At 35.0% G+C, this 72,089-nt stretch overlaps 3 protein-coding genes across 4 annotated transcripts; 2 read left to right on the top strand and 1 right to left on the bottom strand.

The window, feature by feature from the left end:
* Positions 1 to 24,522: 24,522 nt before the first annotated feature.
* On the top strand, positions 24,523 to 43,457 carry LOC129256975 (uncharacterized). Its single transcript, XM_054895210.2, has 10 exons — positions 24,523 to 24,691; positions 31,118 to 31,148; positions 34,820 to 34,892; positions 35,050 to 35,309; positions 35,965 to 36,109; positions 37,042 to 37,217; positions 38,467 to 38,670; positions 39,215 to 39,335; positions 39,614 to 40,060; positions 40,571 to 43,457. The coding sequence occupies exons 2-10, from the start codon at positions 31,125 to 31,127 to the stop codon at positions 40,843 to 40,845; spliced, it is 1,725 nt and encodes a 574-aa protein (XP_054751185.2). The 5' UTR covers positions 24,523 to 24,691; positions 31,118 to 31,124; the 3' UTR covers positions 40,846 to 43,457.
* Positions 43,458 to 47,395: 3,938 nt separating this feature from the next.
* On the top strand, positions 47,396 to 58,734 carry LOC129256976 (testis-expressed protein 264-like). The gene is made up of 3 exons (XM_054895211.2): positions 47,396 to 47,984; positions 56,019 to 56,240; positions 57,420 to 58,734. The coding sequence occupies exons 1-3, from the start codon at positions 47,634 to 47,636 to the stop codon at positions 57,543 to 57,545; spliced, it is 699 nt and encodes a 232-aa protein (XP_054751186.2). The 5' UTR covers positions 47,396 to 47,633; the 3' UTR covers positions 57,546 to 58,734.
* LOC129255487 (uncharacterized) lies at positions 58,214 to 70,092 on the bottom strand. 2 transcript variants are annotated; one of them, XR_010293116.1, is made up of 5 exons: positions 69,589 to 69,976; positions 67,673 to 67,822; positions 67,106 to 67,197; positions 59,818 to 60,688; positions 58,214 to 59,462 (listed from the first exon to the last, which is right to left on the bottom strand). XR_010293116.1 is itself a non-coding variant. In XM_064097381.1 (4 exons), exons 1-4 carry the CDS (start codon positions 69,959 to 69,961, stop codon positions 60,563 to 60,565), a joined length of 741 nt encoding a protein of 246 aa, XP_063953451.1. In that variant the 5' UTR covers positions 69,962 to 70,092; the 3' UTR covers positions 58,214 to 60,562. The 2 variants fall into 2 exon arrangements, 1 of the variants encoding a protein (XP_063953451.1); XM_064097381.1 differs by having other exon boundaries at positions 58,214 to 60,688; positions 69,589 to 70,092.
* Positions 70,093 to 72,089: the final 1,997 nt, after the last annotated feature.

The raw sequence follows: 72,089 nt of genomic DNA, 5'->3' as shown, positions 1-72,089 counted from the left end.
TTAAATTTTCTTTTCATGTAATTTATTTGCTATTTGTATATATTTTCTAATGCTATGTTTGTTTTATTTTCATCAATTGTCCAGGTCTGGTCAAGCCCCTGGACCAGAGGGGGATTCACGACATACTAACCACAAGGAACATAGTCCTATATCACATTCTACCAAACAGAGAGGGAGTGTTGCCAGTACTGCATCTAAAAGGGAATCACAACAGGTATGATTTATATCTCAGCTCACTCCATGTACATCAATTGCATTAATTACATGAGATTAAAAATTTCAAGACTTTAATTTGGGGGGGGGGGGGGTACCTATCATGTTCAGAATCCAGATGAATAGTGTTTCAGTAATAACTTAAATCCCTAATTTTGTAACAATATCTGTAATGAATATTTCAAGGAAGGTTTTTTTTACAATATACCTTTTCATTCATGGTAAAGCTATATCACTACATGGTCCATACATCAATTTCAATCCTTTGAAGTGCAAAATGTTAAGAAGATAAGCCAACCTTTCATCTCAGAGGAAGAATAGGCCAATCTAGGGTATAAGGATTCCGGCTCAAAAGTCTGGTGGATACAAGGAATGTTAAACCGTAGGACTGGTTTTTCCCTTCTTATACTCAAATTAGCATAAATAAGTACACATTGCCTACATTTTTTTTCATCACATTGATTTGTTTAGCTACAAGTAAATAAGATTTAATACTTTCTAGTGAAAAACTGATTGCAAATCTCTCAGAATTTCTGTTCCTGTTTTAACCCAATCAATAGATTTTGTGATTTATAAGACCATTTTGCTAGCTACAAGGTGCTTCACAAATCATCAACTTAATTTTTAAAAGGAGCCCCCCCCCCAAAAAAAAAAAAAAAAAAACTATTGTATTCTCAGTATTCTTTTCCCAATCATTGATTGGGGGTACATAGGGGCATGACCACCCCCTTTGGTCCCAATATTGTACTGTCTGTACCCTGTGAAAATTTTGGCCATTTTCTTGTGCCTAACCCCCCCCCCCCCCCACACACACACACCTTTAGAAGTGATGGGAAAACTTGTTTTTATTGCCTCTTTATTTTTTAATGGGATTAGGAGGTGTCATAAATTTATATAATCTGTAGTAAATGTAGAGTAATCAATAGCTATTTTAAGCTCCACTTGTCCAGAATACACTATGGCTATGACTCCATCAGAGAAGTAGAATTACTCTTTTTCAATTGACAGATAGCTCAATATGAAAAACTGCTTCCAGTTCCATGCAGTATATACCCCAAGTACTATTGAGGTTGGAGATACAATGGCTAGATCAATTCATCACTTTGTCAAACAGCTCACAAGTATGATAAATTTGATCTGATCCTCTTTGATTACAAGGTTATTGCAGCCTAATTCCCTTATGAGGCTGAGTGTATGTTCATATATAATGGTACAAATACACGAAAGTCAGAAGTGTTTTCTTTTTTCAAACCATTTTCTGTATCAATCCCCTCTCCCTCCTCTTTCTATGTTACACATTATTTTTCCACACATTTTCCCTTTTTTTTCTCTTATACAACTATTCCATCTCTTTAACATTTAGAGAAATGGTTCATTACAGACACTTGTAAAAGACTATTTTATTTCTTTGGGAATATTTCATGTAAGAAGAGAACATATTTGAAGAGAGAATGTTGATGAGAGTAAACAGAGATGCTGATGAAATTGGGTGTCTGGTCTTAATGAAATACTCTGGAGGCTTTTATGTCTGTATTATATCAAACTTGAAATTAATTTTCTCTGCCCAAGGATTGTACTAAAAAAAAGTAAAAAGAATTCTGTTTCATTTTGACCTCTGAGTATTGATTGAATCAATTGATTCAAGAAACTGCCATGTCCTGTTAATAATCAGCTTATGGCAGTGTTATGAGATCACGATCGGGTAAGCTAACCGATTCCTGATGGTGACTCCAATGCCTTCTACATGTATGGGACTAAATATTGCCAAAAAGTTTGCATAATCTCGATGAAAGTGACAAATGTCATGTTTTGTTTGTGGAAAGCTCAAATGTGGTTCCAGCTTTAAATGCCCTTCTTCGTAAAGCCATGAATAATGGGGGAAAAAGTGTAGTTTTCAAATAATTAGAAATATAATTTGTGTTGATCAGTGTATCATGTTAGTTCTATCATTGAAGTTATAGTTATGGTATACAGGGGTGTGAGAGTTCAGATTTTTATCTGATTTCAGATTTTTTTGTTTTGATTTTCAGCTTAATTTTCAGCTTATTTTTGGCCTTCCTCTGTACAAAAATATGGGAGCTCTTTCTATTTCAGACTTTTTCAACACTCTTCAGGTTTTTTCAGATCTTTTTATTTGTGACCACTCACACCCCTGGGTATAACACATCACCACATTGGTTAGATCATATACATGAGATGTGCACTACCGCATTTCCATCAATCAGATCATGAGTTAAATTACATGTGTGAGTTGGTGTTTAAGCATGACTGACTCTTTGTCATACTTAAGTCTTTGTGAAACACCCCCCCCCCCCCCACCGGAGGTTAATCATCTTCAAGGAGTAAATTGTACTGACTAATTTTTTTTTTTTTGCAGGAGTTTCTGCATTTTATTCATAAATCAAGAACACATTAGCATGTTCACATAACAACAAAGATATAAATGAATACATTATAGATGTGACAAACGAATAGATAAATAATACTGACAAAGACTGATAATCAAATTATACATAAAGCATGTGATACGATTAGTTCATTAAAAATACAGTGGCCAGATATTTTAAGCACAAAGGTGCTTGAATTAATAGCAGCTAAGGGAGAGGGCTACCTGAAAACCATCATGAAATATAATTTGACAAAATGATGGCACAAAATATAAAAGATTGAAAAATTAGAAACTCGGTTGGGAACAATACAAAAATCAAATATGGTAAAAGTGGGCCACAAGGTCATAGTCAAATTCACACTCTTGCCATATTCAATTTTTGTTTGAGAATATTAGCCTGATAAGATGATAAATCATCAGTAGTTAAAAAAATATTGCGATTGATATTAATCTGTATTGATTCTTTTTTACATCAATTGATTTTAATCAAGAAGGCATCAACATTCATAACAAAATGTAATAAGTAAAGTCTCCATAAAATTACCAAATCCCTTTAAGTAAAATATATTGAACTAAATACGATTCAATAAATGCAGCAAAGTCAGATTGCATCCATGTACATGTATCTGATGTATTTGTTATAAATGGAATGAGGTTGTCAAAATAACAATAACATGGATCTTATTGATCTCCAACCAAGGATGACTTTATTCATTCTCCCTTTTCAAAGATAGTCTTTCTCTTCCTCATTCTGTCAAAGTATCCAAAGTTATCTTGATAAGTGTCATTTTGTTGTATTATGGCATAATTATAGGTATCTTATTAGACATATTAAACACAGTCATTTATTTGCATTGCCTTAATAAAACCCCTTTTGATTACTATTGTAAAAAAAAAAAGATGCAAAGATTCATTATTTTATTTGCACAGGGACAATTTTTTTTCAATTATTGATAACATAATTTGAAAATCATCCCGCATATTCTCTGATAAAATATAACCTATAAAGAGGGGAATGATTGATAAAATCTACAAACCTATTATTTTTTCATTCACAGTTTGTACTTTAGGGGTTTGATTCCTTTTGCTAGAACCAAACTGACCACTTTTGTTCGATAAGCTTCATTGTGTTCATTTATTGAGCCCCTAATCTTTCTCTTTATGTTGGTCTCGTAGTGAGTAGAGAAATGGCCGCCATGCAGCATTCTAATTGGAACATCTGTGCTTACTTTGGCATTTGGTTTCATGTTGAGGAATATTATTGCAAAAAATAATGGCTTGATATCAGGTATTTATTTCTATTTTAGAAATTCTTTTATTTAGCCAGTTTCATGATGACTTGATCTGTCTAATTAGTCACTAACAATCTGTTCTTTCAAAATGACCAAGGTTCTTTTCTGCTGTGACGGCATCTCATAGTGCTATGCTTCAAGATTCTCAAGTAGCATTGTCTTGCGCATTATACAGGTCTGTTCAGTCAGAGAAAGGCCTCTGTTATTATGTTGTGATGATATTTTGAATAAAGGAAAGCAGTTAACTATTTGTATTATGAGCTTAAAGGAGAATGAAACTCTTGGAGCAAGTTAGCTTTTGTGAAAGCAGAAAAATCAAAGAATAAGATCAACAAAAGTTTGAGTAAAATAGGACTAGCAATAGAAGAGTTATGAGCATTTGAATGTCTAGATCACTAATGCTATGGAGATCCTCCCATTGGCAATGCGACCAAGATCTATGATGTCACAGATGAACAACCCTCCCCTTTTGGAGACTGAAAATATACCCCAAAACATCTCTTTTTGCTCATTCTAATCATATGACAAACGATTCATCAATGATATAATGTTGTGAAACCTCTGTACTTGTCCTCTCATAAAGAGAACACCTCACCTTGTGATAGACTCTATAAAAGTGAGAATATAAGTGAAATATGTACTAAAGTAATGAGGGAGTTGTACGTGTGTGACATCACAGATCTTGGTCGCATTGCAAATTTGAGGATCTATATGGCATTAGTGATCTCAATATTCAAATGCTCATAACTTTCTTATTATTCATTCAATCTTCCTCAAACTTTCAACAATATGTTTCTTTGATTTTTCTCTTTGATATGGATTCAGCTGGTTTCAAGGGTTTCATTCTCCTTTAATATAGAATGACTTATTTTGTTAAGGCAAGGGTCAGTGGTCATCCTACTAATCAGTTTGGATTGGAAAAAGAAAGGTTTTCAAATTTGAATAACAGGGGGGTTCTATTTTTCCACTTTATCGATGTACTGTACATCAAATTTTGATGGAGTAATCTATCTCCATTGAATCGGCTTTTATATCACGATACTGTGAAATTTTGATGTAAAGTGTCTCAAGTAATTATACACACTATACATGTACATACAACAATGCAAAATGAGAAGATGAACTAAGCTGGAACTAAAATAAAATCCTAATTTGACTTTCATGAAATTTAATGAATTTGTTTTGCATGTAGTTCCAAATTATGATCAGTCATGTATACATGAATAATTATGAATCATATTTATATGTGATAATGCATAACATGCAATGCTTTAATGATTACCGTAAGTAACGGTGTATTAACCGCACCCGTGTATTAACTGCACCCCCCATTTTCGGATGGAAAAAAAAAAAAAAAAAAAAATCATTTAAAAAAAAAAAAAAATCATAAAAAAAAAATTTAATCAAACTTACTTTCTATCTCTAATATGCGTATTTAAGAAAGAGTCAAGAACCAAAAAATATCGAAGAATTACTGGTAAAAAATGATGGGAAATCAGCGCTTCGTCACTTATCTGCAAGTTGCCGATATTATTGGCCACTTCCACACTCCGAGTCACCTCACACACACACATATGGTACCGGTGTTCATTGCAAGTACCGATACCAGCATCAACATGGGGGCTCACCCATACGAGAAGATCGTTCATATCATATTTCCTGCATCACAGCCCCACTTTTGCTTTCAGAATTCTGTCTAGCATTCAATGTCTTGACATGAATTTTAGACAAGGGAATACGGGAAGGTTCAAGATACGAGAAATTTGCGATTTTGTTCAGGTGTTTTTCTTGTCTGCTTTGAACCACTACCGGTAGTTCTCAGTACGTGTGTGGCGGTATCTTACAGACAGCAAAATAGGAAAAAAAATGCTAGTACCGGTATACCGTATTTTCAATGGGAGCTCTGGGCGGGAATAAAGTGAATAATAATTAAAAATAAAAAGTCGGAAGGAGTGAAGATGGGGATTGAAGATTGATTTTGAGATGATGGATGATAGAGAGAAATGAAGGAAAGGCAAATGAAAGAAATTAATTGTCAAATAATACCAATAATTTGTCAAACAAAATAACTTCCACGGAAAGGTAAAGCGCCAGCTTACGTTGACGTTGCGATAAACATTACACATGCATGTCTTATTCGGCTAGCTGCACCGCGCTGTGCGATCGATTGGCGTCTGAACTTTGCTGCGATGACTAAAAAATGACAACAAAGACAGAGTCACACCATTAAAAAAAGTCAGTTTCATGAAGGTAGGTGCGTTTGTTACCGTGATATAACTTTGAGGGACATTTACGGCAGATACCGGTAGTCATAGTTGCTTCCCTTTTATACCCGCGGCTCATACCCCTCTAAACGGGATTGCCCCAAGCGGCTACGCTCGGCCACCCGACGCGAGTTGAAAACTGGTAGTGGTATCGGGCTGAGATTGGCTTGGCTCAGACCTGTCACCGTGTATAAACCGCACCCCCGACTTTTGATTCTGTCCCGCCGAGAAAAAGGTGCGGTTAATACACCGTTACTTACGGTATGACTTATTTCATATTTTTCCAAGAGATGAGATGAGATGATATGATTTCATTTGATATACAATTCTTAGTATTTCAATTGGTATTACGCATTTCATAAACGCATGGATGTCCGGCTGCTGTTGCCTCACTGACTTCTGTACTGGGATGCAATTATAGTCTTTCACATTTAAAGGGATTGTCCGGGCTGAAATATTTATATATAAATAAATAGAGTAAAATTCCCAGATTAAAATGCTCAAAATTTCATCAAAATCAGATAACAAATAACGATCATTATTGAATTTTTAAGTTTAGCAATATTTTGTGAAAAACAGTTATATGCACATCGTCATGAATATTCATTAGGTGGGCTGATGATGTCACATCCCCACTTTCCCTTTTCTTATGTTATTACATGAAATCATAAATGTTTCATTTTTCATACATGTGTAAATGATGTGTCTCCATTATGATGAAATAAGTTGCGTCAATAAATAACTAATGCACTTAATCAGTTGTCAATCCAGTTGTTTTAGTTCTTGGTAGAAAATTTTTGAATAAACCTAATTTCATATAGTAAAATACAAAAGAACAAGTGGGGATATGACATCATCAGCCCACCTAATGAATATTCAAAAAGACATGCCTAGAACTGTTTCACCGGAATAATGCAATTATGCAAATCTTTAAAATTCAGTAACTTTGTTATTTGTTATCCGATTTTGATCAAATTTTCAGCATTTTGCTCTGTGAATTTTACTCTATATATTGAGATATAAATATCTTCAGCCTGGACCATCCCTTTAATTTCCTGTCAAAATGAATAAAAAGAATAATGAACAAGATAGGAATGTCATATTGAATGAAAACATATATGTATCATGTCATCTCTCTGAAAATACATTATAAAAAGTCATGATCCTTAAAGCATTGCAAGTTAGCCGGCTTTAATTATCACAGATAGATCTGAAAATATGCATTATTGCACTTGGTGAATTAGCATGACTGATTACAATTTGCAACTATAGGTGAAAAATAAGGCTATATACATTTCATTAGATTTTATGTACCTCTTTATATTTTCCACAGGTATTTGTAAATAATTCTTTGTTTTTCTTCTTGCCTTTGTAAAATGGGTCACAACCAATCACACCTTTCAATCACTGTAATGAAGTAAACCTTGAGTGATATTAAATTTGCAACAAATTAAGCTCCCAACACTATTCCAATTAGATTGTTATTGCCCCAAACCAACTTCTCTCATGCAAAAGCTTTCATTTCATGTTACCAATTAATATTTTAACTGAAAGTATATTGTAATAAACACAGTTATTGGTGGTTATGAAAAAGTGATTTTGATGATTTTAGGTTTCAGAAATGAATTTTTACCTTCAAATCACGAGTTTCATTTCATAATGGCTGTGCATGAAAATAAATTAATAGTTGAAATTTAGAATTAGGGATTTGTGAAAAATGTTGAAGGATGCTAAAAAATTGTATGATTGCTTTCAGATAGTATCATTTTGATTATTCAAAAAATATATTAATAGTTCTATGGTTTAATTTCAAATGATTTAAACTAGTTGAATGCACTGTTTTAATCAATTCTCATATTTGACACTCTTTCTTATGCAGCTGTGTCTTAATTGTGCAAATGATACATTCTACTCGATCCTCTTAACCTGGATTAAGGAATACTTATTCAACAGTACAGTTTGTCAATGCTGTAGGCCAACTGTCTGTTTCTAGACTCGAGGCTATTCTTAATGAAATGATTCACTTTAGCAGCCAGCCCCATTCAGCATCTATTTAAATTCTAAAATTACTCATCAACAGGTTATCACAATTGAATTTCAATACTGCCTGAATGCTAAGAGCATGTAGACTCTCCTCTATCCCTTCCGACACACTCCCGTCTGAATTGACCATTCTAGCTTACATTCTCTTGATACCAAGGTAACCATTTCTTAATTGATCTGAATCCAAGCCCTACTTTCATTATGTACATCCTTCCGTAAACTCCACTGACGATTTCCAATAGTGAGCAGCGGGGGAATAGTAGAAAGTCAAGGCCACACTCTGTGTTGTCAACTGCTTGTTCATAGGAGCACGCAATATTAAGTAGCTAAACAAGAGTCAATTTGTTTGGAGGGGAAGAGAGAGAGAATATTTTTATTCCTCTTGAGTCTTTATTTTACAGTGTTCTCATTTTAATTATTCTGAGCAATGTTGAATGACCCATTCAGTATATTACATGTACCTATGGAATTGCTATTATGTATCCCTCTGTGGTTAATTGCTTGCTATTCATGAACTCACAATTATTTTTAAAAAGTTTCTTTTAATTGGCTCATCACAGTGCCATGACTATACCGGCAAATTGAGAAATTATTTTTAGATAATAAAGATAATAATCAAATATAAATGTATATGATGTAAAGTACATGTATGTTCCCATTGCATGACCTCATAATAGTACTGACAAAGGCAGACTGAATTAAAAAGAAAGGAAATCACTTTCATTATTGCATACTATACCGTTGTGAATTTATTAGCTTTTTTTTTAATTACCCTGTTTTCTTTTATGCTTATTTCTTCTCTCCTATATATTTGATATGGAAAGTGCATCAGAAAAAATGATCACTTGGCAATTTGTTTTGAAGGTGACAAATAAACTAATGACTGGAGAAGAATTATTTTACATATGAAAGGAATGCTCATTTCATTCCTCAAACTGTAAATTCTGTTTCAAATTGCACTTTATAGATTTGAAATAATTATGTATTTTTTACATGCATTTGTAGTGAATAATCATCATGTTTAGTTTTAACCTAAAGATATGAAAACATATTATTCATATTTCTTGAACTTTGTGGAAAATCATGGTAGAAAAGAAGCATGAACTAAAGGGATTTTTCTTTGAAATGATTAATTCATTTCTTTGAAATGATTAATTCATATTTAATTTTTTTTTACAAAATTTTTATTTTTATCTTTTGAAATGACCATATCAAAACCTAGTTTAGTCAACACCTTTATTTCTTGATGATATCTATAGCAAGTGTAGATTGATTTTCTCTTTTCATCAATATCACTTTGAAGTAATTTGTTACTGGAAAAGCATGAAAGAAAATGGTCTATAAGTATAATGAAGATACTTCACACTTGACAGTATGCCCATTTAAAGACACGTTTAAAAAAAAAAAGTTTTACACTTGATGCAAAACAGTTACTTTCTAAATTATATTTTTCCACACTGAATAGCCAGACCTTATTGAAAGTTCATGCATAATATGAAATTAAAAATTGATAGATCTAGCTAACACTCTACTATTCACCTTTCACCAATTCATCAATATTGATGGTCAGTGTATTCACTCAATATATAGAGCGCTGTAAATATAGTACAGGTGTATATGTTTAATCCAGGTGCACTCAAGTGTATAAAGATGGTTTCCGTCATTCAATTATTTTCAATGGTTTATACATTACATGTAATTTTAGCACAATTACTATAATGTACTTTCACTAAATGAGAAAGAATGCATAGGGCATATATAGCCTCCTCTATATACTCCTATTTTTCTATTATTCATTAATAGGTTTAACACATCAATGTTTTAGAGACTCATACCCAATTTTCAGGTGGTATTACTTCATAAAGCATATTCTGTTTATCAGCCAAATCAATTTCATGGTATGAAATACCAACTTTCTTCCAATTTTTGCTGCCTTCGTGGTCTCTCAGATTTTAATGCTTTTCACCATATTGTTCATGGACGTGGGTACCTCATTTAAATTCTGAATCCCACATCAGAAATTAATGCAGCTGCTATGTTATATTGATATTAAATGATATTGTGGTCATGAAGTTAAAGGACTTTTCTGGTTACGGATTTTGAGGATGCATTTAGTTCTGCTAGAAGCTTCTCAAAGTTAAATTAAGATACTTATGTGGAGTGTATTTCTTTTAGCAACAAGTGGTTCTCACTTGATTGTATGTGCTGTGTGAATAATATTGGAGTTTGGTTAATGCCAGCTGATATGAAGTAAGTGCTTAGTATGTGTGTAGTTTAGCCCTGAGTGCATTTATCCTTGTAATTGGTGAATTGTTGTTCACAACTTTTTTGGTTTTACAAATCTGAACTTAAGAACTACAACTCTAATTACAATGATATTCAGGCCTCACAATATTGTATAGATTGATCTAAATAATCAATTATTTTCCTGTTCAGCATTAAAAGGAAAGCCTTGGTTATTTTTTATTTTTCATGAATGAGCGTAGAGGAAAAAGGAACTATAGTTTGATTCAACGTTTGTTGCTCCCCCTATTTGTAACAGTATTCAGCTTCACACCAGCTTTTACTAACATTTACACTAGCTTTGCCCTCTATTTGTGCCTCTATGCTAGTTTATCTTACAAAGTAAAATATGTTAAGACCACATGTTGTCATGGCAGACACAATACCATGGTGTCGGTGGAAGCGTTTTAAGGGGCGTCATCCTTCCATGATCGAGCCAGAAGCATCCCACGTCACACAGGGTTTGAACTGGATATATTCAATGTCAATTTTCTGCCCGAAAGGAGCTATTGTCTGTGCATTATACTCGGAGAAGCAACATGTGCGCAGTCTAAGTTATTAGATATTGAATTTTCCTATATTTTTATTCCCCTCTCTCTCTCCATTGAGGGTCGACAATGTATAGTATATTTCATAATAATGATTGGCCAGTGACTGGTGTATATGAGTGGTGTGTCTGTGTGTCTGTTTCAGAGTTAAAGCTATACAGGAGCTGATGATGATGATGTGTGATGAGGAGGAGGAGGAAAGAGTATATTCTAGGATTGATATAGTGAGGATGATGCAGGCAAGTGGTGGTTACCGTAGGCGTGCCTGGTGGTGTTCGCTATCCGGCCAAACGCAGAGTATGCTCCCTCATTTTCATCTCTCTCTCTGTATCCCAGTCAGTCACACAAGATGAGACTATTCTAGGTGTAGAATCCCTGCATGTTGTCTGTTATGCACTTTCTGCCAGTTTGTAACTGCAGGCAGGTGGCTTTAGCAGGATGGGTATTGTTGCTTAAGTTCTAGCTTCCAGTGATGCAGGTTCAGCTCTGTATTTAAGTGGGTAAGATTTTCTTAATATTATAAACATGCTCTTATTCCTCTCAATATGCATTTGATATTGTGTACCATGCAATATTTGTCATAAGGCTTCCAAATATTGGCAAAGTGATATATGTATTTAAAGTGTTAGTGTGAAAGAGGGGTGGGATGCAAACTTCAGGTAATCAGCTTTGTTGATCAACAAAAGAGGAACTTTGAAAATAGACACCTTCCCTCCAGCTACGCTTTCAGAGGCACAAAGGGAACTGAGTTAAGTGTGTCAGTTTACCTGCATGCGATTGAGAAGAGTTAGATGGGTGCTATCAGCGAAGATCATTTGCATATAACTGGCAAACATGCCCAAGAAGAATATAGCCTTCCTCATTGAATTGATTTAGCAGTTGTAATGTAGAGAAGCTAATGACAATAGCCTTTGTTGGTTTGGCAGCATACCTACAAGTTTTTATTGTTGAGGGACATGTGGATAAAAGGAAACAGTTTGGGAAACTGTTGAGCATCTCTTTATTTGTTAATGCTTCTTCCTACTTTAAGCTTAAAGGACCACTCTGTATAATCTGATCACAGGGACATCTAAATATAGTAAAGCATCCAGCAAGAAGATGAGTTAAGATGTGTGCAAGAGAGAATGAGTGTATGTCTGTGCTCATTGAGTGTATTTGATATAAGGGATGGCATTATACATTGTTTTCTTTGCTTCCATTAATTGAGCCCTAATTTATGAAAATTTGCTCTGGAAACAAATTAAAACTTATACTATTTTGCTAATATGTATTGATGATTATTTCAAATTAAATCTCTAAAAATGAATTAAGGAAGAAAAGGAGTATGGGTGTGTGTGGATAGGAGGGAGGGGGGGGGGGGTAGAAAAAAAGAGAAAGGAATATGGAAAAGGAAGAGAAACAGAAAGGAAAGAAAGAAATATATTAGAACAGCAGAGAGGGAAAATGTTATATGCCATGATGCATAATGCATAATGACAGTTTCATGTTGTCATAGGAACATTATAATATTCTATATGGGTCTTTTGTTGAATGCATTGAAAGCACACACCCACGACAATCTATTACTCCCATTCACTAAAATAGATTTTAGGGTAGATAGTACACTCTTGTTTTAGTAGGTTCTTTTTACAAATATTTAATATAGATCTACCTGTGTGCATGTGGATCTCTCTATTGAATTAAAATGTCTTATTAATCATGGAAATCTACTTTGCATTTGTATGTCAGCATCATTTGATTTGATTTTCCAAATTTGCTTCTGAGCATTTAAAAAAAAAAACACTAACCCATAGGTAAGTCAATTTTGTATAGAAATTGCTCCTAGGGCATGTTTAGGCACTGGTGATTGCCTTAAGGTCATAGGGCATCCAATATTGTCTGTCAGTCAAGTGACGCAATGTGACCAACAGAAAGTTCATACTAGGCATTGACCTTGCACAATAAACCCAAGTGATTACTATATTCTGTAGTAACCAAATTTCAAAAGTATCTTCATGATGTAATACTGGTTTTAGAAGTTGTAAAACAGTGTATACAACTTGTACCCCTTTCATAAACCCAATAAAACCTATCCTCCAATTAGCCGCCTAAGAGTAATGCGGATAATTCAATAAAAATTGCGTTCACAAACTCCGAAAATTATCCGCATTATTTTTACGAGCGCCCGTCCTGAAAAAGGCGGATAATCGTCATGACAACTGGACACGCCCCCTCCGATGCGGTTGTGTTGGAAAAGGGTGACCTTGTGACCGCACCATGGCAATTATCCGCATTATTTGGAAATACGTTCATCTTGTCCCTATGCCGCTATTATGCGGATAATAGCAGCATCAGAATAATGCGGATAACTCTTGTCCTCCTCTGATTTTATGACCAAATTATGCTGCTATTAGCCGCATAATTGTGTTTTATTGCATTTATGAAAGGGGTATTGTATTCACTGTTTTACAACTATATACTAAAATCAGAATATGAGATTAATGCCAGGGATTTGGACATTATTGGCAATTTTGGTAATGATATGATTTCCCTATTCAAATTCAAATTAATCTGTAAAACTTTTAATCAGTCCATTTCACTACCTCCATGTACATCACATGATCTTAAGTTAATATACAAATGTTTCTCTATCTTACTAAGATCAGATACCTCCTTCATGATCTATGTATACACCATCAATGGGTCTTGGGATACCCAAGGAGAGCTACACATACGTAAACTCCCCAACCAACATTCATACTCTCTCTCCCACTCTCCCCTCTCCCCAGCAACCAGTCATCAACTTTCACCTCAGCGCTCTATTCTATGCTACCCCATAGATTCTGCTACCACACAATAGCCTGCTACTGTTATGCTAATGACAGCTACATATTACTCAGTCAATAGTAGCTCCAGTTTCCCTCTATTTTCTGTCTGCGAGGCACTTTACAATACACCATTGCTTTCCCATCAATTAGAGGCACAATAGCCCGGTGTGTGCGACCCTCGTGTTGCAGGGCAAAATGATAGAATAGGAAACGGTTTTGATCATCTGTCAAGGGGCTCCTTGTTAGCCGCCTGATCTTTCTGTCCTGTATTGATGGAAAGGTGGATCCTACCATGGGATACAGCCACTTAATGTTTGATGGATTCAGGTAAAGTACTTGTGTTGATTTGATGATTGCATTGGCTAAACTAGAATGGAATGGCTTTAGAGAAATTTTTGTATGATTGATGCTATTCATGCATAGTGTTACTAATCACTTGTGCCGTGTATGAGCATGTCGTACAATTGTTGCATTTTTATGTTCACCACTTGATAATCACTGGCAGGCCAGAAATAAGAAAAGACCCCTCTCATATGACAATCAATTTCAAATTGACATGAAAGGAAATCAACAACATGGGTAGAAAAGATTTTGAAGTGTGTCCCTGTGCTTTATATTAATAACTCATTGTTTATAATTGTATCGGCTAATGTATTGCATCAGCTATTCATTTGTAAAATTTCAATTTCAGTGTGTTCCATGATGGAAACAGTAGTTGAGTGGGGAAAAAGGTATAGAAAAGGTGGAAAAGCAGCATTGGTATGTGATTCTGTGTGTATTTATACAGACATATACATGTAGATAATATTGTCTTGATTCTTGTCATCTTTTAAAATGTCCAACAAAAAATCATAATTTTAGGGATTGTTTTTTGTTGTTTCAATTGGATTTTTAATTTTTTCTTTTTTTTAGATATAAAAAGCATTTCAATTGATAGTAAGGGAGTATTAATTGCTGCTTTCCTCCTTTAAGTGAGGAATCTACCTCATTCTGCTCATAATCTGGGCTATGAAGCATGCCAGCGATGGTAAAGGATGATTCCCCAAAGTGGAGCCCTGTTCCTAGTTCTCTCATGCTAGGGTTGATTAAAGTATCATTCCAATTGGATTGAGCTCGAGTGATGCCCAGGACTGGAAAAGAAATATAATAAGGAATCATGTATGCATTGGCCAAGCTTCTAGTCCATAGGCAAACAAGCCAGAGAGAGAATGAGATAGAGAGAGGGAGGGATGACTGGAATAAACATGTGAGATGTTTTCCATGGAAGACAGAAAGAAGGGAAGAGTTGAGATTGAATGAGGGAGGGGTAGACTGGTACATAGAGAGATGAGAGTGTGACTGTGCATTACTGTCATACAATATTGCCATACTCTCAGTGTATATGATAAATAAATGCATAGGCAGACAATATATCATACGTGAAATCAATCCTCTTTGCTATTTTAGCTGCTGAATTGAGAACTGATCTCTACATCCTAAGAAGATATATGCATTGTATTTTCAGTGTGAATAATGAATTCAAGAATGTTTGCTTTTTGGTTTGATTGTATTGGCTTTCATTGTCAATGCAGGCCGTTGTTGCTGTATGATATAGATATTTTGCTTTGTGAAACTCTGTCATTTAGTTTTAATTATCAGAGGAGCGTATCATCAACATTTTTGTCTGACAAGTTGTCAGATCTGACATTTTCTTTGATTCTGATTGGCTGAGAGGCACTGTTGCTATGGTGACTGTCGGATAAAACGTCTGACAAGTCCTTGATGAAATACTCCCTAGGTATTATTTTGGCTATGAAATAGGATATATAAATAATGTTACAGTAGAATGTTTTTATTGCCTCAGACATCTCATTTGTTCCTTTATAAAATTGACTTTTTCTTGTCTTTGTTGCAAACATGGCAATGCTGTTGATGTTTTTATGTCCCCATCGTGACGATTGCCTGTGGACTCTACGTGTCCTAAAACATACCTGTATCTTTGTATCACAACATGTCTTGTTTGTGTGTGTGCGCATATGAGAATTTGAAAAATAGTTCCCAGGTTTCACTCTCAAATTATAAGCTTGGGTGAAGCATCATATCAGTTTGCATCAATGTATAGTTATATTATAAAGCAAGTTGATTCATATACATGGCCCAAATTTCGTTCTTACTACAGTTGTAGATAAACTGTGATTTTCTCTGTTTGTTTTTTATAAAGCTGAACAAACAACCACCTAATATGGGTATGAAGGTTTAGGTTTGTAAAATGGTAAATATTGGTATTTGCAAAAAGTAAACTTTCAGCACAATTGAAAACAACGTCCTGTGGTCACAAAAGCAAATGATGGATTGTATAAATGCCAGTCTGTGACAGGATGATTGTGGTGGAGATATCAATTGTGCCCTTTGACAGTACTAGGAGTTTTCTAAAACTTGAATTATATGCATTATTTAATGTTATTACATTTCCAGGGATGTTTGTTATTCATGCCATATTCATGATTGGTAGAAAAACTAGAAATGAATGTAAAAATAATGTTAACTTGGATTAAGCTATGTAATTCACAGTACAGGTTATTGAGTCTTTGGTGTTGTCAGTAGAATCTTAGACCCTATTTGGTTAAAAAACAAACATGAAGTTTTAAGATTATGTTATAATTACTTAAAATGATGTATTTGATTGGCTGAAAGCATCTTTGTTATCATGGATTTTTATGACATTTGTAATGTTTGTATCATTATAAGTTTTGTGAAAATGTTGGGTCGATTTTTTTCGTCTTGATATCAGGGGTAGATGTTAACTGAGCAGATTGTATCAATTTAGATTTTTGAGCTTTTTCATCTAGAAATAGTAGGCCTACATGTATTTAATTACAATTTTTATGCATTTTGCAAAGCAATTTCACGATTGAAGTATTTTGGTGACCTAAATTTATCAATAGTGATTTTTTTTTAAACAAAGTTCATCAGCCCATTTGATTGTTAGTTTTTTGTTGTGTAATATAAAATGGCCTTTGGTGGTCTTTTCTCATTTTTTGGGTCTTTTTTCAACCTTTTGCTGATTAATTCTTAATAATCTATTTTTGCCATATTCATTTTTGACTATGCCTTGATATCTTGGGTGAACATCATTGTCCAAGTAAAAATTTAAACTGACTTCGAAAATCAAACTAATCATCATCCTTGATATAAAATAATATCTATGTCTGGTAGAAAGTGACGGTAAATTACTACATCCTTCTGAAAGCCCATCAGATTGAACGCATCAACCATCATCATCTCTTTAAGAAGTGGCGGTTGCCCACGTGCTTGCATACGTTCATCATGCTGCTAATGTAAATCAATTTTGACACAACCCTTGTCCCATTACAATTGCATGCCCCCGGGGTACCATTATGGCAGCAGTTATAACCCATGATGAAGAGAGAAGTAGCATGTGACAATTATGGGCTCTAACAACAAATGAAGTGAGTCTTGAAGATGATGAGAAGATTGACTGCTATGAGAGGACTACCTGGGTGTGAAGATGATTAGAGATGCCATTTCCCAAAAGGTTGTGTTTCTGATTAGTCAGCCTGTGTTTTATCCAATGTAACAATCATATTAGGAATTAGGGAATTGAAACTAGTCCTCCAGGGGAGGGGAAATCCCTTTCTGGAATGTGGAAAACTCTGAGCCTACTGTAGATGGTAACCTATTAATTTCTCTTTCTTTTTTTTCACCTTCTATGGACTTCTACCTTAGAGTTTCTCTTACTTTGTCTCATTTTCTTTTGATATTTTACAAATTCTTGATTGCATTGTTGTAGTATGCAGTAAAATTGCTTGAGGAAGCACCATGATTTACTACCTTATGATGATTTATAGGGCAGCATTTAGTATGTTCGCATCAGGGTACATATTTTCTTTAAATCTTTTTAAGTGCACAAAGGTTCAAATTTTACATTGTATTTTCAAGTGTGGTCTGCAATGATGATTAAGAGGAGAGGCATGCAGAAAAAGATGCTTGCTATTGCAGAGGTGGGGTTTTGAATTTCAAAATCAAAATACAACCCTTAGTGTATGGATAAAATATAGGCCTATTTAGTTTCTTGGGGATGAAATTGATTATACCATGGACCTAGAGTAGTAGGTTTACTTTGTAGACAACAGAGCAGAGTCTGTGATGTATTGGTAACTGACATTCTGGAAACACATAAAATGAATAAAGAGATTTTGCAGAAGATGGGTCGATAGTTCCAAGATTTTATAACATTGGGTGGATGTACATGTTCTATTACTGCTGGCTATTCATGTGCGGGGCCACACAAAACCTCTGACGACCACTTTGCGGCAATCTGTCTGACATTTCAGACACACACATATAGGAAACCGGAGCCGTGTTTGTGCAGCGATATCCCACATTCATCCATCCCACGACCCCCTTCAGGCCTCAGGGTTTTCATCCAGTGAGTGGAGTGATGATAGAACAGGGAATCCCTTAGAACTAGGGCACCCCTCTCAATTGGCATTGGTTAGAGAGAGGGAGGGGTAGTGACAGATTGGAGGTGTCTTTACTGCAAAACTCAACCACAGTTTTGGTTGCAAAAAGAAACTTTGAATTAAATCGGTACGATATTGTCTCGCTTTGTCAAAATTGGAAAAAAAATCATGATTTCCATGACTTGTGTAAATATTTGAAATGAGCATAACCTAAAAAAGTAACTGCTTTATTCTCTCTTATAATAGGAATCCATCTCGCCATCTACAAACTTCACATAATGCATATTCACAAGTTCTAATTAAATCTGTATTGCCAAGCTATGTATAGACATATATTCAACATGTGAATCTTAAACAAGTGTTTAAATTCTTAAACAACAAAGGGGTTTTTGTAGTTAATCGGCAATAAGTTAAGTAGGTAAGCGTGTTTGTTTAAACTTATTAAACAACCACAGTAAGGTTCATATAGTTAACAGTCTTGTATAGAATTTTTAAAAGTGTGTTCAATTGTGTGATTATTTGCTGTTACAGAGGAAAACTGAATTTCTTATTCTCCATCCAGCCTCATTCATAGCTCATTCATGAATGTAACATACATGTACATGTACCTTAAATTGTAATCACACAATTATGTTCTGAAGTGGGATAAAATGAAGAGCCTTGAGAATTGAAATGCTCAGGGCTTTACGTATCAGTTTAAGTAACTATCATTTCATATAATTGAGAATGAATTCAATATTATACTAAATTCTACTTTTAATAGAAAGTGCCTTGAAATCTGTATACAATGTAAATGCAGAATCATGATGTGTCATTCAGTTTCAGAAAGAATGTAGCATTAGAATGAACTGTATTTTGAATCACTAATCTTATTTCAATAAGACACAAGTTATCTTAGATTTAATTTGAAAGGAAGTTATTGAAGAATGTGCAAGTGAGACCCTTTTAAATGTATGAATATAATACTTTTTTTTAAGTAGCGGGACCCTACCAAGCCTTTTCAGTGCCACAAGCAACCGAATTGACTTTGGTCACCAGCCCTCTCAATCCAGGCTACAGGATTAACCAAAGTGTATTGCTTTGTGATGATTGGATAAAAGGGAGAGACAGACATAGAGAAAGAGGCAGGTGGATTGTAAGAGAGGGGAAAGGATATGGTTGTTTTTTTATTTGTGTACACAAGAATAGTTGGCCAGAGAACCTGTATGAATTTATCTTCTTCATTTAACCTGTTTATTTTGAGTACCATGAAAATATAACAGCAATGTGTATCAATCAATTATATGAAAATTCATTCAAAGTTTCCAAAACAAATTCCAAGAAATGCCAGTCATAATTTTGGGCAATATTTTTGTATTCATTTTCTTGAAAAATGACAGATTTCATGAAATAAACTTGTAAATTGTGTCATCGGATCAACATAATTTGAAGGGCCTTTGTTGAAAAGAAAATTAATTTGCCAGTGCTCTGTCATAAGGCATGAATTCTCTCTAGTAGGTTTGTCAGAGAAAGTTAAAGAAAACTATAATTTAAACAAGTCCATCTGATTTTTGCTCCAGTCTTTTAACAATGCTCTTTGATATCAATATTTTCAATTGAGTATTGAACTTTTTGAAGTCATGATACTTATTGCATATTTGATTTCCTAGAGCACATGATCAGCACCTGTGAGCAAATCAGTGTAGCTGGGTCATTAGTAGGCCTATAATATAACAAAGCTGTTATAAAAACTTTGATGAAAGATGTGTGCAGGCAACATGTTGGTAATGGTAAGAGTTAAAATATTTGAATAAAAGAAAAGATGAATAAGGAGAGAGAGAGAGAGAGCATGAAAGAAAAAGAGAGAGGAACAAGGTTATATTGATGCATCAGATTTTCTCATGAGAAATTTCACACTTTGTGCACCGGGAGTCAAACCTTGCTCCTAAGGAAAGGTGTGGAACCTTTTGTACTGGTATCAATACACTTGGACGGCACCATACTTGAATACTTGAATAGGGACAGCTGTGAGCCTCTATATACTCCCTCCCTCTTTTTTCACTATTTTTCCTGTGATTGTATTCCTATTCCTACTTTGATATTTCTGCACAAATGTTGGATCATCATATAAAAATGTATGGAATAGATAAAAAGTATAATTTTGATAATCAGATGATAATGAAGCTGTAAAAAAAAGAATAAGTAATTGTATATTTGTAATTGTGAAGAGTTAGTTAACAGACATGGACTGGGAGAGTGTGATAGGCAGGCAGCCAGCCAAGTGGTGATCAATAATTTCATGTTGTACATTATTTCATAATCAAAATGTTTATTTTTTAACGATTCATCAGTGATTTTACGAGCTGGCAGAAGCGTCGGATGGTGTTGAAAACATGATTTTGATATAATCTCGTTCATAGTTTTGATTTATTTTTAATGCTCATAATTTTGCACTTTGAAAGAAACAAGCAATTATTTGTGCCAATTTAAAGCTTAATTTCTATCCTTTTATAGTCTGCAAAATTTTGTTCATGATTCAAATTTATTTTCTTATTCTTATTTATCTTCTTAATGTGGACCATTCTGGAGACTGCTATAGTACAGAAACAATGGTTTTACGATTCCTCGTAAAATCAAAGGAGGGAGATATAAAAGTTTGTGTGACATTTCAATCTTCTATTATTCTTTATATAATAAGAATTTTAATCTGAAATTTTGTAATTCTACAGAGTAGTAATGGGTTTTCAGTATATGCTAAAAACTCAATTTTCAAAAATATGACAAAAAATAATATTTTGCCGATTCGTAAAATCACTGACAATTTTAGGAGGTATGCTGAATATGGATTCATGTGGTGGGGATTTTTTTTTAAATGCATGTTATGTAACTTTTTTAGAACAAAAGTCATGTAGGTCTACCTCCTCTATAAAACTGATATATATTAATTTGATGATGTGCAATATTCCATACATACATCAAGATCCCATCTACATGTATATGCAGTCAGGAAACCACCTTCAGTCAATAATTTCGCATAAAATATATTTATTTAAATTAATATAGGTATATCAGGAGCTCATATATTGTGCTGTTAAATATGTACTTATTGGTGGATAATTTCTGCAGATTATAAAATATACATCTCTCATAATTAGAAATGTATTAGAATCCTTGAATTCCCCTCTCATTTGTGTGGAATAGTGTTCCCTCCTGAAATCAATTCAGACCGAAAGTCTTAAATGGCCATCTTATCATACACTGGATTGAAAGATTCCCAATGGAATACCATAAAATATAAATGCTGCTTATGATTTAGCAAGAGAGTGGCAGAAATTGAGATCAAGGATAAACAGTGATGATGTTTACAGATTCTTGTAATGTCTTTAGGCCTTAGGGGTGAAAGCTTTGCTAACAAAGTCTTACAATTTCATGTCATCATATTTCAGATCTTTAGTCATTTTTTTTTTCAAATGAGATATAATCAGATGATGCTTGTAGTTGTACAAATTGTAAATTAACCTATTAACTAACCTTCGACTCAATATTGACAATAAAATTGTAAGGTAATTATAGCATTAGCCTTTTTTAAATAAACGTATTAGAAGTAGTGTATGATATATAAATGTTACAAGTATTGTAATTCATAGAAGTAATAGCCTTTTCTATTTTTTTATATCCTTCTCTGAAGTCCCTTTTTCAAATTGATATCAAGAATTAAGATTCTTCATATATATTCTACAATGGTGAGATTGCTTGACAAATATTATACTCTAATTAAAGGGGAAGTTCACCCTGACAAATAGTTTATAATAAAAATTCCTTAAAAAATAATAAAAGATATTGGCATAGGTTTGAGGAAAATCCATCAAAGAATAAAAACATTGAAATTTTAATCTCCACCATGGTAATTAAACAGAGTATGAGATTTGCTGGACACTGTTTCCGTAGTGAGAAGGAAGTTATTTCTGATGTACTTTTGTTGCGCCTCCCTCATAAAGTGAGAAGACTGAGACCTTTAAATTTTTTTGATTACATATGTAGGGATACAAATAATTTGTTACATGATTTACCAACTCTCATGTCAGATTACGAGGCCTGGCATACCATTGTTGATTCATTCTCTAATGTGTCCTAATTGTAGTGTATAGGGAATGCAGTAGTATCTTACTTACCCTTAAATGCTAAATTGATATTTGAAACGGTGGAAAAGGACAAAATTTTGTGCTTGGATGCCTTTTAGAAAATCAAGTCTTGAGCATTGAAGTATGATGTAATGCCCACATGCCCTTGAACTAGGAGAGGCACTTATAAATAGAATATGTTTGAAAAGCCTTCAGGATTCACTGAAAAGAATGATATTATGCATTATAAAGCACCTTGTAAGATTGAACTCGCTGGAGAAAATATGCCACCAACTTCGCATCCATATAATTATGTTTTTCCAATTTTTATTGGGGTTGGGGTATTTTGTAAGTTGAAAAGTAGAAAGACCATGTTTAATTTTACTCTTTCAAAGCATACACATATATGGTAAAATTAAAAACTGCATGCTTATTTTTGTTTAATCCCAAAATAAAACCACTGTAAAAATAAAAAATCAACCACATAGGAAGTAGTATTAAAATTGTCTAATTACATATGAAATGCCTAAATGATTTGAATACTTTGCTCAAGATTAAACATTTTATAAGCTTAAGTGAGTGTTACTGTTTGAAAGTCAAAATTCAAATTCAGAATTCAAATTCATTTATTTCACATCTCTTAAAAAACAGGATACAATACATTGTGAATTAATGCAATAAAATAAAAACAATGATGATAGTTGTACAATATAGACAAAAAGTAACAAGAAAAAGAAACATAAAGTAATGAATGGGATGTGAGGGAGTAACAAAGAGCTGATGACCTATCTAGGCTACTCCCTTTTTACATTCATTACTAATAATAAAACAAAACAAAGAAAATACAAAACTCATTTCTTTGCTGTGTTCCATGTTTTGTGATATCCGTGGTTAAATCCAAGTTGAATTTTCCACGCCAATATTATTTCATGTACCAGTTCTTCATGTAGCATATTGTACTCAAAATAGGTTGACATATTAGTGTTGATACATGTAGGTACTTTAGAACAATTCATATTTGTCATTAGAAGAGATGTGTACTTAATCCTTCACTCCAAACATATTTCTCTTTTAATTCTGGTTTTGATGTAAACAGCACAGTGAAATATGAAAAAGTTATATTTATGAATATCAAAGTAGTGTCTATATCATAGTTTGTCTGAAAAATACTTATTACAAAGTCAAAATTATCAATGAAATATAAATTATGTACTTCAAATTTCAAGTTATCTATACACCTTCAATCACAGATTATTATGATGGATGTGGTTCTGTTATAATGGTGACAGTGAATGAATATGTGTCAATTGCACACTTTGCTACATAAGGCTGATACTGTTTTCCTGTGTCAATTTACATTTTTTTTTGGTTCTATTCAGGGAATTATGACAAAGCAAATCATGTCTCAGTGTCAATAATATGGCTTTGCATATTCCAATGAAATTTGGTTATTGTGTTTACTTGTCATAGGCTCCTGTGAAGCAAAAGTAACCTCACTTCAAATTTGTCATCTATAGTGAAAAAGTCATACATGCCTCCTTACCTTCACATGCTTTTATTCAGTAAGACATGTTTGGATGAATGTTTGACCCCGTTATCATAATATCATGGCTATTGTGTAAAAATAAAGAGAAAATATGTACATGTAGTATATGCCATGTAGGAATGAACCTATGATGGAAAAAATTGAGCCCATTTATTTTTTGCTTTGTGGAACGAAATTTCAAACGCTATTGGAGTAGTGCCAAATGACCACCTGCCTTCATGCATGCGTGGGTTCTGCTCATTTTTCTTCCATATTGTATTCATTAGTTTTCATTTTGTTTGCTGAATTCATACATATTGTGAAAACAGATGTATATATTAGTCTTGGAGTGTATACTCCAGAGATCAGTGTCATGTATATACATCTACATCACAAATAACAAGTGAATATTTAGAGAAAGAGAACAACAACAAAATCCACTTACAATCAACAGAATGGGCAATTGCCCGTAAAAAAAAAAGGCAAAAAAGACGTTTGCAAGAGCCCAAGATATTAAGAAAAAAACCCATATCAGTGATATAATGACTCGTTCAAATCTGGATTTAATCCTTAGGCCTACTCATTCTTTCATGTTACAGAAACAAGAGGATATATATAGGAAGTGGGAGGAGTTTAAAGCTTTACAACGAGAAGACAAATTCAGCTACTTGGAACAAAAAGTTGCACTGCAGCGAGAATTAATTCAAGCTTACGACGACCTTTTCCTTGAGAGGCGAATTAAAGCTGACAGAAAACTTCACAAGGTGAGAATGTGTTTTTATCTTTCTTCTTTTATCTCCTCATGTTGATAATTGACAGTATCTTCTTGTTCAATAAGTTTGCCTCATTTGTTTTAAGGGTAAAAGAAAGTAGTTGCAGCAAACAATTATGTAATGAGAAAGTCTTTGGAATCAATGTTAATCTAGATCTGGTACATTAATGTAAACTTATCTTTGTGAAATCTTAAAATCTTAGCTCAAAACCGATAATTCTGATGATCACTAACACAGAATGCCATACATGTATGTGGGACAGTGTATTAATATTGTTTGGAAAAGTACCTGACATCTGATGGAATTCCATGCTTATTTTGCTCATTACTCAGCAGTTATGCATTTTCTTCCAAAGTCATTGGCACATATTTTTTTAATTAAACGAGACTTAGGGATCCAAATGTCGTCCGTCCGTCGTCTGTCGTCCGTCCGTCCTTCACAAACCTAATGACACATAACTCCACAACTGTAAATCGATTTTAAACCAAACTTGGATGGTAGATGGACTTGGGGGACCTGCATGTTATGCTGCAGTCGGAGGTCACATGGTAAGGTCAAAGGTCATTTTCAGGTCAACGTTAAAGTTTACATGCAAGACTCTTTATATGACACCTAACTCCGCAACCGTAAGTCACTATTCAACCAAACTTGGATGGTGGATGTCCTTAGGCGACCTGCATGCTATGCTGCAGTTGGAGGTCACATGGTAAGGTCAAAGGTCATCTTCAGGTCAACATTAAAGTTTACGTGCAAGGCTCTTATGACAAGTGTTATTCCATCCCAGTCATTTCACAATGAAGTTTCGATACAATTCTGTTGCGTGCCCTCGCAAATCACGATATTTCTGGTTATTTTCATAAGTGGGCGAGACACAAAATCGCTTTTGCATTGTTTTTTGGACCAAAATTAACTGATACGACGGTTCGGATGAACGCCGATGATATGGCAAATTGTTAAAAATTCAAAGGTTTATTGTCTTTGGTGTAGTACATGTAGGTCCATGGTATTAATGAAAACCATAATGCACACTCTACATGAAGAGTGAGTGCCATTTGTAGGCACCAGTGAAGTTGATTAGTATGTACTGCAGGGCTTTTTTTATAAGCCTGTTTTCACCAGCAAGAGCTTTAAATAATATCAAAATTTTCTGATCAGTTAAAGCTCATAATTAACTGAATAATTTGTAATGAAGGTGCAAATAGCATGAATTGTATGTGTTACTTCTCTAAATTCCAAGCCCAAGTCTACTGAAGTTGTTGTTGTTGTGGAGTTTTTGTAAAAAATCACTTGCTATGTATCAACTTAGCCAGGTTATTTAAAGTTTAAGACATACTGAAATTTTGGCTTGAGGCAATTTATTTCCTATGATAGACCATCACATTTTGTTCAAAAAATGGAGCCCAAAAGTAGTCATGTTATACTGTATATCTGTTTTAAAATTGAGTTTTACTGAAATCCTGTCAACCCTATCTACTTGTACAAATTTCAGATGAAAATGTTTTAATGATAAAAAGAAAAGGATAAGAGAAGATATATCTCCTATGATCCTTTGATCTTATGAATTGTTCTAAACCATTGTTTCTACACTATAGCAATCTCTGAATAAAGTGCACAAGTCATATACCCGACCTAGATGTGGCGCTTTTGAGTGATTTCACTGACTTACAATTTAAAAAAAAGTTTATAATGCTAACAAACCTGTGCATAATATGCATGGTATTACAAAGAGACCTAAACCCCTTGTTTTTTCATAAATTTAAACGGTTTATGAAATGCCTGGATTGCGTTTCATTTCAAATATTGAAATAACAAATTTTTGCATATATTATAAAGTGGTAGAATTTATAATGCTTTAAATGGGTATAAATAATTGTTGTGGTTTCCTTCAAAAGTGCGAAGTTATGATATCCAAAGTTTGAATGTGATTCTATAAAAATCATGTTCTAGAGATCGGGGGCCTATGCCTATCACATAAAGAGTTGCGAGTAAATGCATCTCTAAAATCAAATGCAACTTGATTTTGTGAATATCAGATAAGCATATTCAGGACTTCTACTTGATTTTTTCCTGCAACAGGACCAGATGGGATTTAAGATGGTTCATAAAAAAAAATCATGGCTTGTTACGCTTAAGCAAGAACTGCCCCTACTTGGGCTGCTCATGATTTAACTCTGCCTTTTTCTATGGTAAGGCTAGTACTTGGGTTAGAATCTCAAGTGTAAGCTTGGACTGATGATGACCTGGCTTTTTATGCATAACGTAATGAGGCAGAAAGTGCCTCTAGTCAAAGGTTATAAGGGTTGAGAGGTGTCTATGATCATACATGTACCTTGACTCATACTCCCATGTTCATAATTTGTCAGTCCTGTCTATTATGAAGCTCATAATATTGTTCAACATTAAAGCGTGGTTAATGGCGTTGTTGGCTTGTGTCTAGGCAAAACTGACTTATATTAAAAACTATTTAATATAGAATCATCATGGTATTGTTGCCTATTGTCATCTGTTACAGGAAAAAGATTTTATTTTATTAATGTATTGAATTGTTAGCTGCACATGAACGCTTTATTCAGAGATCAGATTAAGGGATGGATTCTGAAAATTTATACCCCCATGCTCTTTCCAACAATCCCAACCAAAGGGGAATAAAGATAATTGTAAATAACTTAATGTTGAATTACATATTTGGTTTCAAAATATAAATAAGGTGTTAACACTATACAATATCACATACATTGTAGCTCTTTAACATTATATCGTTTACCCCAATGGCAATGGAGTGGCAATAATTAACTGCCCACTATACCATCAATAGTGTATGACTAAGATACTTGATTGTATGCAGCTCATTAAAATTATTAGCATTCTTACTTACATGTATATTGAGCTATCAGAATTTGTTAATAGCATTTCCTCAGGGGATATTGAATGTACACTGATATATGAATCACAAAAGTATATAGCAAATGATATACTATGAATATTAATATTTTCCATATATAAGAATATTTGGTTATGTTTATTTCTGATCAGTTTAGAGTCTGATACGGTAATGGATTTAGCTCTTATTACAGTGAACCTATAGTGTAGCTGTGGAAAAATGGACAAACCTCACTGTTAGCAATGCTCAGGTCTACATAAAAAGATGAACTGGATTAAAACCAGGGTTTAAATCTTACTGTACATTCCTGTATAGTAAATTGTATATGAAACCACTATTGATACATGCCCGACTGCCTGTATGAACATCTGTGTATGCATTTGATTAATACAAACACGTGTAGAGATTGGTCGACCACAGTGAACCTAACACCATGTTCATAATGTTTTATTTCTTCAAATATTACAAACCTCATTTGTTCACTACAGATTTCTTGTGATCTCAGTTTAGATCATCAAGTGAATAATCTAGTTTCCCCTGTGCTTGGGATTCATTATTCAGTTAAATATTTCTATAATTTCTTAATTCTCACTAGCGGTACATGCTATCTCATGTGATGGAAAAAAATTGTTGACCCGCAAGATGAAACTAGGCCTAATGAAAATGAACATTCGTGAAGGGTGTAGGCCTACATGTATTTCAAATTTGCCCAAAATACTATAGTTTGAAACTACAGGTATAGTCTGTGCAGGCTTTGGCGTAGAGGAATTATTTGTAGTTTTGGAATTGACCACAAAGTGATTATTGATCTGCAGTCTGCAATGATGATACATGTGTAGAGGATCTCAGTTTCTCAAGAGATGCTGATGGAACACCTCGACCAACCAGGACATCAATGTTTCTCTATTGCCTGATTGCAACTGGTGGATAGTGTTCAGTTTCAGAGTCAATCTAAGCACCAGTTGAAATCAGAGCTGTAGGGGAATATCCTCGTCATGTGATACTGTACTAGACCTGATGATGTCATCAACCAGTGATTTGTATCTTCTCTACCACCTACATAAATGTATAAATCATTTTATACTGTAATATTCTGTAAACTCGCTGTATTGTTAGATATACAATATGCAGTTTTTTCAGTGAAAGCGTATTCACATATATGTGGCAGATTACCATGGCCATATAAATGTATCTGTTGATGCACTTTTCTTTGCATGTAAATGATTTAAAGATGCAGTTTTAGGGATTTTATTTGTGTAATAATGCATGTGAACAAGCCCAATAGGGCCACATAGATTTTTAAATATGGAAAAAAAATATGCAAAGCTTGTCTGAGGAAATAGCCAGTTTTTTTCTAGCCTATGTGAAATCTTGCAGGAATAACAGTGCACATTCTGGCTATGCAAAATAATTTCCTGTATTACTAAAATGACTATATATACATGTACATGTATATATATATATATATATATAAATCAATAAGACATTACCACACTCTTTTTTTTGTGGTACATATCCATATGATCTCTCAAATATTATCCCCAAGGGAGCAGCCATTTGTTAAAACTCAAATTTGCTCATAGTCATACATGTAGTGTATAAGGATTGTCTGCATTGATTGTGTACATGGTCATGGACTTTGTATCAATTTTTCTTATTTGAATAGTAAAAAGCTAACGCGACATTTGAAAAAGATCTTTCTGAATAAATATTCACCCTTTCATTATCTGTTGAGAGGGAGCATATATGTTACTGTAATAGTAAAATATCTGTGATTCAGTAAAATAATAATGGCTTTATACGAGTTACTGCAACCCGTTTTCGTTAGTTTGAAATATATTTTACTACAATTTTTATAGGCTGTAGCTGTATGTCATACGAAATGGATATATCCAAACTTTGTTTGCGTGATATCATTTTTATTAATGAAAAAGGGTTGTCAGGCAGCCAACTCTCAGCACACATCAAGTGTTTGGATGTGTTACCATGGCAACTATGGGAAAGTGTCTATATGCATCTGTGCATGTGTGTGCGTACTGTCAATACAATAACACTTACTGACTGGAGAATAGTTTTTTGCTCTCTCCCATTTTCCCTCTTGCTCCTTCTCTCTCTCTTTCTCTCAATTTATTTCCCCATCTCAATCATTTAGTGTTTTATTCATTTTGGAGTGTTGATAGATGACTGGGTAGAGATATGCAGACCTTTTGACTCCCATAGATTAATCATTTATTGATTGGGATATTCATGCAGTTTTTATTGCAGCTAAAAACCTGGTTGATTTTGTGTGAAGGGATGCATTCTGGATAATAAAACCATTGTTGATTCCATTTTGATACATTTTTCTGTTAGTATATTGATGTATTTTGTTACCATTTGTTGTGTACTTTAAAAGATGAAATGGTCATGTGTTCTTGCTATGATTTATTTTGTTAAATACACATTTCTTTTAAAAAAAGGCAGGAATTCATTATAATTCTGAAAGAGAGTCAATCGGCCTTTAAAAATTAAGGTTTGATACAGCATACACACTCAACCTATTAAACATGTACATGTATGTGAACATATTAGTCAAACCTTTTTGGTTTAAAATTTTTTTTGTTTTAACTTATAAGAATAAAACTCAATTTGTTTGGGTATGAAGGCTATTTTGTTCTGCTTCTGTTTTATTCCCACCAACATTTTTTAACCCTCTTGTAAGCTTTGGAGGAGATCCACCTGTTCATGTTTGTCAGGCATTGGGGGGGGGGGGGGTGGGTGGGGGCAAAGCCCTCTGTCGAGTTATAGAGATGCGTGTGAATGATCACTTCCGTAATGTTTTTGTACAGAGCTTACAAAAAACGGAAATGGAAATATATTATCTAGAATGCAGAGGGACAGTGATGTATAATAACTTAAATGTCTAGTGTGACATATTTGGATGAAATTCTAGTAAAGTCTCATGACCCAACCACATAATTATCATTCTATATATTTTTTCACTTTGTTTCACATCACTACTTTGTTTTACTTTTGCTCGTGAAAGAATGACTGTATTGCAAAGTGTGTAATACTTCATTTGATATCAAATCTAGATGGACACAAAGACAGACAACTGTTTGCCAGCAAGCAAAGAATGGTACTCACATCTACTGTTTTCTATTGGTGCATAGAGTCCTTGTTTTATTTCTTCTAGCACCATGAGAAAGCAGTATTTGTAAGACACCCCAGTCATCTCTCATCATCCATCAGGCAATGCATATTGATTTCAAGCTGAATTGTGGGCTACAATCCCTTAATTTGAAATAGTTTTCATTGTCGTTTATCAATCTCAACTTCATCATATATATATTATTTTTTTAGTTGTCATGTCCGACTAGCAATGAGTCAAATTATTTTGTAATGTTTTAAAAGTTCTTATTGCCATATTACCCATCCAATCATTGGTTATTTATTATCTTGTTTTATAAATTATTAATGCTTCATCAACTTCCATCTTGATTATATCACATACCTTGTATTGTTTTGCATGCCTTTTCATATCATTTAACATAAAGTGGCAAAATGAATTCTGAAGAAAATGAAAATGTAAGTTGTTCCATACATTTCATCAATATTGCTTTAGTCACTTCTGCCATAATCCCTAACCATTTTACCATTCAGTTAATATCATTTGTAGTAGATTACTACTCAATTTATTAATCCCATCACCTTTATTACTTTCCATCCTCTTTTACCCCACAAACCAATGAAAGATTGACTTTTGTAGCTTCACTGCTATCACCAGTAATCACCTCAAAATCATCATAAATGCAATTTTTTTCATTGATCATTGTCAGCACTTACTATTATAACCAAGTGAAGTTGACTACTGTAATCACCAATCTATTAATTTTCATTATCAGCATTAACATCATCATTACTACCACCATCATCATTATTATTTATAAATTCCACCACCACCACATCATCATTTTAGTCATCATAATCATCATCATCACCATCACAATCATCATCAACGACAACCTCAATCATTATCACCGCCTATACCATCACTAATATCATCCCTGGCCACTGCAACCAGTAAATACACACAAACTTTCATGGATTTTAAATCCAGATCAGCTATGACTACCCCAAAAATGGATTTAAATTGAAACCCTTAATATTCCAATGTCAAGCTTTAAGATATGAATTCAAATTATTTGGGATTTAAGAATATACCTTTCAAGATTCAAACTCAGTCAAGATAATCAAATTGGTTCTAAACACAGCCAATTTATTTGAAATCCATGAAATTTCAGATTGTTTCATTGGTGGCAGTGGTGGGGATGATAATGATTAATGAATATAATGATGATGGTTATGATCATCATTTATCTTTTATTCAGAACCCATTTTCAATATTGACACAACTTTTACCATATTTTAATGACAGGCTGCACCAATATCTCAACAGCAAACTCCACATTATCTGCCAAATTATTAACATCTCATCTACTATCATCTTCATCTTGAGCACAAATACGTATATTGTATCACCCACTAAACATTATGTCCTTTTGCACACTACAATCATATAGCCACTGTACCACATGCATCTCTTTTGCAACCGCAACTACCATTTCCATCTTTATCATTACAGTAAATCATTACAATTTTCATTTTCTGCAATCATGATCACAGTTACATTCTTTTATCTATTGCAATAAAATATAATACCTTGTAACCATATCTTTCATGTTCATTTTTACAGTTTCCACAAAATATTTATCTACATTACATGCATGTATACCCTACGACATTGAATATACACTACGTTTATCCAATACCTCTCATACGAGCCTATACAGGCCTACTAAATCAATATACTAGTGTTTTTTTGTTTGTTTTGCTGGCTGTGTTGCTTTTACCATTATTAGTTTTACCATTCTCCCCATCTTGATTTAACTGTACATCTTTTTTTTCCTATGTGTAAAGTCTGAATTTCTCATTAGCTCACTTTTTATTAATTTCATCAGTAGGAGTCTCTCCCCCTTCAATTTCCCCCTTATAAACCTGCATTTGTTCATTTTGACACTTTCTTAATCTTGTAAATGTTAGTGTATTTAATGATACCTTGAATAATGCATAATATTTTTACCCGGGGGGGGGGGGCACTCGACCAAAAAAGTGGTAGGGGTGTGCCGCGGGCGAGACAAAAAACGGAGGCCTTGGAGCGGGCTTATTGTAAAAAGGAGGGTCCTCGGAACGGGCTTCGGAACTACAATTTTGTGAAAACGGGGGTCCTTGGAACGGATCGCCAGCGTGCGAGTACGTGCGTATGTACCCCTATGGAACGGGCATGCGTGCATGATGCAGCTATACGCGGCCTCCGCTGGGTGCGCTAGCGCAGAGACGATGGTCGGACAGCGCTCGGCGGTCGCTTTTCACCAAAATTGCAGCAGATCAATGCGACCGGAACGGCGTAACGAAAAATATGCGAAGCTTTGGAGCGGATTTCTTTTTTGTTTTTTCTCGATAAGAACAAAGTGCTATGCCTTGGAGCGGCTTTCTTTGTTTTTTGTCTCGATAAGACAAAAATGCTATGCCTCGGAACGAAAATTTGAGTGTGAAAATGGGGGTCCCCTCCGCGGCACATACCCACTATGCATTATATACTGAGTGCCCCCCCCGGGTATTTTTACCATGGTCATTTTAACTTGCACAATTAAACTTACTTCACATCTAACTAAGTTATTCAGTTGTGACCTGTTATGCACTTTTGCAGATTTATTATATTTTCTTAAGTGTTTTATTATCAATCTAATAAATAATATATATCTTGCTTTTTAAGGAATTTATTCTTTTTATAATAGTTTTGTAATAATTACATAAAGTGAGCAGAAAAGGGTAGTCTCGTTCACATCATGACACTTGCATTTTGCAAGGGTTTTTACTTTTTTTTTTTTTTTAATTCATAAAAATGCCATACCTGTAAGAGCTCATCAAATTGCCACATGCATGCTCTTAAGAATACATCAAGGTGACTATATTAGGTGGGAATATGTATCTTGGTTTAGAGAATAACTGAATGAATGAAATTGAGAAAGATTTGTGTGGGAAAATAACCACATTAATAAATTGCCATGTTAGGAATGAACATGAAGCTGAATGCCAAATTCATCAAAGTCTCAAGTTAAGGGATGGAGAGACAAATTAAAAGATTTTAGAGGGGATATCAGTGATTTGTTTGACATGAGAATTTTGAAAACTTTGTGGTTGACATCAATAGGGTTTGAACTGCATTGGGGAACTTACTGGGAGAAGAGCGCTTTAATTGTAGGTCATGTTCTCTTGAATGTCATCTCAGTTACAGACTATGATCATCCATCCTAGAGCTGTCAGATTATTGATATTGATTCAACATGCCAACATGATAACCTTAGAAAACCAGTGGTAAATCCAAAGCACGCAATCATGTTTGGATAAAATCAACCACACCATTCCCAAAACATGAATGATACAGTTTAGTTGAAAAAGAAGAATGTTTCCTGAATAACAGGAATCCTGATAGCAGTTCATGTGTGTAGAATGATGATACAATATTGGCTTGTGGTGCCACAGTAGGGTTAGGAAGCATGTATTTGGGTGAGATGGGTGAGAGAATTTGAGAGAACGTGACACATTTAGAGGCCAGGTATGAAAAGTAACCTAATCGTTGACACGAGTTGACAAATTGGCATTATTAGATTAAAAGAGATATGTCAAAGGAATGTGTGGTTTCGGAAAGAGGGACTCATTGGGGAAGAATTGGCTGAATTTGTCAAACGCCATTTTCCAATTTGCGGCCAATTTGGTTTGCTCAATTGGAGAGGGTTCCCTAAGTGATTGTAGCTCAATAGGTGACCCTGAGAACGTTGAGTATACAAATGAATAGTATTGTTTGGACAGCAAATCAGGGAGAGAGAAAGAGTTGGGGAGAAAAGGGGGCTTGTTGCGATAACAGAGATAGTCAGTGAAAGGTACATACAATAAAAAAAGTGATGAGTTAATAAGAGAGGGGGAGATAGTGAAGGGAGGGGACAAAAATATGATTTTATAACAAGGAAAATTTAAATGTATGTGAAAAACAGCAGAGTAGAATAGAAAAAAACTTAATTACATTTATCATCTTTGTCTTTATAAGCACTATAACCATCCCAAAGCATAACATACATGTTTCCTGAATCACTGTTTAGTCAGTAACTTGGATTTTTTTTCTTCTTTTTCTTTTTCAGCTGAGGAAATCGGACCTACAAAAGAAGAAGGAAACAGAAGAAGCTCTGGTACAGATATGCAAGGATGAATTAGGTAAGAAAAAGTATTATTTATCTATTATTTCTGTTATCGTATTACTTCATGGTTTGTAAGTATATATATGAGGTTATTTTTTGTGTTCTTTAAAACATTTTGTTGGAAGAGTATGAAGTTTTTAAAAATTGATTCTTCAAAACTTTGTGCTTTCCAGGTAAAGACAAGGAAGAGCAACTGACCAGAAGAGCCCAAGAGAGGGCAGCAGAGAGGAAAAAGCAGAAAGATGAGAAAGAGCAAGCTGAAAGCGGAGATGCCACAGTAGGAGGTGAGGATGTTCCACCAAGCCCAGGTGGACAACGGGTAGGAAGCAGAAGGGTGTCAATGGATAGAAGAATGTCAGAAGATAGTGTCTTTGAGCCTCATGATGCTACAGGTACTCTCATGGAAGAACCAGAGGATACCATTCAAGAAGAGGTCAGATTAATCCCCCTCTTTACTTTCTCTAATTAAAATATATATTTGCTTGTAAATCAAATCATGATTATCTGTGTGAATTTTTTTTTGCATATCCCTATATAACTTGTCTCCAGTTTTATGAAGAAATTCTATTTTGATGTGCTCAAATCGCCCAACATTCCTATATGTGTGTGGTATAAGTTTAGTTTGCTTTTGTGTATGTGCTGTCAATGATAGAGATACTGTGGGTCATTGCAATTATAGTGTATTTAATTTATAAATAATGTATACCTCAATCCAGCAATGGACTGGTTTCATGAAACCTTTAATGATTGCATGATAGGTACATGCACATATACTTTTCTAAATTTAAGATTGCAGATACTTCAAATTACTGCCAGTATAACTGTAATATTCATTTATCTTCAGAATTCATTATTTAAATCACCCGACATGAATATCATTTGTTGGATGATTTCAAAATATGAAGGTCTATCATAACCTGAATTTTCTGAAGTAGGATGTTTTACTTGTTTTCAGGTACATGAGTGAAGTGTAATATATGAATGTGACAAGAAATTCTTCATGTTTTGGAGTTCATATTTGGAACATACAGTTCATCAACATGAACCATACAGTAATTTTTACCAACCCTTGTTTATTTTCTTATTAGCTGACATTTGATCAATTGCCTCTTCACAAGCAACGGTTGTACACTCTCTTTGGTCAGGATGAGGCTGAATATTTCCTTCATCCAAGAATTGAACCTGAGCGTAGAAAGGTCATCAGAATGCCACATGCTGTAAAGTCACTGGGAGGTAAGGATAGATGTAAATGTGATAAAAACAAAATATTCAAAGATTACCCCCCCAAAAAAAGAATAATAATAAATAAAAATAAAATAAAATAATAATTGTATGCCATAGCTGAACAGACCCTGAATAAAATTGAATGAATTGGATTTCTAAAATATATATAGGCTGACCAACTCTAATGTTTTTGTTTCATTTTTTGCCCCCCCCCAAAAAAAAAAAAAGTTTACAGTATAATCAATACTTAGATAGTAAGTCCTTTATTAAGAAAAAAATCATGCAATTTAAGATTTATTATTTGTCTGCTTTTAATTGTTTGTTTTTTCTAAAGCTCTCTCATTAAACATAATTAAAAAACAATGCAATGTTGATTTAAAACTTCTCTAATTGTAATGAAATAATTTGTTATTTATGAAGTTAGAAGTGCAATACTAGTAATTATCTACTTACATGAAAGTAGTGAGTTATATCCAATTCATGGCATCCAAATGACCTTACCACCAGGGACAAAAGAATTGCTCCAAAAGTTGAATAGATGAAAGTCACTTATTATATGTATAATGTAGCTCAGTTGGTGGAGGAGTGGTCTCTACAGAGACCTAGATTCAAAACCAAGTCAAGTGTTGATCTCAATTACCTGACCCTGCAGGAAGGATCCATAACCTGCCTATCCTCCGAAGCTTACTGCAAAAAGAGTTGCAATAAATGATACTCTATGCCTTACAAATTACACACATGTGTATAGGACTTGGGAGACTTTTGCATTTAAATGAAACAACAATTTCTGCATTTGGTCATGAGATGTTTTCAAACATTCTTGCTTTGGTGAAATGTAATCATTGATCATTGATGTGCTTTGCAAAAAGAAAGAGTAAATGATTTTGTCCCATTTTAACTTTTGACCAAGACCATTCAATTCCATGTTATCTTTGTCACAGGGCGAGTTGGAGCTCATACCTTGTGGAATACATTAAGAGACAGGTCACAGATCAAACTGAAGTATGCAGATGCTCGTATTCCTCTAGAACTAAAGGATGCATACGGAGCATTTGTTAGAGAATGCCTGACAAAGAACAAGACAGTAGCAAAGAGGAGTTTCTACAGCGAGACGGAGGTGAGATTTAGGAATTTAAAAGAAGTGTGAAATGCATTTTGGGGTGTGTATTCTAATCTCTGGTGTTACTCAAACTGTGGTCTAAAATTTGGGTTTCATCGAGGGTAACCAAGTATGACACAAATTATTACCGATGGATGTTTAGTTTTATCAGCACATGAAATTATATTAATAAAAGCCAAGTGAATGAAAGAAAGATACATAGTAAACAACTTTTTTTAATCTATGGCTTCCCATCATTTTAGCAGAGACTTAAACCATGGCTTGAATTAGACCCGAGTTCAGAATATAGGCTGAAGGGTTTTGGAAGAAAATTAAGACTTGAGTGTAGTATGTGATTTTGCAAAATTTTCATTAAATCCTATAATTATTACATGTATTTTGGAATTGGTAAATGGATGTTTTCTCATCAGTAGATGATAATACACTAAATTGATTGTAGACTGATAAATCTAGAATATTGAAAATTATTACCAGATTAATAAATATTGTATTTTGCTTGCTACTTTCAATCCAAGACCAACGGGGTAAAAATTTGCTATGTTTCCGTCTCCAGACTTTGCCCATAAAATACTGAACAAAAACAGAGGGCAACATTGACCATATTTTTGCTAGTGCGCTTGCGCAGTCGGAGATGATTTTGATCGCTAATTTCAATATACTATTTGGTTGGAACCAATGTGAACCAAAGCATTATAGATAATGCGCGGTGCGGCCAGTGCATACTGATTCCCAGCTAATCAAAACCAAGCGCAAGATTTTTACGTGTTCAGTGTATGTGTGCGCCATGCATGATGCCCGATTGCGCGGTAAAAATTACATCACGATTGCTTTGTAAGGATTACTTCGCCAAGTTTGTGCATGTGAATAACCTGATATCAGAAGTAGTGAGAAGCAATCAGGCATATTAATAGCTTGAATTATACATTATACAGCTGTAGGTAATAATAATAATATTGACTGGGTTTCTTTTGGGAAACATCAAATATATTGCCCTTAAAAGAACCATATTGCCCTCGTCTAAAGACTCGGGACAATGTGATTCTGTTGTGGGCAACATATTTGATGTTCCCCTCAAGGCCAGTCAATATTATATGATTAATCATTGATTAGAAACCGTATATGATTATAAACCAAAGAAATTTAGTTTGTAAATATGTATAATGAATTGAAAGTTTCCTTGAATCTCTAACAGAAGCCAAAAAGGAGATGTATTGAGTTGACCTTTAATATTGAATAATTTCATTAGGTACCAGAGAATGAGAAGCTACAGGACAACAGCTACAAGGATCGAGTGAAAGAGACCCAGAGACGTATGGAGCTCATGTACCGTGCTGCATTAGCTAATGAAGATAAGACTGGTGTACTCCTATACAACAATCCCATGCCGGACTTCAATAACTTTGAAGGCCATGAAGGACCTCTTAGATACCTCCCATCCTGGCTTCAAGTGGTATGTCATTTTTTTTCACCTATCTACTGATGATGCATGGGTAGTCTGCATTTAAATAAGCAATCAGGAGACGTACATCTCTTAGTCCTCTCTCTAAGAGACTTGATTAACTGTAGGACTAGGCAGTGGCAACAGAAAGCTCTACACAGAAAAAAATTAAAGATGAAAGCCTAAATAATGCTAACCTCTCAACATCCTTTGTTTGGTCTATTTCACAAAACGAACCAATAATGATAATTGTCTTTAAATGGTAACTTTTATGGTGATATTTGCAACAGATTATTATTATTGGAAGTTCTGATTTTCATGCAACAGGGCCTTGCTTTTTATGACTTGGCTAATGCTCATTATTTCGGAACCTGCAAGTTTCTATATAATCTTCCATTAAGTAATGCAACAAATAAAGAAGACACCTTGATGAACTCTACTTGACATGAATGCAATGTATATTAAGAAAAGAGAAGGAAAAGAATGTCAATGTATTTTATTTCTGTGATACTGAAAAGGAATTCCATTTATCTTGAGACCTCAAATATTTTTACAGGACGATGACAGTGAGGAAGGCTCAGAATTTGATAAAAGCTACAAGAAGTGGTTAACGAGTGCCTCTGATATGGAAATACAACCTTTACAGTTTGAAGACAACTTTCAAAGTTATGATATAGGTAAGAAGTTAGATTAAAATTGTGTATAAGTTTTAGTAATTAATTCTGTGTGATATATGTAACAGATGTTTGAAATATTGTATGTCAATTTTTGTTAACAAATTCATTTATAATTGAATAGATTTATTAGAAGATGAAATCTGTGTCTATGTACTGTGCCCAAGTAATTGAAATGAAAATAAATTCAGCTATTTAAAGAATACTGTCATAATGGCTTGAACATGTGAATTAAATAATCAAATTATGAAAAAAAAATGATGGATTTCATTTTGATGTAGACATGGTTCAGGATTCCAACAACCAAGAAAAAGAAGCAAATAATGATGAACAATTCTTCAATGACTTGGACTACGAAGATGGCCAGACCGGTGATCGCTCTGTTAGCTCTTTCTCCCTGCCTGACATGATCCTAGGAGGTGATGAAGACACAGGTTATCCTCGACCAAACCAAGACCGACCTAACCAGACAACCAGCAACCAAGACCCTCAGCTCCTACCAGGCAATGATTCAGGCAGTGATGGACTGGATTTAGAAGGAGTCAAGAAAGAGAAGAAAACTAAACTTGTCTTCTTGACCGAGAAGGAAGCAACATGTGAAGGGCATTTCCTTGAGAATCTTGCAGCCAAGGAGAAAAATAAATCTGAGATGGTGACAGGAGCTAGTGTAGAGGCTGCAGTATCAGATACTAAGACACCAAGAGAAGGTCAAAGTTCAAGTAGAAGTGGTAAGAAACATTGCCATGGTTGGTAAAGGGATTAATTATCCTATACTCACCCCCAGTGACCATTGTGTCACATTCAGTTCCCTACACCAGTTTCTGGGCATTCATGTAAACCAATAAAGCACTAATCGAGGTTCACAGAGAGAAAAAAGCAAACCAAAACATATAAAAGATTTGTAAATAATTGATATGAAATTGAAATCAACTGAACCCTTTCCCCCCACACCATTTTATATATTACAACTGCTATCTTACAATGTTGTGTAAACGATAGCTCTGAATATATCTAGAGATATATTCTACAGCATTTTATATCATTTGCCGAAAGGAAAAGGACATTATTTTTGTGGAATATAATTCAAAATTTGTTAATCTTATTACCTGGAATATTTTTTTGTCATTTGCTGAAAATCCTTGATAAGTGTGCGTAAAGGTTCTTATGTTTTATGAAATGAAGTTTAGAATTAGGTAATCTTAATGCTAGGTATACCATTTATTCATGTATTATTGTAGGAAAGCCAAAGGTCCGCTCCCTCACGGCACCAGCAACTTTGGGTAAAGCGGAAGACACCACACCAAGCACTGCAAGGACTTCAGGGACAGGAGGTACAAGACAGGGTCGTAGTTCTAGGCCTACCAAAGGACCTGGATGGGAACCACTGACTATGACAGCTCTTAATGATCATAAACCAGCCATACAGTTGTTTGGAGGAGGTGACTTTGCTCATGGTAGTGAGTTCTTGTGGAAGCCAGTTCTATCAACTACAACAGCTACAAAAGGATCATAATTGGATGCACCATGGTAGATAGGAACCAATGAGGTCTGTTTAGGAGTCTATAGGCGCTGTCACACTTAGCTGTTTCAGCCAGTGTATGTTGTCATACATATGGCAAGCCATTTCACCATTCAATCCTATTTACTGATATCAATGTAATTCAATTTTTTATATAAAGAAGTTGAATAATTGCTATCACAAACTTATTCTTGATTTCAAGAAAAAAAAAAATTCTAAATAAATGCCATTCGTTTCTTGCTAATAAATGTCCAGTCTTGATATATTAAATGGTATATAGAATGGCTTGTCATATGTACATTGGCATAATTATGCTGGCAAGAAAATCCTGTGTGACAGCCTCTTAAAAGAGGTGAGTTAGCTCTTGGATTTTATAGTGAGCTTTTGTGGAAGCCAATTCTTTCCACGATTACAGTTACACACAATTTATAGCTAACACACTTACTAAGGAAGATAAGTTTTTGATGAAATGAATTCATGGTGTCAGTAAGGATAAATTGTCTATAGTCATTAAAAGAATTCACTTTTAGAATCAAAGATTTTACAAATTACTTCCAAATCATAGATACTGTATGGTAGGGCAACATCATGAACAAGAAAATGCATCTATTATTGTATTTTTGTGTGACTTAAACAAAATGAAAAAAGGATGATTTAGATCTCTGGGCCCTGTCTTACAAAGAGTTACAATAGATTCACATTAAACCTGCGATTGGTTTAGAATACCTATCTATTAACTACACAGAATTTATTCAATTGTAATTTGAGTTTAATTTGAATCTTTCTCAATTCTTTGTAAAATGGGCGACATTGCATTAAACTTACCATTGATGATAAATTTGCCATCACTACTAATTTTGATAGAAAGTTTGATTGTCATTGGATGTCAAACTGTATTGACATGTAGGTTGCCATTGATGATCAGTCTAATGCAACAGGCCAAATATATAAACTATATTGTTCATTCACCTTGTTATTGGTAACTCCTTTTCTGAATCAATTGCATTCTGTTCAAAGCTAAATATCCAAAGATGGTTTGTTATTGGTATTGATATCTTTGTCTTTCTATTCTTCAAAGAGTATATCACTCTTGATATTCCGTCCATCATTGTTGATGTACTTCCAAGGTAAGAAACAGATCAGTATGAAGTTAAAAAAACATTTCAACAAATGTAAATACAGATGTATAATTATGTTGTAAATATATTTTTTAAATAGTTCTATATTTTAAAATTATCAACTCGTATTGTATAGGGCAATGAATTGTTACGGTAAAGCTTTGAAGTGAGAAATGCAGATTTTTGTTACACCATATCATCAATATCTGCTTTTTTATAGTTTGAAGTGTAGATCATACACACCCACTTGTCTTTATTTTACTTTCAATGACTGTATGCAGCATAAATAATGTTATATTGGGTTTTTGTTGATCTTGAAAAATCAATGTATTTCCACTCTATGATTTCTATAGGATTCTTATTTATATTCTTTATATTCTAGGTTCCTGTTTCATACATTTTGTCAACAATATAAATCCCATGACCTGTGAATGAACAGTTAGAATCCTTCCATTTGATTGGCATAGAGCAATTATTGATATAGAACCATAGCATTTGGCTGGGGGGGGGGGGGGGGGGACGTGCCGCTTTGATGACTCCCCTTTTTCAGACGTAATTTTCAGTTCTCTAGATACTCTGAATGACAAAAGTTCCATTCTGAAGCCCCCCCCCCCCGCTCGCAAGACCCCCATTACGACACATCTCAGTTCCCTAGCCCTGCCAAAATTGTTCAGCGAGAGCTAGAGCTGCACGCACGGCTTCACAACTCCCTCTGCTAGCAGCTCCATGCACTGCTAGTGCCCACATATACATACACAGCGCTAGTTTGCACCTTACCTACTGTACCGCGATCCCGTTCTGTAGACCCTGTTTTTTACACCGCCCAGTACCATATTCAGTTCCCAAGACCCTGTATTTTACCCTTGTGGTCAGTTTCTTAGACCCTCATTTCAGGGTTTTGTGAGGCACACCCCCATCAAAATATTAAGTTGAGTGCTCCCCACCCCCTCCCCCCGAGGCATTTGGTGTTGTGAATGTATATGCAACAGGATCCCTCAAGTGTTGGGAAGTAGTTTGTTAACCAACAGAATACATTGAAAATGCTGACTGCAATTTGTAAATATTCTTGGGTTTTTATTGCTGATACATTTGCAACGTTTGTGATTTTCTTTGAATATATCTTTTTATAGATTTTGTTGGCATCAATCTATTTGGGAAAGGAATAATGTACTTTTTATTGGCATATCTCAAGAAACATGCTTATAAATTATTTCAAGAAAATAAAGGATTTGGTGAGAAATATCTTGAGGTGGGAAGCATTACAAAGCTATTGAATTTATATCTTTTTAAAGACAGTATTTTGATTACTCCAGTCATGCCAGATATAATGGAGTCTCCAGTCTAAATTGTTTACTTTTTGTGTTGTGAAGGAAATTTTGGGCTCCTTTTGTTTGAAATTATTGTTTGTAATGCATCATGCATTATGTCTTGTAGTGATCTGCAACTCCCATTTAATATTGTTTGTGAATAAAGATGTATTAAGTTTAAGTCATATTTTGAATTCATTTATTTAGTTGTTAATGATGATAGTATGAACAAGCCAAACTGTTTATAAAGTGCATGAAAGAGGAGGAAGAATGAGGATAGAGGACAGTGTTTATGGGTGTGCGTGTGTGCTAAACACATTGAGAAAGAGAGAGAGAAATAAAGAAGAGAGCAGGCACAGAGAGAAAGATGATCTTTAAACGTATCAAATTATGTGAGGTGAGAACATAAACAGGAAGACAGAAGAGGCGTTCGATGACTTCATATACCCGATTGGTAAGGGAAAAAAGGCTTTAACGTAAAAATCACTAATTATTCTTAAAATAGATCATTTATACATCATTTTGTGTTTTATCCCAAATTATTTGGTATCTGTGGGTAATAATAATAGCATGGCCTGCTGGGAGAAGAGTTTTTGGAACTGAAGTGGCTACCCTGGGTAAATTTGCCATTATTATTATAATCTATTTCATGTGGGACCTTTTTACGCTTAGATCAACATGACACCTTGTTAAAGAGAGTGTAATAAATAACGTATACCGGTATTCGGTCAAATTCAAAATGCCACAATTGAATAACAAAGGAAGGTAACACTTCGTAATTCCGAAGGTTCTTTATTCCGAAGGTTCTTAATTCCGAAACACGAAAATTGCCTATACCTCGATGTTCGTTAATCCGAAAACGTTAAAGGGTTCTTTAATCCGAACATTTGTGGCGTTATTCCGAAGGTTCGATAATCCGAAAACGAAATAAGGTTCGTTGTTCCGAAGGTTCGTTAATCCGAAAACGAAATAAGGTTCGTTGTTCCGAAGGTTCGTTAGTCCGAAAACGAAATAAGGTTGTTAATCATTTAGTTTTCGGACTAACGAACCTTCGGAATTACGAACGTTCGGAAATACGAACCTTCGGAATATCCGAACCTTCGGAATTACGAATGTATGCGGGAATGTTTCTCCCAAAGGACTGGGATCAGTTTACATCTACAATTCTTATTTGACATTATATGGAAAATGAGTGATTTAAAAAAAATGCATTAACTTTGTTTCATATGAGTATTCACAAACATATGACCTTCTAAATATATACAAATGAGAGGGAGAATACTCAATGATTACGTCTGAAATAATAGAAGCATTCAATATATATACACTGTACATAACTATTTCACAACTCATTTTTTCTCACTCTCTTAAGAAAATAGTCCCCCGTTCACCCAAATGTGCATGGTCAATAACACATCCCGGGTAACACATAAAAAAATGATTTCTACTGATTTGTGAAGAAAATTAAAGAAAACCGCGGTTTAATGAAGTATAATTTTACTGATATTATCATTGTCATACACAATCTCGATTACTTTTATGACAGAAAGTGAAATGGTAAATTATTGTTGCCTGAAAGAGTAGCAGGATTACATAAACACAAGGCTTTTAACCAGACTTAAAAAATACCGCTCAAATTTGATATGAAATGATTTGAGACATTCTATGATTTATGATGTATATTATTATGTTCTAAATTATTGATTTTTTTTTATGCCTCCTCAGACGAAGTCTGGAGGGGGCATTAAGCGTTGCCCCTGTCCGTCCGTCCGTCCTATCGTCCCCCCACTTGGTTTCCGCGCAATAACTCGAAAAATATTCAACGGAATTTAAAAATGTTTGGTGTGTAGGTAGATGACACCAAAATACAGGCTAAGTTCGAATCAGGAGTCTGCAGGTCAAAGGACACAGCTCATTATATATGCGAGTTGGTTTCTGCATGATAACTTTGGAAATATTCACCAGATATTAAAGATGTTTGGTGTCTGGGTAGATGACACCAAAATACAGTCGGTCACATCAAATGACCTGACTGTCATATCTTCTGTCAGAGATTATTATGGAAAGGGTGAGTCTTCAGGTCAAAGGTCTAAATTTGTTCAATATATATATGCATATTGGTTTCTGCACGATATTAAGTTCAATCATATTGAATGAACTTCTGATTGCGTTAAGCAGGAGCATCTGTGTCCTTTGGACACGTCAAATTTCTAGTTTTATGATGAATTTACTGTAGTAAAAACTGACTGTGCAAAAAAATCAAGTATTTATACATTCTCGATCAAGATAAAATATCCCAAACATTGGCAATCTTGTTAGATTATGAACTGTTGTGGTGTAAATCTTTTGTGTAAATTTCCATTCATTCTCAGAGTCAAAGTTCAATATAACAACGGTTATCATTCAAGTAATATAGTTAACCTATATTTCATTCCTGGATTTACGGTAATATGCATTTAGTTTTTTCTATGGTCAATTTATCACAATCGTGTGTAAGACTACATTAATGTCAAGGCATCGGATGACTCGTCATATTAAAGGGGTGGTATGGGCTGAAAATATTTATATTTAAATAAATAGAGTAAAATTCACAGCAAAATGCTGAAAATTTCATCAAAATCGGATAACAAATAATGAAGTTATTGAATTTTAAAGTTTATCATTATTTTGTGAAAACAGATATGTGCACATCGTCATGAATATTCATTAGATGGGCTGATGATGTCACATCCACACTTTCCTTTTTCTTATGTTATTACATGAAATCATCATTTTTTAATTTTATCATACATGTGTAAATGATGTGTCTCCATTATGATGAAATACGTTGCGTCAATAAATGACTAATGCACTTAATTAGTTGTCAATCCAATTGTTTTAGTTCTTGGTAGAACAATTTTGAATAAACCTAATTTCATATAATAAGATACAAAAGAACAAGGGGGATATGACATCATTATGCCACCTAATGAATATTCATAAGACATGCCAAGAACTTTTGAAAATTCAATAACTTCGTTATTTGTTATCCGATTTTGATCGAATTTTCAGCATTTTGCTTTTTTAATTTTACTCTATTGAAATATAAATATCTCCAGCCTGGACCATCCCTTTAATGACACAGTCACATTTCCCCTATGGCGGCCGTATGGCTAGTCGGAAACGGCAGTTTTAACATCTTTTTGTGGCAGCTATAGCATAGAGATGTATACTAATTATTAGTATATATCTCTATGAGCTATAGTCGGTTTTGATAAAAATGAATCAGCTGTTTTCGACTCGTCGTAGGGGAAATGTGACTAGCATAAAGGACAATTCCGCACCAATAAAGGTTGATTTGAGTAAAAAGAGGAAAAATCAATCAAGTATAATGCTGAAAATATCTATCAAAATCATGTATTGAAATTGTGTCATTTCAAAATGTTCCTTATTTCGCACATTATGTACAACACAATGATAATTTTATAAATGATAGAGTCGAAGATGTCACTCACTATTTCTTCAGTATTGTTTGAATTATGAAATTTTTTAAACAAGATTTCTTAAAGCCACAATAAGTTACTAACAATTACTATTCCAAATTTTCGGGAAGGATTTAAACTTTGTTTCACATTATATTGAGGATGAACATAAAATACTTCATATTTGTTATAATGAAATACAAATAAATAGTGAGTATTTGACCTCTCTGGTTCCCTTATTTGCCTACTGGCCAGGATGTGCATACAATTTGTGAAATTAAGCAACATTTTGAGACCTCACAACTTTCGTGTTTTACATCAGATTTCGATGAGATTTTCAGCTTTATGCTTGTTTTCTTGGGTGTTGCGGCGGTCTCTCGATCGTATGGGGGGGGGGGGTGTCCAGCGGGTATGAGACGGCCCTCTCATGACCCATACGCTGCCCCCACCCCCGTCCGTCATGTCCATGATATAATTGCCCAGTCAATTTAGGAGAAAGACCTGGGGAGCGTATCGTCAACATTTTTGTCCCACAGATTGTCAGATCTCACAACTTTCCTTGATTCTGATTGGCTGATAGTCACTGTTACACTGATAAAAAGTCCTTTCATGAAACGCTCCCCAACAGTTGTTTGAAATAATTCTTCTTTAAGTTAGCAGTTTATATCTTGAACGTGTTCGTGTTTAGCATTGTGTGGACCATACTGATTCATATAAGTTCTCTTAAATCAAGATATTGAAAACGAGCTGTCGGTTTCAGTATATATTTTTTTCTTTCTCAGTGCGATCAAAGGTTGGTCTGTCTATTTACTTACTCACCTGGCCTTTATAATGCTAAACAAAGGCAAACAATTTTCAAACATTAATATAGATGTGCTTAAGCTTGGTCGACATGCATGAAGTATTCTTATCATCTACTTGAAAAGAACAGAGCTTTGCAGAGTTTAGAAGCTACAGCAGGTGGCGAAGAGCTAAGAATGGATAAAATTTCTGATTGCTTGTGTACTAACTGTGTTGGTATTGTGGCTACTTTGATCTTCGTGTTCATCTTAGGAGGTATCTTGGCATACAGCGGGTTGTTCCACCGCGTGGTCGTCAGGAAACTGGTTAACCCGGTTGGGAAACTTCGTGTAGCTTATCTCTACAACACTGGACCATATCGAAATTGTGGACCACTTTTCGACCGCGTGTCTCGTTTGGCGCCTCATGCACGATGTCTGGGTATATACTATGATGATCCAAAGGTGGTGAGTATTAAGGCGACCGCACACCTTACGATTGGTCTGCGACCCGATTTCAGAATAAAATGAAGTAGAATTTGATGCTTATATTGAGACATGGAATATTTTACTGTGTAATGTTCTAAATCATCGTACGAATACCTATGTTAAAATCTGTGACTATGCTATCACCCACTCCTAGTACCAATGAGGTCCAAACATTGCTATCACCCTTCTTCGAATAAAACCAAATTTAATATCTAGTCGTAATGACGTCATAGCAGTCGTACGATTGGCTACGATTTGAAACTAATTAGGCGGCTCCAAAATAAAAGCTTGCAATCTTTCAAATGGTTATATTAGTATTCTTTCAATTGATTTTAACCTCAAATAAAATGATATGTTCCATTCACATTTTCAGAAAATTAGCAAAATGCGATTTGTTCCAAAATCGGATCGCGAACAGTCGTAATGTGTGCGGTGGCCTTTAATTAGGCTACAGTGTGGACTTGAAAAAATACCCTTAATTTGAAAAGCTGTAAAAAGTACGTGTATAATATGCAGGTATTACAAAAATGTACAGAAAAAAGTTGATTTCTTCATACTTGAAATGGAATTCTCTAGGGGCGGCGGATCGAAGTTGAAAGTGGGGGGGGGGGGCACAGGGGGATAGGGCACCTTAAAAAGCACAATCTTAAAATAAATATAAAATGACTTTTCTACAGTAGTGTAATGAGCCAAAAAAAATCAGGGAGCTAGATGTTGTATCACGCAAAAATGTTGACATAATATTCAGCAAATAATATCATACTTCACCCTTCTCTCTTGATTTCCTTTTCTTTCCTTTTCTCTTTTTTTTCTTAGTTGTGTTTTTATGGGGTGCAAGAGCCCCCCATTTGTACGCCACTGCTTATTTACCCCCACAGGCACGTATTCTTACAAGTTTTTTTTCCTTCATATGTATTATATAAAAATGAGAATATTGTTTTCTTGTTTCAAAGGGGCACATAACATGATCGTGAGGGGCACTTCTTGTGTAAATTGGGCATTGATACGAGAAAGGGCACCAATAAGAAGGCAAAGGTGCAGTTGAAAACGGCATAAAACGGGTCCTTCTCAGGTATGAAAGGGGCACAAAACACGTTCGAGAGGGGGCATTTTTTGTAAAAATTGGCACTTATATTACGAAAAAGGGCACTTGGTAACACCTAAAACGGGTCCTCCTCAGGTGAAAGGGGCACAGTACACGTTCGTGAGGGCATTTTTCTTGCATAAAAAGGGCAATTTTTCAGTGCTTTAAAAAGTGGGGGGCATTGTGCCCCCTACCCCCCCCCCCCCTAGGATCGCCACCCGATGTCAAACGTCAATTGTGTTAGATAAAACTAATGGACGAGCCAATATACTGATTCTTTTATCTGAAGCATCATAAGTCTAAGCGTATACATGGTATACTAGACGCTCATTTCTTTCTGCTACCAATAGATCTTTAAAAATGTTTACTTTTTATTTTGTTCAGTTGTACAAATCCAACAGGAAAAATAATATTCTAAATAACTTTGTTTTTGAATGGGTCTGTATATTTAGGAAATTTTGTCTTTAAATGCAGAGTAGGCCTACACTCCTTGTAATCCAAAACATTAATTTACGTCTAATTCAAATAACACCTTTTAATTTCATCCCATCGTTTTAAATCACATCTTTCAGTAAGGATGTCACTGAAAATCACAATTATTCTTTTTAAAAACAATATTCGAAATAAGATCAAATATCGAGTAACTTTTAATTATTTATTGTTCCAGATGATCTGGAACTTTTTATTACCATCTCTATTTCTCACATTAAGAAAATTCCAACCTTATCATGAAGATGATTTTATAGAAATGAGGAATATTCATGCTCAACACTATATGACCATAGTTATAGGCCTATAATTCCCCGTTCTTTATTAATTTAATATTGAAGAATTTGAAACATCCTTGTTTATCGGCTTCTTTTATGCTCTCAAACTAAATTCCATTTAACAGATCCTGGATCATGACTATTTTGTCGGGTCCATTCAAAATGAATCTGAAAAACACACTCTATCTTTTTAAGAAACCACTCTGGTAAAAGTGTGAATGAAAATAAACAGATACATTTGGATATTTCAAATGATTTAATTAGTTGATTTTTTTCCGAATAAAGCTAGGTTTCTCACTTTCCACAAGTTCAAAGTAACTTGTATTGATGACAATATTTCTTTCGCTTTCTTAACCTGCGCAATATCTGATCCAGTACCTACAAAACTTCCAAGCACATTTATACTATCAACAAAATTGAAATTATGTCGGAATCTTATTTAGATTTTTTATTGTTGAAATTGAAAATTTCTTAAACTGTTGTATAATATCAAATAATGAGTTCAGAGAGTCAACATGTGAACAAAATGAGGGGGAAAAGTCGTCTGCGTATTTAATTCACTGGTTCTAGCTGATAAACCTCTTATACATCAACTGAACTTATATGCTTAGAGAAAGTGTTTCTAAAGAATGCCTTAATTATAAATAGGAAGAGCGCCATGTTACGATCGTCTGCGTTCGCGGAGCGGGGGTGGCCGCACCCTTTCGAGAAACCCGGGGGAGCTTTTCTCGAAAGGGTGGGTTGAGGGAGGGGAGTCAAAATAACGCACCTTTTCGAGACAACCGGGGGCAAAGGCAGTGCTGAGGCCGGTCTCTTGTACCAGTTGTTTATTTGTGTGACATGAGTGTCCGGAGTGAGGGTATATGGAGGCAGCATATGAGGTGAGGGTGTGTGTGGGTGCCTGTGTGTCATCTTTGGAACACTTCGACGGACATTTGCATTAAAAAAGGAAGGAAAGAAGGAAAAAGCACAAATTTTGTGCATTTTCATTTAGGCTTATTTATTTTCATTAGTCTCGGCTGTGCACGCGTCAACCGGGTTCTGCCATACTTGGTAACTATTATATTAGTACTAGCTCGCAGCTTGCGAAGGATAGCCAGTTTCGAAGTAATTGCTTCAGTGATGTACAGATGAGGGGGTGGGACTTCGGGCGCTTGCCCCCTCCCTCCCCAATAAAACATCACGACCAAGAAAAAAAGAAAGGGGAAGAGAGGAGGGGGAAATATGTTTTTCTGAATATTATGCCATACATGAATTGGATTTTTTTTAAAGATAAAAATGTCAAAATTTTTGCTTGCTCACAACTTTTTATTTTTATTTTACCCGATACACCATATCTAGCCCCCTCAAACTCTTTGGATCATTATACGCCACTGATATGTTACATTACACTTCGCGGCAAATGCTAATTTATTCAAAATAGAATTCGCTATTTCTCCTAATAATTCAATTGTTTTATATGGCTTTGTGGAATTGTTGGGGATCTAGTCCGTCTAGAATTACTTCATTAATATGCAATTTTATTCAAAATCACAAAAAAATGCAAGCTCTCTTCTTTTTCTCCTAATTATCAGTGGCGAACAAGAGAAAATTTCGCCCATTTTCATTAAAAAAAAATCAAATTTTGTATCAGATTTGACATAAAAATATTCAGAAAGTGATGTAATATTTCACCTTTCTCTCTTTTCTTTCCCATTTTTTTTAGGGGGAAGTGCCCCAAGCCCCCCATCCCATCTGTGCACCTTTACCAATAGTCTATTAATATTATATTGTTGTTATTATTTGATGAATAATCAGTTTCATAGAAACGACTGGTTCAGAAAACTATTAAACACAGCCTTTCGTGAAAAGCTCCCCCGGTTGTCCCGAAAAGGTGCGTTTATTTGACTACCCTCCCTCAACCCACCCTTTCGAGACAAGCTTCCCTTTCTTTCTCGAAAGGGTGCGGCCATCCCCGCTCCGCGAACGCAGACGATCGTAACAAGCCAGGAAGAGCCCCCCCCCCCCCCCCGCCTTACTCCTCTCGTAATTTGAAAGTATCCAGTAGACTTACCAATATCACAACCTAAATTATTATGCAGAGCTTTAACCACTTAAAAAGGGTGCAACGAATCCAACAAGAGTCATGGTCTAGCGAATCAAACGCTTTCTTAAATGTCAATTTGTGAATCTTGGATTTGAGTACATAGAGAAAAATCAAACTAGCATAACGCTGAAAATTTCATCAAAATCGGATGTAAAACAAGAACAAAGAACATTTTAAAGTTTCGCTTATTTAAAAAAAAAAACTGCACAACCCTCACTCACAATTTCTTTTGTTTTTTATTGTTTGAATTATACAATATTTCATTTTTTACGAATTTGACAATAGGGACCAACTTGACAGAGAACCATATAGTATTAAACAATGCTAATTCCACATGTTCAGGGAGGAACTAATCATTGGTTTCACTTGACAACGAGGAGAAAATTAGAATATTTTATATTTCATATAATAAAATACAAAAGAAATAGTGAGTGGATGATGTCATCAGTCTCCTCATTTGCATACCGACCAGAAACATGTGCATATAACTGTTTTGTGAAATTAAGCAAAACTTTAAAATGTCATAACTTTCTTACTTTACATCCGATTTTGATGAATTTTTCAGTTTTATGCTTGTTGGATTTTTCTTATTTTATTCCAATAATTTTTTTGTTGGGGTGGACTTGTCCTACTGAAGCAATAAATAATGTTTTCTGTTAAGTCCTAAGAAAATGATATACGTTATGTACGTTTCGGATAGCCCCGGCGGATAGCTTCCCCTATATATACTGCTCTTCCGCGTTTAGGAATGCAAATTGACTTTTGTCAATAATTTCATTTAAATCATTAATTATCATATTCGCTAATGCCTTTAAACATAAGTGTATTGATGATGTAATAGACGTTTGTCTTTACTTGGCTTAAAAATTAAAGATATGACAGTTTACTGTTGACTTGCTAAAAATTCGTTTTCTTGAAAAGAAAAATTCAAAGAAACATGTAAGGGATCCTTTACAATGTCCCCCAAATGTCGCATAAAATTCCTTGGATTCCATCCTTTCTTTCTTACACTAATATTCAGTATAAGGAGTCCTTCACTTGGTGGAAGATTCAAAGAATTTGTGTCCGCTTGTTTTCAAAAAAATATTTGCATTTTCACTTTTGTTTTGTATACAGCTGCCTTTTTATCGTCAATAATGTTATCATCTTCTTTTAAACCGAGCTTTTAGAAGTTTTCGGATCGTAACATTAACTTGACCTTTTTTCAAGCGTAAGAAAATACTTAGTACTTTTTCCTCCATATTCAATCCAATTTGCCTTGAACCGAATAATAATATCTTGTGTAATTTTATCATAATATTTGTCTACAGCTTGTTTAGCTTGTTGATGTACAGAATTCAAATTGAACTTCGATCCAAAATTTGTACCCTTTTTTCCAATTGTATTCTTTCTTGTTTTTTCTCTCTAACTTTCTTTTTATTATACTTTTGTGTGTATTTTAATTCGAATTTGATATTTAATATAATCCCACCTAACTCTGGGATACAAAACCCCTTAGATTCTCCAAACCATGTTTGCAACTCGCTAAGGATACTTTTTCAGTATTCCTCGTCCTAACGCCATGAACACAAAGATGTATTAAATTAAAAAAAAAAAAAACCTTTTCCTGGATATTGCTTGTGACGATCGTGTGCGTTCGCGGAGCGGAGATGGAGCGGGGATGGCTGCACCCTTTCGGGAAAACTGGGCTGAGTTTTTCTCGAAAGGGCGGGTTGAGGGACCGTCAGGGACGGGAGTCAAATAAACGCACCCCCCTCGGGAAAGTCCTCCCATTTCACTGTTTAGAGTTGACAATTCATTTTAAAAATCCATCCTTTAACAAAAATATAATTTTCAGACGCAACTGTCTCTCCTGGGCCCCCGTTGTTTTCAACCCATTATGCACCCACTTGTCAGAATTAAGGAAAACATCGATCCACATGCATGAATAGTTGATTACTTACCTGCATATCTTAATTAGCCAATAAAAATCACCCAACCATTTTTATCACATCGCGTAATCCAATCAGAGAGCGCTGTTCACTCTGGCGCGAGTCCAGGGAGAGGGGAAGTGGTCAGGTGCCACCCCTTTTGAATGATTTTTTGTTTTGCTTGTAAAAAAAACCAAAATTAGTCACTGTGAATAGTGCATGATGAGCATTTTGAGAGTCTTGTTACTTTTTTAAGTGCCCCCTGCTAATGCCTATATAGTCTGCTATGCAGACTCTGAATGGCTCGTGAGGTGGGATCTCAGCGCGCAAAGCGCGCTGCTGCTGGTTCGCGAAGCAAACCCAGCGGCGTAACAGGGGTCGGTGGCCAGGGGGGGCAAGAGCCAAAAATTTCCCGGTCATATCATGGAACAGGCAATGGCGTCATAAGGCAAAAATTTTGAGGGGGCGATATGGCGTATCGGGCAAATATATATATATAAGCGAGCGAGCGAAGCGAGCGAGCAAAAATTTTTGCCATTTTTATTGCAAAAATCCAATTTTGTGATAGATTTTGACATAAAGTTAAAAAGATGATATCATATTCACCCTCCTCTCTTTCCTTTTTTCTCTCTTTTTTTGTACGCCACGGTGAACAGGATTTTTGTTATGATTGTGAGCATCAGGGCGAAGCTCTATATGCTCGAGGGGGCCGAGTATGGTGCTTCTGGCAAGAAGTAGCTTAATATAGGTCCCGAGCGAGCGAAGCAAGCGAGATAAAAAATCACCTTTTCATGAGAATCTAACATGAAGATATATTTTAACGTGATATTTAGAAAAAATATAATACACTTTCCTTACTTTCCTCATTTTTTGTGTTTGGTTGTAGAACTTTTGGGGGCCATGGTCCAAACTCATCCATATAACAGTGCTTTATGGGTGGGGTCCAGGGCAGAGCCCCGGAACCTCTTGACATCAAATCCATTTTAAACCCGTTACAGATGGCCACTTATGTTAATCAAATTGCGTGTATATTTATATAGCTTTAACACAACACATAAATTCAATGCAGTTGTGTATCGTAATCATCCAAATATTGTGAAGGGCACACCATAGCAAATGTGGGAAAATTTGTAAAAAGTCGCCAGCGAGCGAAGCGAGCCAGAAAAGAAATGGCCTGTTAAAATGAAATTCTAATTATGTAATAGATTTTTACATCATTATAGCAAATATCATGTCATATATATTTTTTTTCATTCATCTCATTTCGCTGCCTCCTTTATTTTCTTTTATTTCCCCTTGGCTGTGGAACCACCCCCCGGTACGCCAGTCCTTCAACGTAAAGCTTAATCCAGGAAGGGTCCATATAGGGGCCCGTTATAGAACCCATTAAAGTTACAGATGAAGAGCCCCTACTGCACGGGGTCTTGACTCTTGGACAGAGCCTTTGGAGATTTAGAAAGTTTATGATAGATTTTCATACGACATTATGCTATATAGGCCTACCATCCATTTTTCTTCCCGCTCGTTATCTCAATCCTCGGCAGCCCGGTAGTGTTTGTTATCTTGTCCCTATTCTTTATTTTCCAATTTAGATTTTGGCTAATTCCATTTTGCCTTTATTTCCCGCTTTTGGTTGCCTTTTTGTCATCTTCAATTTATTTCCCTGTCTTACTAATCATGCTAATGTATTTGTATATCGGGGCGAATTTTTCTTTCTCACTTGTTCCTTTTTCCTTCCTTTTCCCGTTATCTTTCCGTTTTCCCTTTTTTATGTATTTTCTTAGTTTTCTTTTCCCTTTCCCCTTCCCCTTTCCCCTTTTTTCTTTCCTTTCCCTTTCCCTTTCTTCCCCCCCTTTTTTTTCTTTTTCCCGTTTTTTTTATTTTCCCGGTGAGCTCCGCCAGGGGGGGGGCAGCTTGCCCCCCCCCTGCCCCCCGCCTGTTACGCCACTGAGCAAACCAGCCATGAAAGGGCGACAGTAGACCTATATAGTCTGCTATGCAGACTCCTTGGATCAGCTGTGGTACACAGACTGCAGATGTGGGTCTACATTTGTAGCCTAGCTAATGCCTGCATGGTTCTGTTCTTGCATTAAGTTTACAAATCTTATCTAGCCTTTTACCGCCCCTTCCCCTTTTTTTATTTTTTAATTTCATCATTTTGGACAGACCCCCGAGAGTGAGCTACGTTACATGGTTGGAACGATTTTGAGCGAGGACGGCGAGAGAGTAGATGATAAGATAAATAAACGATGTGAAGACGATGGTTTCAGGGTGATTGAGTTTCCTGCTATCTCTGAAGCTATTGGAACTAACTTCCCTTTCCCATGGATGTTATCCATCTTCATTGGTGTCTGGAGGGTATACCCAGCTCTCAATAAGAAGATTAAGGTAAGATCGAGAGAGAGAGAGAGAGAGAGGGGGAGAGAGAGGGGGGGGGGGTCCTATGATGTAGTTGAAATGGCAAAGAACTGCCGAAGATTTTTCTCAAATCACGAGCATTCCAGTTCTATTATCTAATAAAGTGCCTAAATTATTGTCATGAACATTTTACATGTTTGCGCATTCAGTCGTAAATGTTCCCTGTTGCATTTTCTTCTGTTGGTAATTTGAAAATCCACATTGCAGTTTATATGGAGGACATTGACCGCCATAGCAGTTGATATTGAACCGAATTTCATTGATTCGGTTATAAGATGATTAAATGACTATTCAGTTTTAAAGGAATGCTCCGGGCTGGAAATAGTTTGATTTAAATAGATAAAGAAAAATCAGACAAACAAAACACTGAAAATTTGAACAAAATCGGACAAGGAATAAAAAAGTTATGGCATTTTAAAGATTTGCATTATTTCGGTGAAACAGTTCTAGGCATGTCTTCATGAATATTCAATGAGGAAATTGATGATGTCATATTCCCACCTGTTCTTTTGTATTTCATTATATGAAATTGGGTTTATTCAATTTTTTTCTACCAAGAACTGAAAAAAACTGAATTGACAATTGATTTAGCGCATTGGATAATCATGGCTGCAACTTATTTCATTATAAAGGAGACACATTATTCACACATATCTGAAAAATGGAACAATTGTGATTTTATTTAAAAACATAAGAAAAAGAAAAGTGGGGATGTGACATCATCAGCCCACCTAATGAATATTCATGATGAAGTGCATGTAACTATTTTCACAAAATATTGCTAAACTTTAAAATTCAATAACTTCGTCATTTGTTATCCGATTTTGAAAATTTTTTCAGCATTTTACTCTGTGAATTTTACTCTATGTATTTAGATATAAATATTTTCAGCCCGGAGTACCCCTTTAAGGGGTTTTCATGTGAGGGAGAATGGATAAAGGGATGGTCACTTGACCATTGGAACAGGAGACACGGTTATTTAAACTCGTGATTTTTTTTATGAAACTCTTCCAAATAAAGTTGGAAATAGTCTCAAATAAATTTTAACGGGATGACGATCTTTGTTCATTTTACTGTGCAATAATCCCATTGTACAACTACATACAAAGTGAATGTTATTGTGTGCTTATTATTTTTTCTATGGTGTAGGAAGAAGAATTGCATCCGGGACCTTGTTTTGAGATATACAGCGATGGAATGACAAATTTCTACATTCCTCTTAACAACCGTGATGCGTATTACGTTCCTGAGGCACTGAAGACCAAATCAACTTAAATTTTGGTCACCAAGCAGACCTTATCTTGAACAAGTTTACGATAACCCTTAAACTCTGGAGAGGAAGGATTCATCGAGTGGGACAGATTCAGGATTTCATCAGGGGCACTGAAAGGGACATCATTTTAACGCAACAAACATTCACAAGCGAAAAAAAGGAAGGATCCTGTACCTAAAACATCCCTAATATTCCTTTCCTTTTCAGTTCCATTATGTAGATGACTATTTGAAGAAGAAGTCTTGTAACAAGTCGTGATCTATTTTGTATGATGAACAAAAACGTATATACCTAATTTCCCTCTCATTCCAATTTTCCTATAACAGGGGAATGATATAAACCTAAAACTTGACAAAAATGGGCACACACCTCTTGTGTTATGCACCTTCATATATAGGGGCCGCGGAACCGGGGGCGAGGGCTTCAGCACCCCTTTAATAAAAGTATATAAAAACTTAAAAATGACCATCTGATTGTGATTTTTTTAATCGTTGTCGGCCCCCACTTTCGTCTCAGCCACCCAACCAAACACTCACTTTAAAAAACTCTGCTTCCCCATATCTTAGGTTCCGTGCCTGATCTGGATAAGTGGATGATGAGGGGGATCATGGTTTCAGGAAATATTCGCACAATTTGCTACATCTAAGAGAATGAGTCGATCTACACATCATTCGTGTTTTCAGTTGGGATTTTAATAGATTCTAAAAAAGTGATAAAAATAACTGGGAAAAATATAATGTATTAAATCCGTTGTCGTGTTCATTATTGATATCATTGTGCTGCAATTAACTTAGTATGAAAACAAAAGCTGTATTAACTAATGACTTTAAAGAATATTCTTAAGTAAAGGGGGTTAATAACACTGCACACCGTCCAAGCATTTTAATTTAATGCCATACCGCTATTTATACACAATTTATAGTACAGTGCATAATTATATGTTCATAATGTAGGCCATAAAATTATTTTCGTTTTAAAACACATTGTTTTGATAAGTATACAATTACATAGTTGTAAGCTATAAATGCAGTCAATCGACTGCTGGTGAAAACAGTATTTCGAAATATACTCGTCACAATTCTAGCCATTTTTTGCATGAATGTTATGTTACACTGATATTCAAGTATATACCAATTAGATAAAAGCATACAATTCTTTCATTTTTTTAATAAAATAACTTTTGAAGTTTTACACATTCTTGTTTGGACCTTGTGAATAGAACAAGAGACAAACGTGTTGTTGTTATTGGTGGTATCAGTGGTGGTGTGTTTTTTATGGCTTTGATTGTGATGGTGTTGTTCGCTGTAATGATGGTGGTAGTAGTGGTAATACTGATGGTGGTTTTGGTGGTGGTGGTATACTTGGATTGGTGCCTTTTTGGTGGTACATAATGGTTGTGACAATGGTTTTGTCGTGCATGTATGTGGTGATAGCTGGTTGAGAAGGTAGTATATTATTGGTTGCATTGTTGTTGATGGTGGTGGTTTTCGTTTTATAGCAAATTTTGTGATGATAATGGTGGTAAGTGGTAGCCTAACATGATAAAATGGAAGCGACGATAAAGCTGCTCCGGACATAAATATTGAACAGCAATATATTTCAGTTCATTTGCACATGAACAAAATTACATGTGATTACTCCCTTCTCTGCAATACAGGGATCCACACTCTTTTCGTTCTTCATGAATCGCATGACAAATCCAGGACACTATTCACGTAGTGTGAGTGAATTAATTTCAGAATGCTCACTTGTATGTAGGAAAAGAAAGAAATACCTTTCATTTGTTTTAATATATTTTCCATCTCTTGTAAATTCTTGGGATTTTTTGTTTAAATATATTGAAGCCCCCTCTGCGTCAGACCAAAAGACGTTAATTGTTACAGAAAACCGACGCAAAAACTGGGCTTGCATGTATACAACTAGTCCACCTCCTGGACTGTTGTTATTTGGTACGATACGACTACCAAACACATAATACACTACATCCCCAGAACACGCATACACCAAGGAGATATCACTCTAACCAAGGAGCTGTGTTGGAAGCTCCTTGCTCTAACTATCTCCTTGCATACACACACCCACTGAATAGTCACCCGAAGTGAATCAGAATCACTGGGTTAGGCGAATCACTGGGAGTAAGTGAATCAGTGGAGGGCGTGTGTGTATTGGTTATGTGTGCGCGCGGGGGTGTCGATACGGTCCGATAGGGTTTGCCCCTTGGCTTTGGTTTGCCCAATCAATAAAAATCGTCCAGGACGTGGACTAGTATACAACCTGTCCTTAGGTAAATATCCAAACTATACATGGCAGTACACGCAGCGGGGATGGGGCAGTTGCCCACCAGAAATTTTTGACCGAAAATTTTCACAAACTTTACCACAAACTGCAAAAGCGTCCTACGAATACGGTTTGGTCGCTTCGTTCTCTCGCTTTCAATAAAAAAATACTCATCCTGCCCCCCCCCCCGGAAAAAATATCTGCAAATGGTCCTGAAACCGTTTAACTGCATTTCACATCTTCAGAGAGAGTAATTGCACATATGGTTTTGCATAATACTTAACACGAATAGGGCACATAGTCCAGTGAGACTTGTGTGTATTAATGTAGTAAAGTACTAACTGTAATGATAAAAATAAATAAATAACACACACTTGTACCACATCTATTCCCTAGCCTATCTGCAAAAGATGAGAGAGCGAAATATTCAGGTGTTATTTCTAATATTGAATCACGTGCGAAGCTTATTATAGACCAATTAAAAATAATATCAATACAAAGTCGTGATGGTAGCATAGCATTCCCTGCATAGATTATATTTCCATCATACAGAAATGACAAAACTTGAATATTTCTTCATTTTGTCGACGAAAACATCACTAGTCGCAAAAGCTAGGGCTTTTAAAAAGTTGCTATTCAAAACTAATTTGTATCCACAATCTGATGATGAAAGATTTGTGAAAGACGTATTTAGTTGCTGATCTCATATCCCAGGTTGATAGTTTAGAGAGTGATGTTAAAATCATCCATTTTCGACATCTTTACCAGTGGTAATTGAACTGTACTGCGTTGCGTCTGATACATTTTCTGGTAAAGATTCTTCGGTCGGTTTCTTCCTAAAGTGACGCACTCCAAGAATCACCAAAATCTGTAAAAGAAAGATAGAGGGAGAGAACGAGAGTATATCAGTTTAGTGGTGATGGTGAGTGCAATCAGATGCATGCATAATCAATTTGAATAAATATGAAAATGAAATTATGACAATTTAGTGACGATGATAACATTGATATGGAAACTAAAGTACAATGGCAATGATGAGTAGGTTTATCAATTGTAGTACATTAACATAACAAAAAAAAGTTCCCCCCTTAAAGTACTCAACTTTTTGGAGGGAAACACGTATGAGCAAAACTGCTTGACAGGAATTTTCGTATACTCTTTATATGTGTTTTTAAAAGTTTTTACATCTTTAAGTCTTCGTGACTGGACATGACAGCAAAACTACCACTATTTTAAAAGCCACAGGAGTTATTTCTAATATGCCAATATAGCAGTGAATGATGCTTACTCAACCATGACATGATGACGACCTCCTATTTTTGTATAACAATTTATAGCAAAATGTAACATTTTGCTATAAATTGTTATACTTTTATTTTTCATATTTTACAATCTCAAATTTGTTTTAAAGATCATACGTTTTTAACTGAGCTCACTAAACAGTGAAAAGGACATGGAGGAAAGTTGGTCAGGAGGCCTGTGAGGGGTAAAACAATAGTTGATTAACATTTACAGCCCTTATTTATTCACCAGACGCGAAATTCGTCAAAATTATATATATATATATATATGTAAAATAGAAATAGTCTGCTTCGGCATAAGGAATAAAATAATCACTTTAGTAAATGCCGTAGAAATAAAATCGTAGATTTTAAAAGGAGCATAGCTCTCAAAAATGAAAGGTAAAGTCACATATGTATATATATAATCTGACTTTGATCGATAATCCCTCCTCGGTTTTAGTAAATATCAATATGTAACTAATATTAATAAATAGATCATTTAATTATCTTTAAAATGATATCCTACATTATATGATTAGGGTTCACATGGAGGTGCAGTGCCTTGAAATGTGGGGCAAGGTCAAAATTCAAAAGTTGCAAAATGACACAATATTGAAAGTCATTGTTCTTTTTTCGTGGTGATGAGTGAGTTCCTCAGCGGTTTCTTTTGTTTATCATGCACCTTAACATCAACATTAACATGGAATCAAACACACCTCTGCACAAACAGACACATAACAAACAAACATACATGCATGTGTATTTCAAACCACGACTCAACGTGTTATCTCACAAAACCATCACTACATAAACCACAACAAAACATAAAAATGAAGAAGCAGGGCCAGGGGCTTGATTTGAATGGATTTTCAAAGAGAATTAAATTATCTTTTGAATGATACCAAAAATGCATTGTGTAAAATTGGGAGTTGGGAGAAATTAATGGCCAAACTTAGATTTCCAACCTTTTTTTTTTTGCTCGTTTTGCAGCTTTTCAATTCAGACCTCATCCAACACTTATGGATTCTGCTCTTTTCGTGATGCCATGATCATAACAAGCATGGTATCATTTTAAAGAGAATTAAATTATCTTTTGAATGATGTTAAATATGCATTGTCTAAAATTGGAAGTTTAATTAATTGGGAAATTAATAGCCAAACTCAGATTTCCAAACTTTTTTGAGGGGTTTATATCTTGTCAATTATCACCCCAACGATTCCTTACCAACTCACTACAGACACTGACAGATCAAAGCACTATTGTTAGCAGTGCTTGTTGCCAATTGGCCTTTTTTCCGGCCAGATTCCCGAAATCTGGCCGTAATAAAAGTAGCTTGGCCGTGAAAAAAAAAAATTTCACGGCCAAAGAAATTTGGCCGTATTCTGGCCGTAAAACAGAAATCTTGGCCGTGAGTTTTCATTTCTGGCCTTTTTCATAATCAGATAGAAAATTTGATCAGAAAATCACTTTAAATAGGTCTATGTATATACAAATGCAGTCAGGTCTACGGCATATACATAGAGATAGCGTAATTAGTATACATCTCAGCTCTATGGGCATACACTAACTTATTAGTGCATACATGCATTGCATGTCTGTCTACGCATGACCGCAATCACAGCATGCGTTCTCAAAACGCGCGATTAGTTGCGTGTGGTGGAGGGGATTCTTATTTTTATTTGGCAACCAGTCACCAACATCATATATTTTCGCCATCATATATATTATATTATTAACGTTTGTTTTCTTTAAAAAAAGTAATTGAATAAAGTAAAATTCAAATATTTAGTTCTTTTTCCTTTTTATTTTTTCTTTTTCTTTTCTACGTCTTTTTTTCTCTCTTCTTTTTTTTTATAGGATATCTACTAGGATTTAAAATCGAGTAGGTGTGTCTCACAATTTAAAATCAGGGCTTTTACTAAAAATATGTGATAAAAATATGCCTACTAGTATGCAAGTAGGATGACAGAGAAAGAAATGAGGAAAATCACAGCTCCAACAGGGGCGGGTCCAGCTTATCTGAAGGCTGTACATGTTTTGTTAGTCATGACCATATAAAGATGTAATTGCAAAATAAACAGTGTTTGGCTATATAATGTGATTAAAAGTAATCAAAAGCAGCCCAACCTTTACATATTACGTTTTCTATTTTTTTTCTGTTTTCTTCTTTCTCAATACTTCCTCAACTAATTTTTTTTCTCTCTCTCTCTTGTAATTTTTTTGTCGTGAGTTTGAAAATCCCCCATGAAGCTTGGCATATGATTATTGGCAAAACAAAACAAAACAAAAAAGCTCAATCTTTTAAATGCTCCTCCAATATACTAGCTGCATGGGTAGTAACTGATGAACTAGATCGAAATGCATGGTGCTTTCATCGGCCGTTTTCCTCGAGTCGATAGTCACCAATGTACTGACTTTGCGAACTATTCTCCGCTCCAGCACCCGTTCCGCACGGTTTACATGAGATCTAACTTTTTTTAAAGAATGCAGGCTCTATTAGGGAAGCACTTAGCATCATTAATTGAGTATAGGGGTATGTCTAATTTTTTTCCTAAAGTAGATAAAATTTGGCCGTGAAATTTGGCCGTGAAAAAAAATTGTTTGGCCGAATTTGGCCGCAAAATCTGTTGAGTTTGGCTCTGTGTTTCTAAATAGATTCCCTGGTATGTCTATCTGTTTTCAACCACAGTAAAGTATTGAGGTATAACATGTATTCATCTTGTATTGTACTATACTTCCTTCATCTCTACGTATGATTAATGTCCAACTAGGCATGACGGATCACTCTCAAGGGTGTACAAGTCATAAGTATATTTTAATCAGAATGCGTCCTGCATCTCCGGTTCCAATAATCATTATATATTTTTTTATATATTAGGTAAAACTTTTGATTTTCTTTCTGTGAAAAATGTCAAAACAAAGAATACAGGACCACCCAAATGCTGTCTTTTATTTCTCACACTAATCTGAGAAGAAAAAATGCACAGATGGCTAAACGAAAAGGGAAAGTGGAAATAGTCTCTATACAACTTTGCATATTCTTGAGAGATTTGTATATAACGTAAATAGGAAATATTTCCCAAAAGCTTACAAGACATCTCTTTGTTACTATATCTGAACACCAAGGACTATTTGAAATATGATATAGAAATGAAATGTTTTACATTACGGTATATCCCACTAAGCGCGTTAAGATTAAGGAATATGCATGAGGAATTCTGTAAATGCTACAAGCCCCTATAATCCGTAGCTTGATGTTAATCTTCTAATAGTATTACCTTGATCTATTTGAAGACAGATAAGGACATTTTCCAAACCCTTTTAAAAAAGAATAAACCAACATCATGGCCATACGCAGTGAGGGGGGCGGGTGGGAAGGGGAGCAATTGCCCCCTCCAGAAATTTTGAAAACCTATATTTTTTCACTGAAACTTTCCATAAAAATCCGCCAAAAGTGTACACAAAATTCTTTAACTTCACTTTCGAAAATGCAATGTGCCCCCCATGAGAAGCTCCGTCGCTTCGCTCCCTCGGTTTCAAGTTTCTTCAAAAAATATTTACGTGTCTTGCCCCCCTCCCCCCAGGATTTTTTCCGCGTACGTCCATGACCAATATTGTGCATGTAGGCTCCATGACTCTCTATGGATTTTAGCCACACCGAGAGCCTCAGATGCTCGAGGAGACGAAGGATTTACAAAGACAACTAATTTGGCCGTTCTTTTTTTTTATGCGATGGATTTTGTACACTGTAGCATTCCAAACAGTTAATCCTGCAACTATTTTAATTTATCTGTGTTTCCTCCCTCAAAAAAGGAATCCCCCACGTATATGCATCTCAATGGTATAGATCCATTGGGTAGATCCATAGTTCACTGGGTAGTAGACACTGATCTGAATATTGTGAACAAATCAGTGGTAGTAGATCCATTGTACTTGGTATTCTGCTTTTTCTTGACATGAGGATTAGTTCTTCATTAATGCCCCGAGTTATATTGCTCATTTGGATAAGCATGGAGACATCCATGGATTAAACATGTCGTCTGCGTTAAATGGCGCCATGCCTGTATGTATATCGGTTCAGTAGCAGATTTAATAAGTCGAAAAAGTAGCTTTACAATTCTACAACAACAAAAAAGAAGAACAATACTGTATTGGGTAAAATTGTAACAGTAATGCAGATATAACCAGGCTTACGTGATTAGGAAAGAAAAGGATCTCATAGTGATTTATCTCTTATGAGAATGGGTGCTTAAAGGAAACTAAAACCCAAGAATTAAAGATTCAAATCCTATCTGACTAATTCGCTTTTCCATAGTAAATCCTAAACCTATTTCCGAATAGGAAGTGCGTGGTAGACGAACATTGCATGGGGGTGTATTAACGTTTGGAGTCGTTTGTCTCAAAATTGCATGACTAACAGCTTCTTGGTAGGCTACAGAGGTACAAAGAATGCGAAGAAGAAGAATGCGAAGAAAAAGAAGAGGAGGAAGAAGAAGAAGAGGAAGAAGAAGAGGAAGAAGAAGAAGCGGAAGAAGAAGAAAAAGAAGAAGAAGAAGAAGAAAACTCTAAAAATATATTGGGTACAAGTGCTCCATGAGGGTAATTATAATTATGTCCAACCAACATTGGGCATTTCTTTTGGGCATTTTTATTTATCCAGTGTGATGAAAATTTTGCCCATTGTAAAGTAATTACTGCTTATTTTCTAACCTTATTGGACAATATGCTTCCCGCATTGGGTAAAATACTGCCCAAAATTGGTTAGATACATAATTACCCTCGCGGTAGTAAAAAATTTACCCAATATTTTTACAGTGAAGAAGAAAAATAAGTAGAAGAAAAGAAAAAAAAATGAAAGATAAAATAAAAAGAAAGAAAGAAAGGAAGAGGGAAGGAAGGAAGGAAGATAGAAATATAAAAACAGAAAGAAAAAGAATAAGTTATACAGTTGTTTACGTGACTAAGTTTTATACTAAATTACGTTTATGAAAAAAAAATTGATGAAAACGTTTCGAATATATTTGCCATCACCAAGATAGAATTGAAAAGCGACCAATATGGCGAAGAGGTGAACCACCTTTTGAGCTTATATCAATTTGTTTCCCTTTTATTCTTAAATCGAGGTTTTTATTCACAACAACATATACATAATATACAAACGTTAAAAAAAAAACCTAGTTTAACAATGCAATGATTTTTTAAATATCCCATGTTTACCCATTTTAAAACTTGCTTTTTTGTTTGAATAAACTTTTTTAATTATGTATGTTTTATTCTATGTGTTACTGTAATAATTTTAAATATTTTCGTATTGTCTCACTTTTACATGTTTTTTAATGTTCACGGACTTGCTGAAAAGCAGTCTGTTATGACTGAATGTAAGTTTTACCGTGATTAAATAAATACAATACAATACAATAAGTAAACAATCATAGTAACCAATAAAGAATTTACATTATATTTTTTTACGTTGAATAAGCTCTTTATATAATTTAGATTAATAGAAATTGAGCAATAACATAAAACAGATTACACATAACGTGGCTAACATGGCTGGAGTTTTGCAGATCATAACATAATTAATATTTATTTCGTCTATATAGAAATAATAATCTTGAAAATATAAAAAATACCAATCTGTCTATAACCTTCCAAACTAGTCGAACATGTTAACATTACAGAAAGAAATGAAAGAAAGAAAATTATAAATGGAAAAAAAAACAGAAAGAAAAAGAAGAAGTAAATAAAGATGTTTATGTGACTAAGTTTCAATTCTAAATTATGTTTACGGAACAAAATATTGATGAAAACGTTGCGAATATATTTTCCATCACCAAGATATAATTGAAAAGCGAGCAATGTATCGAAAATGTGAACCACCTTTTGAGAATATATTATTAATTACAAAATATTTTATAAGTGACCCAATATGTTTCACGTGATCGCAGATTTGATATGTAGAAGACTTTGAAATCCATTTTATATAAAAGGGAACTCTTACCACAATACTCAATGATGCGACTAGAAACGCTGGCCAGATGGTTTTATGGAACAAACTGGGTGTGTTCTGGACCTGAGCAGTATTATCAGATTCTGAAGAAAAATATGAAAAGCTTATCCATCAAGCATACAAGAAACATCTTTATGTTGCATATTATGTTCTCTGAATTATCGGATTGAGATTTCATATATATGATATTTCTCACTACATTTATTTCCACGCATTAATTCAATTCATCCAATAATGCTATAGATTTTAGTTTCACAAAAATGTTTTTTTAAATTATGCACTCTAAAACAATTTACTCAAATTAAAATAGAGCTCTTATCAGATTTCCAGATATTCTATCAAACTGAAAGTTTCTTGTCTAATATTTGTCATTTGAAAGAATAGGATTTACTATATGATCGAGATTCTTCTATTTTTCACAATAAAGATCAGGCACCCTTTCTCAGCGATATATGGGATTATAATTCTGTCCTTGAGAAGACTATGCTATTTCTAATGAAATTTAGTTCCTTTGGCGTGACTGTGGTGGCTGTTCTGATATTATGTATAAATACTTACTAGATAAAGATGAATTACTTGTTGATATGGTTGTAACTTTGTTGTATACCACATCCACTGAGCTGGCAATGCTTTCGATGAGTGCTGTTGTCGGCATAGTGGTAGAAACATCAGATGAGACGGATGCTGTTACTTCCGACGTGGTTTGAACTTAAGAGTGAAAAACATGTGGCAAATGGTGTTATATACAAATATGAAATATGCCGACATTTTTTTTTTTTTGGGGGGGGTGCTATTTTGATGATGAAATTTCAATATGAATTATTTTACTTGCCATCATTGGGATACAAAATTAATGCATGTTAATGTATAATGTTTCAAATTCACGTGTTCGATCCTTGTCTGTACCTATAAATATTTCGGGAGCTCGAGGGGTGTTGTTGATGATGATGATGCACAGCATTTGTATAGCGCCATATATCTGTCAAAGATATTCAAAGGCGCATTTTTGGAGGAGCCAGCCAATCTGGGTCGCCTAGCTAGAAGGGCGCGCTCACAAAACTGTGACCCGCAGGTCTCTCGATCTCCTCCGGATATAACTGTGATTTGGGGAATGCAGGTGGATCACTACTTTCCCCCTACTCTTATTCGAATAGTGCAGTGGGTTCTTAACGTGCAAAGGTAATGACTCTCCTCTATAAGGGGCCTCCATTTAACGTCATATCCGAGGGACGGAGCGTTTTCCACTGTAACATAGCCTGCATCTATGAAACAGCTAGGGAAGAGACGTTTACACAAAACGCACTGGCTTCAGTAAAAAAAAAGTTTCGTAACAAAATGAAGGTGGTTTTGGTCCCCCAAAAAATTGAGAAGTAAAAAAAAAAAGGTTTTCAACGCAACATGTTGGCCATTTTCTATACATTTCTCCAATTCGACACACCTACCAGAATTCCAGGGGTGCTGCCTATGGAAAATAATACACACTGCACCCCCTGCATGGGAAAATCTTGGGGGTGCTTCAGCACCCCGCTTCCCAGGGCCATGTCATGCCACCCAGAAATTGGTTGATTCGAATCAATAGAGAAAAATAAAATTAGCACAACACTGGAAATTTCATTAAAATCGGATGTAAAATAAGAAAGTTATAACATTTTAATATTTCCCTTATTTTTCCATTATTATGCTCAACTCGGTGATATGCAAAATAAGAGTCGATGATGTCCATCACTCACTATTTCTTTTGCTTTTTATCGTTTGAATTATACAATATTTCAATTTTTACAGAATTGACAATAATCTAAAACTTGTCTGAACCACATATTGTTAAACAATGTTAATTCCACATGTTCAGGAAGGAATAAAACTCGATTTCACATGACAAGAGGGAGAAAATCAGAATATTTCACATTTCCTATAATAGAATACAAAAGAAATAGTGAGTGGGTGATGTTATCACTCCCCACATTTGCATACCGACTAGGATGTGCATAACTGTTTAGTGAAATTAAGCGAAATTTTAAATGTCATAACTTTCTTATTTTACATCCGATTTTGATGAAATTTTCAGTGTCATGCTTGTTGAATTTCTCTTTTTATTCATATCAACATTTTGTAGGGGTGGACTTGTGGACTCCAGGTTTGAATTGCACAGTCAGTCGATTAGTGAGTGACATTTTAATAGCGAGCAATATTGTCGCCAGAGCAAAATGTCATGGAACCCAATGAGAACGTTCCCATCGCAACAAGACCACTTTACGTGAAGTGGTTCTGACAACCTGTTCAGGAGCGCTCGTCTGAACTGGTTTCCTAAGCCTCAAGTTCAAAATATACTGAGAACGGGGTCTATAGTTCTGACACACGACAGATGTGATCAGAACGTTTTGCGTCACCTGAACACGTACCCTCTTGTCCCTATGTATACACCATTCTTTGAGATTCAAATATTTCATTCTACAACCCCCTTATTATCAACCTACCTGTAGAAGGACTTGTTGTGGAAATGGGTATGACGTTTAGTATTTTGGTTGGATGTTTGTAGCACAATCCCGATGTCTTGTCTGTTAAACAACATCCATACAATCCTGATTCTTCTGATTCCACCCTAAGTATTGTCATTGTGCAAATGACCTTGTTACCATCGAATGTCGGACCAGATCGGACATATCTTTGGCTTCCATCAATTATCGTCTCGTTTTGTGTGAAGCTGATTGATTGACATGAAAACTGGGAGCTAAATCCACCTGAAATGACCACCCGACAGTCTAACGTCACGTCGGAGAACTCGATGGGCGACCATCCTTCTCGACTTGCGATAAATGTGGCTGAAACATGATTGAGATAAAGATTCATATTCAAATTGTTTAATAAAATAATGTCGTACTTTGTTACTTTATTTTAACCTTCCAGATTTTATCGCTGTTTTGCAATCTTGAAAGAGGGACCAGCAGGTTCCTGTTGTGAGTTCAGGCAATTAGAATAGTGGATTAAATCATTACTGATAATGGCTCTATAAAAAAGTATGAAGAATAGTATAAACAGAGGCAGCGGAACGGGGTGAATTATCGGATGGTCTAATACCACATGGTCTACTTATCAGTTCGTCCAACTTCACTTAGTCTAAACTCATTTCATCTACAACCAGTTCGTCTAATATCCAATTCGTCTAATTCCCACTTGGTCTAATATCCAATTCGTCTAATTTCCATTTGGGCTAATAACCAGTTGGGCTAATTTCCACTTGTTCTAATATCCAATTCGTCCAACTCCCAGTTGGTCTAATATCCAATTCGTCTAATGAGCAGTTGGGCTAAAACCATTTAGTCTAATTTCCAGTTGGTCTTACACCACTTGGTCTAATTTCCACTTGGTCTAATTATCATTTTGTCTAATTGCCACATGGTCTAATGACCATTTGGTCTAATTTCCACTTGGTCTAATTTCCATTTAGTCTAATTTCCACTTGGTCTAATATCCTATTGGTCTAATGACCACTTGGTCTAATAACCGAATGGTCTAATGACCACTTGGTCTAATATCCAATCGGTCTAATAGGCAAATGGTCTAATGACCACTTGGTCTAATCGCCAATTGGTCTAATGACCAGTTGGGCTAATCGTCACTTGGTCTAATTATAAGATGATGATGAAAATGATATTATACTCATAATCATTACATCACTGCATGCACATTTACAGCACAATAAGTTGGGGACCTTGTAGCTTATAATGGTCGAATGGCGGGGTTTCATCAGAATAAAATTATTATGAAGAAAGGAACGAAAATATAATGTAATTGATTGTGTGGATACGTATCTGGTAAACATGTTTAGGCCTCTTTTAAATCATTGTGATGCACCATTACGGACGATACTTGAACTTGATGGCCTAGTTATGCAGTTTGGGGGATTCCAAAACTTACAAAGCCATTAGATCATGTAATTTTTTTATGAATATGTTGTTAAGTTATTTCAATAGTTAGTTTGGAGGCAAACAACAGACCAGTTACATAGGCGGATCCAGCTTTTGGCGAAAGGGGGGGCGCACTGCCGAGCGGCGCACATATTTTTGCACTTCACCGGCGCCATAAAAGAAAATGTTGAAAAAGGGGTAAAGTCTGACCCTGTCAAATGCTCTTTTCAAAATGTAGGATTTCCAGTCATGCCATTTTGCATGACCACACGCAGATAATATTTCCGGGGGGGGGGGGGCAAGACTCGAAAATTTGGTGCACATCTCACATTTGCACATTTTTCATAGTTTTCATGAAATGTTAAGGGAAAAAAAATGTTTTTCACAACAGCAGATCGCGAATGTGCTCCCCCCCTTCCCCCTTAATTGCTGCGTACGACCATTCCCTGAAGTCCACTTAAACATAATTTATCTCATTATAACAGAAATATACATCAATTTAAACATAATCTTTCTAAAACATATATAGAGAGGGAATGAAAAACTTATTAAAGAAAGAAACAAGCAAAAAGTAACACAAATTATGCATGTTATGTGCGATTTCAAAATCTCATGTATTAACCCTTACATTGCGTTGAGGCCAATACTTTTGTATATTAATAGAGATACAATTTTTTTTTACTATATGTATATATATATATATATATATACACAGGGGCGTCGATCCTTTTTTTTTTTAGATTTGGGGGGCAAAATCATGAATCAACTTTCCAAAGGCGCTCGATATCACACAAAACAAACAAACTCACACAAACACACACACACATGTGCATATATATATATATATATATATATATATATTTATATGACTCATGAGATAGAAACACATATCTCACCAACAAATTAATGCGAGCGCGAAGCGCGAGCTGAAATTTTTTAGTATACTGACCTGTAAATAGGAAAAAGGTGCCTGTTTAGGACTGTTTGTAGTAACTCATGAGGAGGATACATATCCCACTACACAAATAATGCGAGTGCCGAGGGCGAGCTGAAATTTCTTTATATTCTGA

Source organism: Lytechinus pictus, chromosome 3 (assembly GCF_037042905.1).
Source record: "Lytechinus pictus isolate F3 Inbred chromosome 3, Lp3.0, whole genome shotgun sequence".
Lineage (NCBI taxonomy): Eukaryota > Metazoa > Echinodermata > Echinoidea > Temnopleuroida > Toxopneustidae > Lytechinus > Lytechinus pictus.
Note: the sequence above shows the minus strand (reverse complement) of the source record. Positions and strands in the feature narration are given on the sequence as shown.

Coding starts and splice junctions, on each gene's coding strand:
- LOC129256975 (XM_054895210.2), top strand. CDS start 31,125: ATGAATTCTGAAGAAAATGAAAAT. Junction 37,218..38,466: donor GTTTCTACAGCGAGACGGAG/GTGAGATTTAGG, acceptor TAATTTCATTAG/GTACCAGAGAATGAGAAGCT. Junction 39,336..39,613: donor CTTTCAAAGTTATGATATAG/GTAAGAAGTTAG, acceptor ATTTTGATGTAG/ACATGGTTCAGGATTCCAAC.
- LOC129256976 (XM_054895211.2), top strand. CDS start 47,634: ATGAAGTATTCTTATCATCTACTTGAAAAGAACAGAGCTTTGCAGAGT. Junction 47,985..56,018: donor ACTATGATGATCCAAAGGTG/GTGAGTATTAAG, acceptor CATTTTGGACAG/ACCCCCGAGAGTGAGCTACG. Junction 56,241..57,419: donor CTCTCAATAAGAAGATTAAG/GTAAGATCGAGA, acceptor TCTATGGTGTAG/GAAGAAGAATTGCATCCGGG.
- LOC129255487 (XM_064097381.1), bottom strand. CDS start 69,961: ATGAATCTTTATCTCAATCATGTTTCAGCCACATTTATCGCAAGTCGA. Junction 67,198..67,672: donor AAGTAATTCATCTTTATCTA/GTAAGTATTTAT, acceptor ATTTTTCTTCAG/AATCTGATAATACTGCTCAG. Junction 60,689..67,105: donor TCGCATCATTGAGTATTGTG/GTAAGAGTTCCC, acceptor TTTCTTTTACAG/ATTTTGGTGATTCTTGGAGT.